Source organism: Carex rostrata, chromosome 35 (assembly GCF_964058835.1).
Source record: "Carex rostrata chromosome 35, lpCarRost1.2, whole genome shotgun sequence".
In the NCBI taxonomy this organism is placed as follows: Eukaryota; Viridiplantae; Streptophyta; class Magnoliopsida; order Poales; family Cyperaceae; genus Carex; species Carex rostrata.
Window position 1 is genome coordinate 2,258,582 of NC_135952.1, and position 71,500 is coordinate 2,330,081.

At 33.1% G+C, this 71,500-nt stretch overlaps 7 protein-coding genes and 1 long non-coding RNA gene across 11 annotated transcripts; 6 read left to right on the forward strand and 2 right to left on the reverse strand.

Moving 5' to 3' along the window:
• Positions 1-5,844: 5,844 nt before the first annotated feature.
• Positions 5,845-7,207, forward strand: LOC144549643 (uncharacterized). Its single transcript, XR_013509747.1, has 2 exons — positions 5,845-6,898; positions 7,173-7,207. It is a non-coding gene; the product is annotated as an uncharacterized LOC144549643 (long non-coding RNA).
• A 7,819-nt stretch (positions 7,208-15,026) lies between these two features.
• Positions 15,027-17,843, forward strand: LOC144549280 (protein gamma response 1). The gene is made up of 4 exons (XM_078298000.1): positions 15,027-15,567; positions 15,869-15,982; positions 16,297-16,604; positions 17,288-17,843. Exons 1-4 carry the CDS (start codon positions 15,042-15,044, stop codon positions 17,642-17,644), a joined length of 1,305 nt encoding a protein of 434 aa, XP_078154126.1. The 5' UTR covers positions 15,027-15,041; the 3' UTR covers positions 17,645-17,843.
• Positions 17,844-21,620: 3,777 nt separating this feature from the next.
• On the forward strand, positions 21,621-28,854 carry LOC144549468 (uncharacterized). Of its 3 annotated transcripts, none has more exons than XM_078298212.1 (14): positions 21,621-21,812; positions 23,488-23,789; positions 24,314-24,573; positions 24,882-25,084; positions 25,165-25,362; positions 25,582-25,653; positions 25,745-25,840; positions 25,932-26,011; positions 26,090-26,165; positions 26,416-26,626; positions 26,732-26,928; positions 27,541-27,646; positions 27,763-27,852; positions 27,965-28,854. In XM_078298212.1, the coding sequence occupies exons 1-14, from the start codon at positions 21,810-21,812 to the stop codon at positions 28,747-28,749; spliced, it is 2,679 nt and encodes an 892-aa protein (XP_078154338.1). In that variant the 5' UTR covers positions 21,621-21,809; the 3' UTR covers positions 28,750-28,854. The 3 variants fall into 3 exon arrangements, with proteins under 3 accessions (XP_078154338.1, XP_078154337.1, XP_078154336.1); XM_078298211.1 differs by lacking the exon at positions 21,621-21,812 and adding an exon at positions 23,071-23,232; XM_078298210.1 differs by lacking the exon at positions 21,621-21,812 and having other exon boundaries at positions 23,440-23,789.
• Positions 28,855-30,584: 1,730 nt separating this feature from the next.
• LOC144549470 (receptor like protein 27-like) lies at positions 30,585-33,488 on the reverse strand. The gene is made up of 2 exons (XM_078298213.1): positions 32,532-33,488; positions 30,585-32,048 (listed from the first exon to the last, which is right to left on the reverse strand). Exons 1-2 carry the CDS (start codon positions 33,463-33,465, stop codon positions 30,682-30,684), a joined length of 2,301 nt encoding a protein of 766 aa, XP_078154339.1. The 5' UTR covers positions 33,466-33,488; the 3' UTR covers positions 30,585-30,681.
• A 7,101-nt stretch (positions 33,489-40,589) lies between these two features.
• On the forward strand, positions 40,590-44,479 carry LOC144549598 (receptor-like protein 41). Its single transcript, XM_078298378.1, has 2 exons — positions 40,590-43,887; positions 43,977-44,479. Exon 1 carries the CDS (start codon positions 40,640-40,642, stop codon positions 43,442-43,444), a length of 2,805 nt encoding a protein of 934 aa, XP_078154504.1. The 5' UTR covers positions 40,590-40,639; the 3' UTR covers positions 43,445-43,887; positions 43,977-44,479.
• Positions 44,480-45,493: 1,014 nt separating this feature from the next.
• LOC144549601 (uncharacterized) lies at positions 45,494-50,339 on the forward strand. 2 transcript variants are annotated; one of them, XM_078298381.1, is made up of 5 exons: positions 45,494-46,694; positions 47,297-47,716; positions 48,153-48,212; positions 49,053-49,201; positions 49,821-50,339. In XM_078298381.1, exons 2-5 carry the CDS (start codon positions 47,506-47,508, stop codon positions 49,857-49,859), a joined length of 459 nt encoding a protein of 152 aa, XP_078154507.1. In that variant the 5' UTR covers positions 45,494-46,694; positions 47,297-47,505; the 3' UTR covers positions 49,860-50,339. The 2 variants fall into 2 exon arrangements, 1 of the variants encoding a protein (XP_078154507.1); XR_013509722.1 differs by lacking the exon at positions 48,153-48,212 and having other exon boundaries at positions 45,538-46,694; positions 49,067-49,201.
• Positions 50,340-53,856: 3,517 nt separating this feature from the next.
• On the forward strand, positions 53,857-57,925 carry LOC144549599 (wall-associated receptor kinase 17-like). Its single transcript, XM_078298380.1, has 3 exons — positions 53,857-54,991; positions 55,089-55,238; positions 56,618-57,925. The coding sequence occupies exons 1-3, from the start codon at positions 54,007-54,009 to the stop codon at positions 57,751-57,753; spliced, it is 2,271 nt and encodes a 756-aa protein (XP_078154506.1). The 5' UTR covers positions 53,857-54,006; the 3' UTR covers positions 57,754-57,925.
• Positions 57,926-60,377: 2,452 nt separating this feature from the next.
• On the reverse strand, positions 60,378-64,157 carry LOC144549247 (wall-associated receptor kinase 17-like). Its single transcript, XM_078297969.1, has 3 exons — positions 63,195-64,157; positions 62,947-63,096; positions 60,378-61,723 (listed from the first exon to the last, which is right to left on the reverse strand). Exons 1-3 carry the CDS (start codon positions 64,099-64,101, stop codon positions 60,618-60,620), a joined length of 2,163 nt encoding a protein of 720 aa, XP_078154095.1. The 5' UTR covers positions 64,102-64,157; the 3' UTR covers positions 60,378-60,617.
• Positions 64,158-71,500: the final 7,343 nt, after the last annotated feature.

A 71,500-nucleotide genomic window follows, 5' to 3' on the forward strand; every position in this document is an offset into this window, starting at 1 on the left:
TTTTTTAATCAATTTGATGTTGTTTATTGTTTTATGAGACTTAGATAATGTTGATATTTAATACAAATATATGATATAATTTTCATAAAAATAAAAATAAAACGCTATGTAACATAGCTTTCGCTATAGCGACACTATTCGCTGTAGCTTTTATTGTAGGCTTTCCGCTATGACGCAATAAACGCTATTTAGAACCTTGGTTATGATACTGGTGATTCTTCGGAAGATACCTCGATGTCACATGTACACATATTTCACACAATTACTCAATCTCAGAACCGGCATGTTATATATCTTCACAAATAGAACACACATATGACTGATAGGTTTAGTATGAAGTTAAGAAAATGTTGCTTTATATTAGTGAAATAAATGATATTTACTTAAGTTGCTGGCACTCATGGACTTCATGTTGTAATTATTTGATCACTCTCTTTTCTTTTGCCACTCTGCACAAATGATGGCTGATTTTTTTTTTCTTTTTTAAGGTCAGCTGGTAAGTAGCCAGTTGACAATATATTGATAAAAAAAAAAAGTTATTTACAATTCCCAAAGGGGCTCCTCTAAAATATAGATGATTGATTTCAATTTGTGAATTAATTCATCTTTCTGTAGAGCCTTTTTGTCATCTGTTCCCTGATAACTAATCAAGGGGTTCTCGTGTTCATTTCTTTCAATTAAATATTATTGGGTAATTAGCACAAAATTTAATGCTGATATATATATATGACTAAAAATGTTTATACATAGAGCTTTTGGCTCTCGTTTGAAATCTAAATAGTAGCATCCGCAAAACGTTTGCACCAACCCTTCCGTGCAACCGAGTCAGTTTCCAATTTTTAAAGTTCAAATGATAAATCTAAACCATTAGATGTGTTCTTCATATTAAAATGTGCTTGGAGACCAAATTTTACATTTTTTGGAATTTTTTTACTATTTATTAAGCCACTTTGAAAATCGCTGATCCAACGGTAGCTGTTTGGACCAGTAAAATCAGAAGTCACCGTTGGATCAGCGATTTTCAAAGTGGCTTAATAAATAGTAAAAAAATTTCAAAAAATGTAAAATTTTGTCTCCAAGCACATTTTAATATGGAGAACACATCTAACGGTTTAGATTTATTATTTGGACTTTAAAAATCGGAAACTGACTCGGTTGCACGGGAGGATTGGTGCAAACGTTTTGATATTAGCCACTATATATATATATATATATATATATATGAGGAGGAATTCACTTACACCTTTTTTTTAGTAACACTGGATTACACTCTACATTTTTAAAGTCTAAACAGTTGATTCAAACCATTCAACATGATAGATATATGAGCTTGCATATCAAATTTTCTATTTTTTTGAATTTTTTTACTATTTATTAAGATGTATACAAAAATTCAATGGTCTGAAAACAGTGATTTTGTAAAATACTTAATAAATAGTAAAAAAATTCAAAAAAAATATAAAATTTGATCTGCAAGCACATTTTAATATATTCATCATGTTGAACGGTTTGGATCGATTGTTTGGACTTTGAAAATTTTGAAAATGTAAGGTGTAATCCAGTGTCACCAAAAAAGATGTAAGTGGTTCCCTCCTATCTCTCTCTCTATAACCTAATTTTTAATTGTTTATTTTCCTTATGGAGAGGGAGAAGATAAAATGAAGGTAATGTACTGGTACTAATACTGTATATACCGGTACCAAGCAATATGTAACTGGTCTTGATTAATGAATATCACTTACATGCTTTTAATTAAAAAAAAAAATAGTAAGTTTGCAATTGAACAGTAATAAAATCACATGTTCGATTAACACATGAGAATTCACTGCCTGAAAATGATTGACGAAGCAAAGGGCAGATCTGTATGGGAAATACATACACATGTACAATTAATGTGCATCGTTTACTTTTGTAAACAAAAAAGATAGAGAGAGAGAGAGAGAGCTACTTGGCAGCCTCCCCGAGATTTAAAAAAAGGAGAGAAATTACAACTCAATAAAGACAAGTTTAGATGAATATGACTCCATGGACGGATGTAACGGGATGAATTGACCTCTGTTTTTGGTGATTTTTTTTTACTAATGTATAATTTCTTATGATTTATAGTAAAATATTATGAATATTATAAATTAATTTTTATTCTTAACATAAAAATTTTATACAATTGATTTTCATTATCTAATTGATTTTTATAGTTTGAAAGTCTGTCTCTATTTTTATGTGATTCAAGAATCAAAGACAGACAACGTAGAGAAAAGAAAGAGGTCAGAGTTAAAATCATATAAGGTAACTCAAATTTTGAATTTGAATCTGAACCGTCTGATCCAAAAAGATCAAATGGTCGATCGGGAGATCTAAACTCAAATTTTGAGTTACTACATATCCTTTTCAAGAAAGAGAGAGGGAGACATTTGGACCTACTTATTTTGAAGAGGGTTTTTTTTTTTTTTTGAGATCATGTTGAGCGGTTCGGATCGGTCGTTTGAATTTTCAAAATAAAAATATAGTGTCATGGAGCACAAACTCATTTTACTCCATGGCTCATTTTAGCCAAACTCTCTATATATATATAAATTGTTATCGGCAGCATTTCAACCAAGTGCTGCCGGGGCTATATTTTATTATGTGATATTCAAACAACAAATCCAAACCGTTAGATGTTCAATCTATATTAAAATCTACTTGGAGATCAAAGTTTACATTTTTTGGAATTGTTTTACTATTTATTAAGCTGGTTTGAAAACCATTGTTTTCAATGCTGCAGAAATTTACTGAAAACATCAATTTTCAAACCAGCTTAATAAATATTAAAAAATTCCAAAAAATGTAAAATTTTGTTTCCAAATAGATTTTAATATAGATTGAACATCTAACGGTTTGGATTTGTTGTTTGAATATCACATAATAAAATATAGCCCTAACAGCACTTAGCTGAAATACTGTCGGCAGCAATTTAGCAATTTAGCCATGTGATGGCTAAAATGTTGTCGGCAGCCCTTGGCTCATATATATATATAATTATTTTGGTACGATGATGCCATCACATGTAGGCATCACATTAATTCAATCCGAAACTTGACTGTTGAGCTACTATTATCTTCTTCTTTTTTAAGTTGGTGGCTATGACCCTACTATTATCATGTGTGGATTGCCTTTTTTTGTAGCATTTAAAAACAAAATAAATTTAACTTGTGAACGTTCAGTGACAATATGCTTTCTGCTGAGGCGCCTATTACAGAAATGGTCATTGTACACTGTACATTGTACTTTTGGCAATTTTATATAAAAACCATATAGAAATTGTAATTTTTTGGAAACCTGAAATATCTGTGAAATCTCTACACGGATATTTATTAAAAAAATCATTGTAGAAAGCCTTGAGAGAGCTACACGAATGTTTATTAGGAATTGTACATGGCTGATTATGTAATAATCCGTGTAGCTCGGTAATACTGAAAGCGACACTAGCAAGTGTTTGTACACGGCTGTTTATGTAATAATCCATGTAGCTCTCTTATAATCGCATACGGGTAAATATCCGTGTGTATTTATTTAAGAATTTCTACACCCTCACAGCGTACACGATAGGAAATCCGTATAGCTCCTCCATTTATGTCCGTGTGCAATCTCTTATTCTGTAGTAGTGGGCAAAACTTTAAATGACAGCTTTTTTTTTTCTTTTAAGAGTTAAACCCAGTCAATGACCGCATTTTTTTCTCAGCAACATAAACAATGTTTACTATATCACTATTAATGACAATATTTTATCTCAACGTACACGAAAACGATGTTTTACTTCAACTTTTTCTAAGTAATATTTGCTTTAGAGTACGTGAAACGTTGTTATATATCATTAAAACTGTTTCTATAGGAGTAAAATAATGTCAATGACATTGTTTTAAGAGAACAATGTTTTAAGTTTTCTTTGTATATACATTTACTTCATTGACAACGTTTCCTAGGAGTAAAACACTACTAATGATATCGTTTTATCTCAGCACATAAACGATGTCGAAAATATAAATATTTATTAATTGTCCGAAATGGATTGTTGTTTGTAATATAAATATCTATATAGATGATAGCATAAAATTTTATGTTGATTGGTTCATGTCTAGTCATGTTTGATCACGTGCTGTACCATCACATGTTTCATACTATGAGTAGTCACGACACACAAATATACAATACGGGACATGCGAGTCACGTCATGTGATCAGCATGCATGCGTGCCCGTGCTATCACGTTTCTGGTTACGCCGTGACTTTTTGACATCCTACTTGAAATCATATTTCTACAGCCAATGTATTACAATGTTCCCCCATCAAGGGTTTATATGAACTTAAAGAGTTCATACTAGCGATCAAGCTTTTTTGAAAGTTTTAGAGGAAGACATTAATTTGAAGAAATTTTATAGCTAGCAAGGAACAAATTTATTTCCTTCACTGAAAAGACAGGTACGTACGTACTAACAGTGATATTACAACGAATGAGTGGTTACAGATTTTAGAAACGAGAAACATACAAGTAGAAGATAAGAAGGCAATCTCACACAAGATCAAAGAAACAATATCTATGTATGTAAATGAATGGCTACGAGCAATTCTAAAATCTCATGCACGTGTATATTGAGTACTGGCATTATTGACTCGTACAATCACGTGGTTTATGTAGAAACTATTGCATTATTTCTAGCTGCTCCTTTCCAAGAAGGCAATAATAGATCATTTATTAATTAATTAATTTATAATTTGTTATTTTCTGTAATTTCTCGATCTGTAGCGCATGCAATAGCCCATATCGTTCTTACGTTTGCTGAGAAAGCATGCATATATGTGCTTAATTAAATATACGGCCTCATGTATATACTTGCAATGCAAGCTATATAGCAAATAATGGTGGCAAAATTCTCGTGTGATCATCTATGCGAGGAGCATTTTTATCATAGCTAGCTCATAATGAGTCGCATTTGGCTTTAGAAAAGGAGTCGGGGTGCTCTGATGTTCAATCGTGCATGGCCATTCGATTTGTGTCAAGATTTGTGCGCAGTTGATTTTCAAATTAATGTTCTTTTAATGCTTTTTTAACAATATATAATCACGAAAGCATCTCCTACTTGCAAGTTAATAACAACTGCTTGCTTATTACTATAATACTGTCAACGCTCAAGGTATACAAGTATAATTCGGCAGAGCAAAGCCTTCTTCAGTTAAAACTGATAGCGGATACATTATTTTTTCTTGTTTTTTCTTGTCTCAAATAGAAATACTGTTAGGAATTTCCTTGCCAGTGACCCCGGGATCCGAGAAGGGCTTGAGCAATTCATACGGGATGATCCCTGCCCCACATCTATTCTTCAAATTTTTATCCAAGTTTCTTGCATCTATTATCCCCTCTATCTTGTGCATCCTACCGTTAAACCTCTCAAATGCCGCATAATTAACGGGCATCAGAATTCCAGGCAGGTTCTTGAAGAAACAGTAGGTCACGAATTATGTGAATCACTACTACAAAACACCAAACGATGTTTTGCAAGATTCTGAAATCCAGGAATGTGGGTCACCTCAGGCCACCATGCAGCCATCAATTTCGGTCAATACCACTATGATGGTTACATCCCAAACTGACCGACCATAGCTCGAACGAACATGCCAGTTGAGGATGACGATCTCAATTCGGAATCTTTCAAAATGTTCTGGAGTAAGCCTGAGGATGCTCTAATGGATTGCTTTCCAGCTCAAGAAGAGGCAACCGCCTCGTGATGGCAATTCTGGATGTATTGTCAACTCACTCACCAGATGAAGAGTATATCGGTGATAAACAAGAACCATAGTTCATAAATCGGAATCGGAATCGGACTCGGTCACTTGACCGTGAAATCGGAATCGGATGAATCGGTTAGAATCGGGTGAATCGGATCGATAACTCGGATTTTTTTGGTAGAAACATGTTTTGTACTAAAAGAATAGAAAAAATTAGTAAATACAATCCTTTTGATTAGAAAAAAGAACTAAATATATACAAGAAAAATGAAGGAAGAAAAAGAAACATAAAAAAAAGTAGAAAGCATGAAAAAATAATTCAAAAGCATATAAACAAATTGCTAAAAACTGTTGAAATGAACGGATCCAATGATAACCGAAATGGAGAGTAGCAGAAAAAGGTGGAGGCAGCTCTAAATTATTCATTAAATGCAAGTGGCCCTATCTCTCCATAATAGCTATTCGTAGCTCCGGGTGCACAATGGACCATATGTATATTCAATATTTATACTTAACATACTAGTAGACCAAGTCTATTTAAGGGAATCCATTTTCTAATCTCCTCCACATGCAGCTCCTTTCGTTCTTTCTTTCCAAATTAAACCCTTCTTTCCGACAAACTCATTTTCACGCAAAGGAAAGGCAAAATTGGCTCTTCAGGGAGAGAATTGATCTGGAATCGGTCAAGATTCGCCTGACTCGGACCAAAAATTGGATAACTCAGCCGAGTCAACCCCGATTCAACCGAGGTTTGATGAAAAAATCGCATGAGCGTGAAACTCGGACAAAACTCGGCTCGGACCCGACCGATACTGTTCTGACTAGGGCGAGTTTCCAAACCATGGTCTACACCTAATAATGGAAAAGGAGGAGTGTAACTAGCGATCTGAAATTAAGTTGTACATGCATATACACAAACTTCAATTATCTCTTCCTTACATAAATGGCTTTAAGCTTTGCACTTCCATCTTTCATCCCGGTTCGCCCGTCACATATGAGAGTGGTTTCTTGTAGGTTCCGTATTTACGCAAATTTACAGTCTCCTGGGGTTAACGTTTGAGCGACACTTGGGACCCTATACACCGACCATATGGCATGATAACTTCATACAGTCGCAAGATAATGGCGACCAACATGCATATGTAAGCAAATAAACATATTAGTAAGAATTAGATCGTTCATAAATATAGTTGTAGAGTAGTAACTTTCTCTTCTTTAGTTCCTTATTATATATTAACCATGCATGCTTCATATATATTTGTTTTTTAAATGATTTTTAGAAACAAAACATCAATTGCTTCTACATGCTGTTTCATCTTCCTATGCATGTACGTGTGTCATTAGTCATTACTGTTTTTGTATCTAATAAAACTAGATCATTTATATGTACTTCTTGCTTTGTTTTTGTAGATGGAACAGGGTAAAAACAAGGAAAGAGTATGCAAGCTTAAGAAAGTGGTGCGTCAAATGATATGCAAGGAAGAGTTGCTGAGGGATAAGTTAGAGCTTGTTGATACCTTGCAACAGCTCGATCGGAGTGGCTTATCATTTCAAGGACGAGATAAACTCTGTATTTACTAACATATCCATGAATCAATGCTTCATGACCTTAATTATGAAGTAGCCTTGCTTTTCAGACTGCTCAGCAATCAGGATGCATGGATTTAGCGTAAATGAAGGTTTCATTTACAACTATTATCATTTAAGTACCTTCATTCACGCTAAACCCATGCATCCTGATTCCTGAGCAGTTTGAAAAGGAAGGCTACTTCATAAAGGTCATGAAGCATTGATTCATGGATGTTAGTAAACACAAAGTTTATCTCGTCTTTGAAATGATAAGCCACTCCGAGCTGTTGCAAGGTATCAACAAGCTCTAACTTATCATCAGAGACAGAAACAGACTTTCTGACTATGGGAGTCAATCGTGAATGGAAATCAATCATATAAAATTTTGATGCTGCGAATGGGAGTCAATTTACTGTATCTGTAGCACTTTACTCTAGATTATATAGAAAACTGTGTATAAATACAATTTTTTTTTTAAAACAATAGAGGTCAATTATATTGATCCTCATTGACTCTTACTCTTTCGGCCTCTACATATCATGCAAAATTCATCTCTCTTTTGTACACATACAAAACTTATTGCTGTTAATTTATAATTAAGACTTGTATTATACATTTTGATATTTCAATCATAATTATACTGAATCGCACCTCAGAAACCAATTTAATAAATATATGTATCTAGCGTATCGAATTTAAAATATTCCATCAATTATCAAAATAGTGAGAATATTACAAATTAATGGTGCCTAACCAACAAAGTCTCTACTTCCCAGGAATCCATGTCACGCCAGGTAAGGTGCAAGCAGAAAATTTGGACCGTTCTTTTAACTTGGCACAAATCTCAAAGCAGACTCCTACCGTTCCAATAGGCATTGGATTGAGTTTGATCCGGCTGAGATTAATTTGAGACGTCCGTTTATTCAAATTGTACCTCAGGTACCTTGGATCTGGATCCCCTAAAGTAACTCAATCTTTGAGTTTTGGATTAACACCGTCCAATTCGAATTCGTCACTCGAGATTGTTTTACGGTTCGAATTCATCTCTCGAAATATGTACAATTCACTTCGGATAAATTATCACGGATTCGAATCAGACAGTTGCAATCCAAAACTCAAAGATTTTGTTACTTCACTGAATATGAACTCTGGTACCTGGGATGGACACGGACTCCACCCAGGCTTCACCTAAAATCCAGACATTACAAACAGAGAAATAGAACAAAGACCTCAGTGCAGGCCTCTATTTGGTAAATTGGGCCTGGGCCTTTCTATTTAATTTGAAGATAGTCACACATTTTTTGAATTGTGATTGCTAATTTTCATACAACTAGAATTATTGTGTCACTGATTATCGACTAGGAATTTACCTAGTTATTAAGAAAAAAATCAATTACAATTTACAATAAAGGGGCGGTACTCGCCCTTTACTCGAAGCCTACGAGCTTCACTGTTGAACTCAGAGCCGTTGAGCTCGCCTGTTAATATTTTTTGTGTCAAGTGTCTCTAAATTCATATATTTACATTTCACATTTTATATTCATAGTTTAGACTTTGACTTGACTAATTAACTATTATACCTTTGACTCAACCTTAACTTGCATATTTATATCAAAGGTGTTTTAGAATTTTAAAAAGGTGTCGTTAGGGACAACAAAGTGGTATTAGAGGTTTTCTAATTGTGGTATCAGAGGTCAAACGCAGAGGTCACGACCATTGAGGTCTTAAACTCTATACTGGAATTATTATCAGAGGTCGAACACAGAGGTCTTAAACTCCGTTTGAGCATTTGACAACAAATCAGAGTTTTCTATAATCTGTGTTTTTGTTTTTAGTTATTTAAATAATGGATATTGTAATGTTGCATTTTAATGTTAGATTATGAGAAAGGGCGGTGTTAGAATTTCGAATTATGGGGGTCAAACACATATGGGATCAATCATATAAAAATACATAATTATAAAAAAAAAAAAAAAGGTCAATTGACTCTCATTCCCGCTTCTTTCCTCTGCCTTTGATCATGAAGTTAAGATATATTTAAATAATGGATGTTGTACCATGTGAAAATATTTTAATTAATTATTTTCCCTTTTATTTTTCATTTTGCAATTTAAAAAATAAAAAATTACAATATGTTTTATAGCGTCGAGTATTTCCCAAATTTTGCAAATGACACATCACCTGAGGTACGGTAACTGTTTGTTCCAAAATGATAAAAGCATGGAGATGGCAAGATTAGAGTACAATGCTTTAGATTATGAACTTTTGTATATTGGCATGCAATTTTTGCAGATAATTGGATGGTTTTGTAAATTTGAGAAATATTGGATTGTTTATTAATTGGAATTAAAGTACTGTAAATGTTTGTTTGTTGCAAACCAACTTTCCGGTTCGCTAATTAATGACAAGTTTTCAAGTGTGTTTTTGGCTCAGAATTTTTTAGTTATAGGTTTTCTTTATTTAATTAATGAAGATTTTAAGTTTTTATTTTAAATCAATTGAGTGTTTAATTTTTTTAAAATTCAATTAAGTTTCTAAAACTTTCGGAACTAAATTGTGTGGGCGACTCCTCACCTAAATTTTTAATTAAATAAATTGTTTTAAATGGTACTGATTAGATATATATCACGTTACTAGAAAAATCAAGATACATTTAGTAAAAGAAAATTAGGGCGAGATTGAGTTCTCCGTTTCAGTACATATAAAAATAATTTCCATATAAAAATTTAGAATAAAGATTTTTATCCCCAGTTGTTTTCCCCCGATCGTCCCCCGAACTCAATTTTCTAACTAATATTTCTAACGGTCAAAGCTGCTCTCTTTTAAACCGAAATACTTAAAGAAATGACGCTCTCACAGCCACCTTTGAATTCAACTTTTTTCTCAGTTGTCAATTTTATTTCCAATAGTTAATGGGAAGTGTAGTCTATTAATCTCGTTTTATCTCTATCGAGTACCTATTTGTCGATTCATTTCATCCATCAAAAGTTCACTCAAAAAATAGTCTGCAGACTAATGTGAGAAAAATGGCACAGCGGAGTCGGCTCCATCACGGAATGGCACGACACATGTTACTGCTCCGTGCCGTACGTGACTCGCGTGTCGCATGTCATAATCACGTGAGTCACATATAATTAGGACCATTAGGTCTTAATCAAATGGTGAATTATGAATAAACTAACTTAAATTATAAAAAATAGTTAAACGTGAAAAATGTGACCGGTTACGTTTGGACACGGCACGCGAGTCACGCCGTGACCACCTCTTGACATTTTGGTCAAAGCACGGATCACCGTTCACTTGGTCACGGTACAACACGGCACGAGACCAAAGTCACGGTGTGTTAATCACGGCACGACACGGCACGTTTTTTCCACAGACCAACAAATAATTCTTTACGAAGTGGGTTGTTGTTATTTCTCTGTCTTTTATTCATCATAAACTCATATGGGTAAAACTGAAACATGATGCAAAAAACAATATTTTTTATTAATTAATTACACTATAATTTTTTAAAGAAAGTTTAGTTCTAAATTATAGGTTGTACGATCTGAGTATGAAGACTCAGTTAATATTTTTGTTCCTTTCATTATGTTATTATTATGTTTTATGTTATTTTGGTTGTTTGATATTTTAGATATGAATACATGATTTTCTATATATTAATATTTGCATGCATAGGCATCCATACTTGCATCCAGTTATGTTAGAAATATGATTTTTTCATTACAAATGTATAAATATTTGTTCGATGTGGTATGATTACTTGTATTCTAGATTTTTGAAAATTGTCGTATCGTCGTATCTGTATCATATATGATATGGTATCCGTACATGTATCCATGCAACATGGTCCACAACATAAATATTAATATATAAATGCACATGTGTAAATACTTTTCATATTACGTATTAATACAATCAAGCACCAAACTGAATAATTTGTAAAAAATATTAAATTAAGATAATTTTCAACGTAACTATTTATACTTCAGTTATAAGTATTAATACTTACATTACAAGATATGAATACTTACAATACTTGATATTAATACTTTCAAACGTCATCTAGTACCATAAGAAAAGAAAAAATATAGAGAATATGTTAGATACAAACACTTGATACATGAACTATTCACACTTGCATGACGAGGTACGAATACTTGCAATATTTGATATTAATACTTTTAGACATCATCCAGTGCCATGTGAAAAAAATTTGATAGAATTTGTTAGATACAAACACTTGATACATGAACTATTCACACTTGCATGAGAAGATATGAATACTTACAATACTTTATATTAATACATTTAGATATCATTTAGTGCCATATGGGGAAAAATTAACAGAATTTGTTAGATACATATACTTGATACATGAACTATTTACACTTACATAAAGAGGATGAATACTTGCATACTTTATATTACTTTTAAACGTCATCTGATGCTATAAGAAAAAAAAAACTATTGATAAAATCTTTTAGATAAAACACCTGATACAAAAACTACATTTGCATGATGAGGTATGAATACTTGCAATATTTGAAATTAATACTTTCATACATCATCCCGTGCCATATAGATTTTGTTAGTTACTAACACTTGCATGACAATGTATAAATACTTGCACTACTTAATATTAATATTTTTAGATGGCATCCAGTGTCATATGGAAAAAAAATTTAATAAAATATGTTAAGTACAAACACTTCATACATGAATTATGTACACATGCATTACGAGATATGAATACTTGAACGAGGAGATATGAATACTTACATGACAAGGTATTCACGACGATGTATGAATACTTGCATGACGAGGTATGAATACTTGCACGACGGACAACCCAAAAATATGTTATCATGTATCTCATTTGAAAGAGAAAATTACGTAGAAGACGTTCATGGTTTTAGATTTGTAAAAATCTTCATAGATCGCCAGAAATATTGACGAGATTGAACGGAGAAAAAAACCCAACTCTAAAAACGTGTAAAAGATGTGTGTATGATGTGTCCAGTTTATTTTCGAAATACTTGGTATTTTATGTATGAATACTTGATATATTATATATTAACACTTGCGCGCATAGGTATCCATATTTGCACGCGTCAGTTATAAAATCTATCAAATATTAGGTGGTCCCTCAAGTAATTAATGAAGTTCAGTTAGTTAACGATCCCCATAAGTAGTTATTGACTGGGGGATAGATATTCGATCCCAAAAATTTAACCAAATTTCACATTTAATTTATTTTTCATTTTTAGAAAAATAAAATATCAGTTAATTTTAGGGACCGCCATTTGTCATTGCGGCCCCCGCCAAAACAAAGAAAACATCAAATTCGGTTGATTTTTATAATAATTGTTTAATAATTTTCAAAAATATAAAATTACATTAGTCGCCGTGCATAACAATCAGTCACCTAAGTCGAAACCGTGAACTTTCGTTTATAAATAATAGTATCCCCAATCGAATGGATATCTAACGTACTCCTTATTCTAATTCGATCTAATTCGAAGTTCAGTTGAAATTTCTTGAACTTGAATTGAATTTCTTGTTCTTATTGTTCCTTGATTTTCGCACTTGAAGGAAGATATTTGAATTCGTTGATTTTATCTGATCTCTAATTGTAATTTGTATAAAGATGTATAATATTAAATACATAATTAACAGAGACATGTTTTCTTTTTCTTTTTGCTAAAGAAACAATTATTTTTATTTGCTATTGATTATTTTTGTTGAGACAATAGGTTTGTACAATTTAAAGAGATATTAAATGAAAAATCTAGTGAGAATTAAATACATGACATGTCATGCAAAATTCATCTTTTGTACACATACAAAACATTTCGTGATGTTAAATTGTAATGAAGACTTTAATAATATTGTTTGATATTTAAATATAATTGTATCTTTAAAAATGCTTGAGACAATAAAAAGGTATAAGAATATCATCTCTGAAACAAATTTAATAAAAATATAAATTTAGAGTCATAGTACAAACCAAGGTCCTGATATAGTCAGTAAATTCAAATAAACACAGCATTTATTTATTTTCCGGATCAAACATCGAATTTAAAATAATATCCTACCAATTATCAAAATAATGAGAATAATACTAATCATTAATAAGTAAATATTAAATGCTAAGACCGTTTTTCTATTTATAATGTTCATAGAGCCGGACATTACTATATGAGTGATGTGTTTATATGCAAAATTTATATTTTTTCGAGTTATTGTAGTATCAATTCACGCAATAAAAAATATTAAAAAAATGAATGCATTAAAATTAACTTAAAAACTTTAATATTTGACTGCCTGACTTGATATTAAATAAATTAAATTTTTTAATAAATGTGGATAAAAACATACAACTAATTACATTAGTTTGGATTTATCGTTTGAAGTAGATTAGATTTTGAAATTGATGTTATATAAGCTGAAAGAAATACTAGATGAACTCTTTTTTAATAGAATAACTGGACATTTTTCAAATGGATATGAACTACTCATTTTAGATCAAACAATCCAAATCAAATATTATTTATTTTACTATTGAATATAATACATAACAGATATGTCAGTAACAATGATATATTATCATTTGATCGTTAATTCAACTTAAAATTTTCAAGTTTTATATTTTTATAATTGTTAACTACAAATCATTTCTAACTTGAGTGATACTTTTAAACATATTGCTAATTAATAATTGTTCCATATGCAGTAATTAAAATTGCAATTGTTGCATCATATTTAATTTGAACATGATTTGAATGAACGTGTCCGTCTACCCGTCTTTATACTTTTGTATAACATTAGATCTACATCGTCCAATCTGGAATGAACGGTGAAGATCTACCTAGTGCAATCAAGTTGGAGAGGAACCGAACCCTTCTTTAGGTCTGAAAATGATAAATTCAAATCATCTAAAGTAACTCAAAGTTTGAGTTTGTTTCCAAACCATCCCATAAGAGCCTGGACGAATATCTCCTAAAGAATTTAACTGGAGGTGTCCTTTGCTTACGAGATCCAAATCTGAAAATGATTGCAATGCTTAAGAAAAGGATACCTCCATTTATATTAAAATGGACATGTTGAAACTCATTGAGACTCTGGCGGTGAGGCTTGAGAGGGAATCCTTGCAAGATAGAAAAAATTCACCAATCGGGTGCTTCCTCTGAGGTAATAGAATATTTAAGTTTAGATCGCAACCATCCGATAAGAATCTGACCAATTCGATCCGAGGTCAAACGTAAGGAAAACTTTAATATTCGTGCGGATTCTGATGGGACGGTCTAGAACTTACGTTAAATATTCTGTTACCTTAGAGGATACTGAGTCTCACAGTTACCAAGGCGGGACCTTATGTTTTCAAAATATAAAATTTTTACGAATCGAGTCCTATCCTCTGAGGTAACAGAATATTTAAATTTATATCCAACCATCCGATCAGAATCTGACCTATTCGATCCGAGGTAAAACGTACGGAAAACTTTAACATTCGTGCTATTTATGATCGGACGGTGTGGAACTAAAATCAAATATTCTGTTACCTCAGAGGATTCGCACTCTAACCAAGGCGGGAGCTTATGTTTTTTTTGTTTTTTCAGATGTGAAACTTCTCTTTCACACTCGTAAATTAGAAGAGAGAGAGTCGCTGATCGCTTTCTGTAAATCTTGCGAGAAGCTGTCAAAATGGAAGGGAAATCGATTCATTCTCCAAATCTTGATTCAATTTTCGCCCCTAAATCCGACGATTTCAAATACATATGCAGTCTCAGTACAATTTTGGTTGCTACAATTCAAGAAGTGAAAGATCGCGTATCCCAAATTGAGCTCATCTTTTGTAGCCAGCTCTTCCCCAAATTCCAATCGAATTCAAAATCATTCCAGAGAAAGCAAGAGGAGTGGAAGGAGAGAGAAACCAACCTGTCGAGTCAAATTGGAGAACTGAAACTCAGTTTGTTGAAGGAGAGAGAGGAAAGGGATAAGCTGTTGAAAGAGATTGAATGTAAAGATCAAAGTTTGGTTACTGAACAAAGCAAGAGAAGAGATATGGTAAGAGATTTTGGTACACTTAAGGAGAGGTACAATAGTTTGAAATCTCAGTATACCTACCTAATTGGGAAATTGGAGGGTAATTCAGGAAATTTGAAATTCTCTGGAAGAGCAGTAGAGGAGAAAAAGGTGAAACCCCATTCTTCTAAGAGAAGCTATGAAGGCAAGTTACTATTTTGCATATATACACCTTTTCATTTGCATATTTCTAAGATACTTTGCTGTTAGATAGAAATTATTGTAATGCAGTAGTGTAAATTTGGTGTATTTTTTAGTACTAGAACACAAATTAAACCATGAATTTGTAAAAAAAAAAAGCTAATAGGGGTGGTCCATCCAGTTCTTTGGTTAGTGTACTAGTACCAGTATAGAAAAAATATACTCTAATAATTTACTTGTATGTATATCTCTAATTTTAGATTTTACTAACCTAAGTCTCAATTCCTTTTTAATGTATTTTTCAGATTTTGATGAAATTGATACGAAGGAAATCAGTCCTTACACTGAGCTGAGAAAACCGAAGCTTAGTCTCAATTCAATGTCTACTTCTGCTCGATCTCCCCCAAACTGCATTTCTGGTAAAACCAAATTAAATTTTTTGAGTCCCTTTAGTATGATTCAATTCTAGTTCTTACAAGTATGGTGTCTTGTGCTTTGTTTTAAATTGAACTATTAAGCCTCTAATTACATCTGTAACCTCAGTATCATCACTGTTGGATCAGGTAACGGTAAATACTTTGCCTTCTTTGTATATGCATCTTAGCTTGAATTGTATATATGCGGGGTTTATTAAATGCAGAGTTGGCCATTAAACCCTAGAATATTATTTTGCTGTTTGGTTCCTGATATTGCTTCTTATTGCATTAGGTATAATATTATGTTTTTCTTTCAGACAACAAAGAAAAGATAACATGGTGTCAAACCAACAAAGAATCTACTTCACCCAGTCCTCACCCAAAATCCACTTTGGTTAAACTAACAGAAACCTTATCGGGTCAAAAGCGACCCACCACATGGAGGGACACTAGGGCGAATCAGAAACCATGTGGGGCTGACCCGGACCCACATGATGACTTCCTTGATACACCCATTGAGATGGCACGGAAATCAAAGCCTGACATTAGTAGCACTAGTTCAGCTCGTGGTTCTCTAGTGCCTCGAGAAACGTGCAGAGATAAACTTGCTGTCGAAGAACCAACAGTACGTACTTTATTTCAAAACTCAAACTTAGTAGTGTCTGATACTCTGGTACTGCTGTTCAGGTGTAGAGAGCAAAATACATAAATGTAATTGGAGGCCAAATTTTACAATTTTTTAGAACCTTTCTACTATTATTTAAATAGTTGCAAAATCACTTGATCTAAAGATTGTTGACCATCTGAAGGTAGTGATTTTCTACCTATCTAAAAAAAATCATGTCGAGTTGTTCGGATTGATGGTTTGGACTTTAAAAATGAAGATATGGATCCATAGCCTCACTCTTAACATTATTTATTGAAAAGAACATGAATCATAAAGTAGACTTACCCAAAACCTGAACCTTATCCATTCGAGCAGGGTAACCTCAAAACCAATCTGATCAGATCCCAGAAATCACCTGACCTGAAATTGATCTGACAAAAAGTTAAATTTTTCTCAAAACTGTAGTGACCTAGACCTGAAAATGATCCAACATGAATGACCTAAGGCAAAACTTGATCTGTTTTCATTTCTGAAAGTAACCTATGTGCCATCTCTAGGTACTGGTATTTGCTAGCATTGCTTGTTACTGGTATTTGGCCTTTTAATATTTGATACCAAAATCGCTAAAACCTGACTGGTACATGTAACAATCTGTTCAACCCGAGTCTGACATAATTTTAACCTGATAATATCGCTTTCAGGCTTTTCAGGTTCCACCGCCACAAGATATGGACTTTAACAACTCGGATGAAGAGACTCAAGATTTGACTTCAAACAAAATTTCAATTCAAAATAAAGAAAAGGGTTTCAAATTCATCGAGCCGGTAAGAAAGAAGGCTGAGCGAGAGAATTTGAAGGGGATTGAGTGCAAGCAGTGCAAGAAATTCTATGATGCAGTTTTACCTAAAGACGGGGAAGGGAAAGAACAATGTACTGATGGTATCGGTACCAGTTTGAAATGCGAGCATCATGAGGGGGTGTCAAGGCATCGGTACCGGTACGCTCCTCCTATGACACCCGAAGGTTTTTGGAATATTGGGTTTGAAACAGAAATGTGAAAAGAGCAAGTCCATACCATTTATTGTTAAACTCAATTCTTTCTGATAAAAGTCGTATTAATACTCTTATGTAACTTGGTTAGTACATTGAATGCTGTTTTTTTTTTGTGCTGGTGTCATTTGTAGATTTCTATCAGTCATTTTTATTACATAATTGGCATTTAAAGCTTCTAAGATTTACATAAGTTAATTGTTATTATAATAATTGAGATGTGAACACCATGGGGAGGGGGGGGGGGGGGGGGGGGGGGGTCGAGAGTCCGGATCATCTGAAGTAACTCAAAATTTTCGGGTTTAGATGATGTAGACTGTCTGATCAGAATCCCCATCTATACTCAAAATTTGAGTTAACTTGGGTGATATGAAATCAGATGTTGATGCATTTTGGTTTATCATTGTCCTGGAAACATTGTAGAGTTATTCAGTGTGCAGCCTGAGTTTGAAAACAACTCAAACTTTTTATGAAGCAATCAAAAGTTTATTCACAAAACAAACTATGAGACAAAAATGCCCTGTGACTGCAAACAAGTAGTTCAAAACCAGTTCATTAAGGAGTCTTGTATCCTATGAGATAACTGAACATTTTAGTTTATTTAAAGCAGGGCCATATTTAATTCAGTGTCAATTCGAATTTCGAAATGCACGGGCAATATTATTGTTTCTTTGAGATTGGTGCATAAAATATTTGATCGGTCACAGATCAACCAAAATTTGAGATATCATTAGCTTCATGAAACTTGGGGTGGATTTGGTTCTTATACATTTTTTTTTTTTCCAAATTAGATTGTTGGAGTTTGGAGAATTAAATATAATTAAGGTGGTAGATAAAATCTTCACGTGATGAATAAGCAAGTCAAACAATCCAACTCGATATAAATTTGATTTTTCCTTTATTTTAAGAGTGTGGTTGTAAACTTGTAATCCTTGCATTGCTAGGAGGATACTTGCTGTCTTAGATAAATTTTGGATTGGATTCTCTCCAATGTGAGTAAAATATCTCGGGTAGTCCTTGGATAGTTTAACCCGTTCATTTCAGTCACAACGGTCCAGATTCGTCTGATGCATTCCTCCTTAATTAGTTCTTACATGCACAAAAGCATTAATGGAGAAGATCGAGCAGAATCGGTAAAAACAGGGACAGTACAAACTACAAACTACAAACTCTGGTTGAAAACCGATCCCGTGAGTGTCAGACTGATGGAGTGAGCGAGAATATATGGACACTGCACCGCTAGACCGTTTATTGCTTTCCTCAATCTCATGTCACGGGACGTCTAATTTATGTTACCCATTTTTTGTCTGGTGTGCTGTGTCGTTGAATCAAATATTGAAGGTGGATTGGTGGATAGGATAGGATCTGTGTTTTTAGGGTCAACCGGGCCCAATCCGGTCTGGTCTAATTTCAAACGAATCTCAAAACCTGGACTGGACCAGTCCGATTCGATACTCAATACTCCTAGTGCTAGATCTACTTCCTACCTTGTTGGCACCAAGGGGCTTGCTCATTTATGTCTTCCTCTGCAATTAATTACACTCATTGCAAAGAGTAACGTTTTTTTTTTTTTTTTCATTTTTTTTAGAAAAGTAGTCTTAAAATATTTGCAGTGCTATATAGAATAGAAGTCAAATTTCAAAACCATATAAACACTAATCTAAGCTCAAATTGGATACATAATAAATACATACAAATATGTACATTTGACACTAATAATAAAATACAAATAAGTTTTCTAAATAATAACAAAACACTCACAATTATAAATTAATAACAAACTTGTATAAGCCATTTGGTATTCATAATAAACAAAAAGTATAAAATATATATGATTTTTTTATAATAAATATGAAAAGAAAATAATATGATTTAAGATAACTCCATAAAATCGGATATAAAATAGTATATGCATCGACTTTTAAAAACCTATATAATTTACTTTCTGTGAGACAGATTTCATAGATAAATATCAATTATATTTCCAACCCTATAATGTGCTTCTAAAAACAAATCATCTGCACCAATTTCAATTTTCAACGGTATAATTTCATATTTTTAGAATCAGGGATATAACAGAGGAAGAAAAACTTCATAAGCAGTTACCTACTATACTAACAAAGTCGGTCCTTTAATTCTTTGTCATTTTTTACTTCTCCAACCCGTGAATCGCCGCCTCATCCATGAAAAAAAAATACAATCTTTTATTTCAAGATTTTCATCATTTTTACTTCTTTTTTTCTTTCATGGGGACTCCTTTGCAGCAATTTTTTTCAGAAAATAAAAGTTTTAATTATCTGAAAATGGGTTGATTGTTTTTTTTTTTTTCAAAAAAAAAAAAATAGATGGAACCAAATTATTGGTTCGGTTTCAAGGAGGTGGAACCGTATTAATGATTTGATCCTATAGTTTTAGTAATTTCAGTGTTTAATTTAATAAAATTAATAATGAAATAGAAAAATATGGAAACTATTGAGACCTAACATGCTGTATTCGAACTATTGACTCGGTCTCATAAAATACCCTCAATTGGCACAATTTTGTCTATTTTTTGAAGAAGAAAAACCGAAAAACCATCAATCCCTTGATAATTTCATTTTTCATTTTTTTTTTTGAAAAAAAAAAATTGCTCATTTAAAAAAAAAATGTTAAAATGAAGGGACCCAGATGCTAACTAATTCGGTGTGATAAAAACCTACATCTCTCCAAACTCTGTGGGCTCTTAAAGTCTTATAATTTATCAATTACTTTTGTCATTTAAGATATTAATTACATCTATTTATTTTTGAGGTCCCATGTCCCATCTGGTTTGTTTGGATTTCTTTTTTTTATAATTGATGGGTCTCTTTCTTATATTTATATGATGTTACCATAAAAATTATAATTATTTAATGTTTGGATCATTTCATGTTTAATTTATTTTAGGATAGTTGGAGGTGGGGCCTTTTAAATTTGTTTACTTATTTTTAAGATAAAGGTGCGACAAGTTTTCAATTTAAAATATTCATAAATAGTAAATTCAAATTTTAAATATATGATCTTTCAGACATAAGATATTATCTTTAATCATTAAATTAAATACTGATTCACAAATTTGGATTAACTTTTGTATCATGAATTATTCGGATTGAGATTTTCGGATTTTGAATCTAGTGTGAAATTCTAGTTATTCGGTTTCGGATTAACTTGGATTCGGAGCTAATATAGTTTGTCTAGTGGGTAGATCATGAAATCGAGTCAGATTTCAACCATTAAATTTTCAAACAAAATTATATCAAATTAAATTCAGATTCAATTAAATAGTTCTACAAATTTTAATTATCATAAAACTTGTTCAATAAAATTATAAGTTAGTGAGATAATTAAAAAAATATAAATATTATGGTAAAACTTAAAAAGAGTTATTAACTTAATTTCTTATAAAGGTACTGTGATGTGTCAATCAATGCTCCCTATTTTGGGGAATTTTTTTATCTATTAGAAATTATTAAATTAAGACGTACAGAAATAGAAAAGTAGAAAAGTGCTTCATTTATAACAAATATAGAAAGATCGAGTTCATTGAGTCCGATCCAAATATTATGAATTAGACTCAATGATTCAGATCCAATTTTTTTTGTTTTTTTTGAGTTTGGATCTGGACTGTCCGATTAGAAGAGAATCAAGCCCTGGTTCACAGATGATCCTAGAAAAGTATAACATTTGAATCTGAATCATTGAGTTTGATCCATAATATTTGAATCGGACTCAATGAACCCAATCTTTTTCAAGAAACTATTTCTATTTCCGTACATCTGAATTTAATAATTTCTAATTTTCTATAGATTAAAAAATTCCTTATTTTGGTGTTCTGTCTCACATTTAAAACACCTTTTGTACCTTCCTATGATCACACATGTAAATATTTTGTCTCTATCCCTTGCTCTCTCATCAGACACTGTATCTAGTGTTGGTACATTAATTGTTGCTTGGTGGGGACTATACAATATAAATACAAGATACAAGTAAGATATAATAAGGGATAAAGTCTCTATCCATAATTGGTCCTTCTCAGATTCATAGTCAGTATACAGTTCTTATCAATTGTTGCTTGAAAGATTCCTCTTATGCTACAATTATAGAAGAAAAAGAAATTTATCTCACAGTTGAAAGATACCTCTTAGCATTGTACTAATGGTATGATATCTTTCTCCTCTCTTTCTTTCTATCAACATCTTCTTTGTTTTCCTCCATTTAGAAATGCATTTCCAAAGTTTGTGCTTATATTTTCTAAGTTTGTTTATAATATCTGTATTTTTTTCAAGTTCTATATATAATTGCTTGTTTGCATCTATACAATATGAATTGAGATTTGTTTTTGATGGAATTCATCACACAATGAACTGAATGTAATGTAGAGATTCAAAGAAGAAATTGAAGAATATATCTTAATATTTTTTTCTGTACATTTTACCAAAAGAACCCTAACATCATAAGATATTACAAGACAGATACATGTATCAAATATTAGTTGTGCCAAAAAATAAACTAGAAGTAAATAAACTCTGTAATAGTTTGCTGTTCTTGCCTATGCTCCTTTAATCATTTTCCTTTCTTCTAACCTTTTCATGTCCTTGTCTTGTTTCTTGTTTCTTTTGGGTTAACTTCTAAGGTAACAAGCTTCTTTTATTAGATATAATACAATATCTTTCCCCACTCAATTGTCATTCCAGAGAGAGAGAGATAGAGAGAGAGAGAGAAAGGGAGAGGACCTAGGCAGCCACTGCCAGGTATTTCAAAAGAGAGAGACATGGTTCTATTCAATAGAAGTTGGATTTGCTTGTAAGAATAGTCTTTGTGGTGGTTAAGATTAGAATGGTAGGGTAAGGTTTCTTGGGGATATTATGCATATTAGACCTTACACTTTGCTTTATAAAATATGTAAGCAGAAAACCAAACTGCATTTTTTTTTTATTAGAGTGTGAAATGGTCACTTTCTTACCTTCATTTTAACACCACTTTGGTGTACTATTGCATTTTGCAAAAGTGAGGGACTATAATGCAAATAGTGTTATGTGCACAACAATAACAGGGCTTCTGGCTTATTTTCTTCAGAAAAAAATCATTTCCTTTTTTTTTTCTGATATGAGCATGACTTCTCTTTTATTTGCCACCAATTTTCTTTTATATATTGAAAATTTACCCCCACCATTTTCTTTTATCATAAATACAGAAAATATGATATCCTTAATTAACCTAACATCTTCAGAAATATCCCTGTCACATCATTGATACATCTCCATTAATTTGTTTAGTATCTTGTGGGACCCTCACAGTTCTAATAAGGTACGATGCCATGTCCTTTTCAGTTGTTGCTTTCAAGCATTGTTTTACAACAAAAATTATTTGGTTAGTTTTTTATAGTTGATATTTAATTCCTGAATTATAGAAAATTTTCGAATAGTTCTCAAACTCTGGCCTTTTGTTATTTTGGAGATATTTAGTTTTGTTTTAATTATTTTATTTTGTGTAAAATATCTAAGATAATGCCCCTTAATTATTTGAAGAAACACAGTACCAGTACTGCAACAATTCTCTACTTGATAGTACTTCACTTGTAGGCCCCTGAAAGTTATTGAATTTCATTTTCATTTGGGATAAGGTGTTGCTATTTTGGACTTATGCATCAATTGCTTCTTGAAAACACTCTTATCTCCTATATATTCTAGTTTACATGCAGTATTGGTACATGAAATAGAGATCTGGTAATAATAACTATCTGATAAAATCATCTCCTATAAGTTAGTTGCCATTTTTGTTGGGCTATAACTAATGAATTCTTTCTTTTTTCTTTCTTTTACTAATATGACAGATAACAAGGAGAAAAATGTCATCAAAATTTCTACATATAATACTACTTCTCTCGGTATCATCACTGGTAAATGTTGTGTTATGCTTAAAGGAATGTACCAATATACCAACTCAGCTGGGATCTCATTCTATGCGGGCCCGGTTGTCAGCTGAAGAAGTGAATGCCTTATATGAAGAATCTCACTCTCATATGCACCTCACGCCAACTGACGAGGATACATGGATGGATATACGGCCGAGAAAATTGTTAAACAATAACAATGGGCACCAGGTGGAGGAGTTTGATTGGTTAATGCTTTATAGGTATGTCTGAAAAGATGAAACTCTGTTAGTCAGGTTTGCCTTATTTTATGGGCCTATTATTGTGCTCATTTATGTCCATAGTATTTGAGTGAGGTTATGGTACTATGCATAGCGCATATTGGTATGTACTATGGATCAATATAATAATTTTCAAAGTTCAAAAAATAAATCTGAACCTTTCAACATGATCTCCATATAAAATTATACCCATAGATCAAATTTTATATTTTTTAGAATTTTTTTACTAGTTTTTTTCAATAGGTAGAAAATCACTTGATCTAAAGATTGCAGGCCATTTAAAAGTACTGATTTTCTACCTATAAAAAAAATAGTAAAAAAACTAAAAAATATAAAATTTGATCTGTGAGTATAATTTTATATGGAGATCATGTTGAACAGTTCATGTCAACTATTTAAACTTTGAAAACGAAAACATTGATCCATAGTACGGACCAATCCATGCTATGCATAGAACCATAGCCTCACTTCCTAGTATTTTGTTATAATCCAAAAACATTATGTAGGAGTATCAAGGAGTCAAGCATGGAGCTCACTGCAGTACAAGAAGGTGACAACTTCTTGTCAGAGGTATCTCTACACGATGTACAACTCGCTACAGACTCTGTGTATGGCCGGGCCCAGCAGACGAATCTAGAGTACCTCCTCTTATTAGATGTCGACCGGCTGGTATGGAATTTCAGGAAACAGGCTGGCTTGGCCTCGCCGGGTACACCATATGGGGGTTGGGAAGGAGCTGATGTTGAGCTCCGGGGACATTTTGTTGGTACACTATATAAGTTTTTGGAAAGTTTGCAATGTAGCATCTAGATTTTCATTATTTGCAACAAAAAAAATGGGAAACCAGACACTTGACATAGTATTATGGATTATGACACCTAATTAGACGAACTCGCATCCTTTTGGCACGAATCACAAAGCATAATGATACTGGCCCCTGCATTCCGAATAGGCACACCTGGCTTTAGATAAAATGCAAAATTTGAGATATCTGGGAGGATATGGAAACTCTAATTAGACACACTAGCATTAAAATTTACCATTATGCCATTGTAATATTTTCATCTTTTTCAGGGCATTACATGAGTGCAACAGCAAAGGCATGGGCCAGTACGCATAATGAAACACTATTTACGAAAATGACCTCGGTGGTTGATGTGCTTTATGCATGTCAGAAGGCAATCGGTACAGGGTATCTCTCAGCTTTTCCTGATGAGCTTTTCGACCGGTTTGAGGCAGTGAAGGCAGTCTGGGCACCTTATTACACCATTCACAAGGTATGTACCAGTCAATACCAGTATCAACATATGCTCAAATATGGCAAAAATGTAATTTCATACTATATATTTTTTGACAGATAATGGCAGGGCTTCTAGATCAGTACACATATGCAGGAAATTCAAAAACATTGGGAATGGTGTCATGGATGGCTGATTACTTCGCAAACCGCGTGAAAAATGTGATACAAAAGTATAGCATAGAGAGACACTATAGATCTCTCAATGAAGAAACCGGGGGCATGAATGATGTTCTCTATCGCCTCTACACTATAACAGTATGTGTCTTAATTCAGTAGTAAAGTGGTATGGTACCAGTATGTAGTCCAAACAACTATGCCGGTGCTAATTATCTATACCACACTGAACCCCGGAATGGTATTTGGGGTTCGGGGGCATTTTCGGAATAAGTTCACTATTTATGTAACATCTTTTTTTTGTCCCTTAGATTTGATCAAAGATTATTTTGGACTCAAAATACTTATATATCAATGCAGAAAGATGAGAAGCATTTGATATTAGCTCATCTCTTTGACAAACCATGCTTTCTCGGTTTGCTTGCTGTTCAGGTTAGCAAATATAGCTCTCTCTCTCTCTCTCTCTCTCTCTAATTTTATAAAATACTAAATAAGCCCTTTTGATTTTAATAATTTTTTTTAGGCTGATAGTCTATCAGGTTTTCATGCCAATACACATATACCTGTAGTTATAGGGGCTCAAATGCGCTATGAGGTCACTGGAGATCCTCTTTATAAGGTTAGCTTTATATTTCTAAATATGATAATAATTTTATCATGAAAGAAGATAAACAACAACATAATAATAAACAAATACATATATCAACCAGGAAATTGGGACATTTTTCATGGACATCGTTAATTCTTCTCACGCCTACGCCACTGGTGGAACCTCTGTCAGTGAATTCTGGTAAATTCCATTTTTGAAAATTTCAAAAATTTCAAAAAATCTAAGATTTTGAAAATGTATATGCTAATCTTGGTTCAGGTATGATCCGAAGCGTCTAGCCGATTTACTAACAACAGAAAATGAAGAGTCATGTACTACCTATAACATGCTTAAGGTACTTCTCTTATTTAATTGCTAAAACAATACCAGTATTTACTGTAGAATCCCTCAATCTTTTCAAAATTAAATCAGACAACTGTTTTCTGCAATGTCAACACTTTTTTATTAGAAGATCAAGAACTATGAAACTTTCCGTGATTTTTTTTTAATATTTTTTTAAATTGATGTCACTGCTTAGGATTTTTCCTTTTTTATCTAAATTTTGTTTCAACTTTTCTGACATGCATGTAACACTGTAATTTAAGGTGTCGCGAAATTTGTTTAGATGGACAAAGGATGTGACATACGCGGATTATTATGAAAGAGCAGTTATAAATGGGGTGTTGAGTATACAGAGAGGGGTTCAACCCGGAGTCATGATTTATATGCTTCCAATGAAACCCGGTTCGTCTAAGGCTGTGTCATACCATGGCTGGGGCACACAGTTCAATTCGTTTTGGTGCTGTTACGGTACAGGTAAAATAATTTTTTAATTACAACTGATATAGTTCAATTAGGAGATACTGAGATAGTACCAGTATGAGTCCTTGTTGTAACAAAAAATATTTATTTTCAATATAGGTATCGAGTCGTTCTCTAAATTAGGAGATTCAATTTATTTTGAGCAAAAGGGGAGTTCACCTTCACTTCACATCATACAATTTATACCTAGTACTTTTAACTGGAAATCTGCTGGACTTGTTATCTCTCAACATACGCAACCTCTGACATCTTCAGACTCGGTTCTTCGTGTTTCATTCACCATTTCCTCTAATCAGGTACTACAATTTTGGTGTTGTGGGGTCATGTTTTTGTTGCAAGTCTTTTTAGGTTTTGGATATTCAGGAGGAGTGTTCAAATGGTTGGTTCAGATAAAACTTCAAAATTTAAGTTTCGGTTTGTTTGTTTGAACTGAAATAAGAGAGATTAAATTTCAAAATGTTCAAACTCAATACGTACACAATTACATTTAATAATCATACAAATAAATATTAAGATATATATGAGTTGAAATGGAATAAGAGAGATTTAATCGAAGTAATTCAAGTAGATAACAAGTAAATTTCATTTTTTTTTTGTTAAACCAAAATAAGAAATATTAAACCGAACCAAATACAAAAAATTAAAAACCAACCGAATTAATTAAAAAATTCAATCGAACCATTTAATCCAAAATTTATCAGTTTGGCTGAAAAAAAATTTACGGATCCAATAACATCCCTGATTCTGAATTCGGTCAGATTGAACTTTAGTCTTCTTCAGATTGGGTCATAAGTTTACCAGTTCATCTTTGTACCTTTTTGGTCTAAACATCAATTTATTTAATTCAGGAAACCAAAAAATACATTGCATTTATATATATGTATATCCTTTGTATCATCTTATTGCAGTCCAACAATAAGGCTTCCACTGTAAATATACGGATTCCTTCATGGACCTCTTTACACACCTTCAAAGCCTCTTTGAATTCTCAAAAATTAGTGCCAACATTACAAGGTATCTTCTCCTTATCTTTTTCTTGATTATACCTGCTGAGATATTAGCATGCTACACAAAAATGGAGGGATTGGTTCTTTAATATTTGTATTTACTTTGTTATTGTCATTTTACAGGGAATTTTCTCTCAATAACAAAAAACTGGGGATCAAATGACAACTTAGTCCTTGAATTCCCGATAAGCATACGTACGGAACAAATTAAAGGTATGACATCTTTTACAATATTTGCACTTCTACTAAACATAAAATCTTTATTATATTTTATTCAACATTATTTTACAAAAATATATTTTATTTTGTTTTTCAATTTATGCAGATGATAGACCAGAGTATAGTTCTCTTCATGCAATATTCTTTGGCCCATACCTGCTTGCTGGTATAACAACCGGCGACTGGGATGCAAAATCTGGCTCCTCCAGTTCAGTCTCAGACTGGATATCTCCAGTTCCCTCTTCCTACAACTCACAACTGTTCTCACTCATTCAACAATCCTCAAACAACAAAACCCTATTTGTCTCCAATTCCAACCTCTCTCTCACTATGCAAGATATGCCACTAGCCGGGTCCTACTCATCAGTTCAAGCTACATTCCGTATTTACCCCCAGGATTCAAAAACCAAGCAGTTCTACATCTCGTCCCGCAAGTCATCAAGCAATGGTAAAAAGAGTAAAGGTACCACTGGTACAGATGCTTATGTTATGATCGAACCGTTTGACATGCCTGGCATGGTTATAACAAATACACTTACTATAACTGGTACCAAGGGATCGTCTGACTCAACATTTAAGCTTATATCGGGGTTGGAACGTACGGCCGACAGTGTGTCACTTGAGTTAGGTACAAAACCAGGGTGTTATATTTCGACCGGTACAGTAGATTACTCTACTGGTACCAAACTACAAGTTCTTTGTACAGGAAGTGATAAAGTAACTGATGATGTGGTATTTAAGAAAGCTGCAACTTTTGTACCAGTAAATGGTGCGAGGCAGTATGACCCGGTTAGCTTCATGGCCAAGGGGCAAAAGAGGAATTTTGTGCTAGAGCCTTTGATGGGTTTGAGGGATGAGTTTTACACTATATATTTCAATGTAGGGGCTTGAGAAAAGGCCAATTTTTTTTTTTTTTTTATACTATTGACTAGATTTTCCTTAAATAATTCCTAACAAACATGGTGCTGTTTAGTTGGAACATCAATTCTTTTACCAGATATATCGTCAAAGCTAATTTTATTTCTCCTTCTTTTTTCTTTTTATTTTTCTTTCATTGGAACAGATTGGGTACAGAACTACCCAAAAATATTGCTACAAAATTTCATGGAAAGCAAAAGAAAAACACTGAACAAAGCATCTGATTATAAAGTGACTATCAATTAATCATGAAAAGAAAATTTAATGAAAGGGCAATTATGTTTACCTGATTAAACCTGTTCGCCATGTTTGCTTTGTGTGTTTTCAAATCATGATCGTTCCCTTTATAGCAAAGAAAGAACTGAGCTCCGTTGGGACTATCAAAGGAACCAATTCATATCACCCAAGGCAAAATAATATTTCTGTTTAGATCCGGACCGTTCAATAAGAATCTGCACGAATATTTAAGGAGACCTTTGAAATCCAGCTCGGACCGAATTGGTTCTGCACCTCTGAAATTAAGCATGAATTAATTAAGCACTATTCTAAACCCGAGATCCACCAGTACCGCACCTCTCAAATTAAGCATTATTCTAAACCCGACAAGCCAGCAAAAAAGAAATAGAAAAAGAAATTAAAGCCCCCACATGTAGTTTAATCGATGTCTATGTTTGATCACTAAGGGGCTTTAATTTGTTATGCTTATTTAATTTTATCCAAATAATTTCTTTATACATACTTCTTAAAAAGAATACAGAGACACCAAACTGTATATAGTTGTTGTAAGACAGCTTAAAACAACTATTTCAGTATCTGGATTCAAGATAACTTCACTTCCAGGTTTTAAAATAACTGAACCACCGTAAAAAGCACTTAAAACATATTACTAACTACTAACTAGTGCTGACAAGTGTTGTGAAAACAAGTCGGGTCGGGTCGGGTCGGGTCGGGTCCCCACGGTCCGAATCCGCCCGGGCCACAGGTCACGCGATCTGCGGGTCCGGTGGGTCGGGTCGGGTTTGGCGGGTCCCATTTGAGACAGTTGGACCAAATCCGTGGTAGACCCTTTGTCCAAATTTAGCACGGGTCGGTCCGGGTTGGGTGGAGGTCGGGTCCGGGTCTTTTTTTTTTTTTTTTGTAAGACAGCAGCAATTTTTTTAAAGACCACCATTTTTTTTAAAGAGCTAATAAATTAAAATCATTATTGAAAAATCATTATAACATATCTAACCAATAACAAATAAAATTAAACATAATATATTAAACATAAATATAACATTCTTAAAATAAATCTAACATTTTTAAAATAAATCAAACACATTAAAAATAAATCTAACATATTTTAAAGTTACCCTCCTCCTTTATTTCAGACTTGGGACCAGCTATGTAAATAATAACATAGGCGGAGTTCTAACTTTTTTTTGTTAATAATTTTCTTAAAAATGAATAATTTAAAAAAGTAATTGAAATGTTTAAAAAATAGCCGACACTACCTATCTAGTAGTTGTTGTTCATATACCATAGGTAGCTCTCTTGAGGATTGCATGCACCATCTGAATCCTCATCCGCCTCTGTACCGGTACCGCTTTCTTGAGTTTCGACACCGGATGATGTTGCTTCAGTGGTTTCATGCTGCATGCGATTTTCAGTATCAAAATAATTTTTCAAGCACACAAGTCTCTCGAAAACCTTTACACCCAACTTACTGCGTTTATCAGTGAGGATCATGTTCGCCCGAGTCTTTTCAATACACTAGTGCTGTCAACTTTGTTCACTTTAACAATAACAACCCTCAAATATTTCAAATATCAGAATACAGGCTCGTTCAAAGAAATGAAAGCAGAAAGTACATAATCATGTGTTGGTATGAGAACCTTACATTAAAATAAAAATGAAACATAATTATTATTCCCTGCCGATAGCCAAGCGGAGATGGAGAACTATCCATGGAATATGCTGAAAATAAAACCTATCCACAATAAAATTAAACTGCTCTCTCCCATTCTCCCAGGATAACAGAGCGCAAATTACAGAGGCAAACCCCACACCTAACCCTAGTCCAATAGAAATAGAAAGCTCAATTATATTGGTATAAGACTTTGAAGGCAAATCTTTATTAAACCCATCATTTGAAGGGGTTGTTGCACACTGCATTGATAAAGGACTACCACACAATCCGGGGTTACCCAAGTAAGAATTATTCAGAAAGGTTGAAAATTGATGACCCTGTGGTATTTCCCCAACCATATTGTTGTATGAGAGATTTAGTGCAGAAAGAAAAGTGAGAGAGGTGAGCTCCTGTGGAATGTGCCCGGAAAGTTGGTTGCAAGAGAGATCCAGTGATTCAAGTTGTTGTAAATTACCAAATTCCGATGGAATTGGACCAATCAGAGTATTATGTGATAGGTTAAGCACATCAAGTGACCTGAGTTGCCCGATATCTTCGGGAATTTCCCCCGAAAATTTATTTTCTGATAGATCAAGAGAACTGAATATGCTGAGAGATCTAATTATCTCCATTTCTTGTCCTTTCCATATGACTTTAATTGAACTTTCATAATAATGACCAGAATATCCCATCTCAAATCCAGTAGAATTTGAATTACTCACCATCGCCTTCAAGTTTTCAAAAAAAGTTTTGCTGATAATGCCACTGAAATGATTAGAAGAAACATCAAAAACCTGTAGTGTGGGGAAAATTGAATTATTTGTTTTTGTTTTGACTTCCATATTCGAAATTGGGCCATAAAATTGATTTGATCTTAAGACAAGTACTCTTAAGTTTCTCAGAGTACCGAGCCTAAAGGGAAATCTATCAACGATTTGATTATTTCCGAGATCTAGGATCTGAAGAGTGTCACAGTTCAATAGTGACTGGGGCAAGCTTCCATTTATTCTATTTCCGCTCAAATTTATTATTACCAACTTACATTCTTGATTAATATTCCGTGGCAATGGCCCACTTAAATTGTTACTCTGAAGGTTAAGCACTTCATAGGATTCAGCATGTTCTAGAAGGCAAGGTGGCATTGTACCAGTTATATTGTTAAATGAAAGATCAAGCCCTCTTGGCAAAGTTTTAGATGAATGATCAAAACCAATAAATTTTGGTGATGTCACATTACAAAGGGAAAGAGGGATCTCTCCAGTTAGCTTATTTTCAGAGAGAGAGAGATAAATGGGGATGGAAAGGAAATATGCAGGCCACGATAAGTAGTTGAATGAGAAATCCGCGAACTGAATTGTTGGTGGGAACAGGAGAGGTACAGGTCCTGAAATAAAGAATTTTCAAACTCTTGAAATAAGTTAAATGGGCATCATCCTCTATTTTAGTAAAGAAATTATGAGATAAATTGAGGTAAGTAATACTTGTTTTACTACATAACCAATTCGGTATAACACCACCTATTTTATTATTTGAGAGGTCTAGGTACTCAATATTTGTTTGGTATCGCAGTAAAGAAGGCAACTTTGTTAAATGGAGCGATGCCAGATATATGTAGTACATTTGGGGAAAAAAAGCATAGAATTACTCGTTATGATTTTTGCCTTCTAATTCAATGTACCAACGAAGTTTTATGATGCAAGACCTAAATATATATTTGAATAAGTAAATTGGCACCAGTCCTTGAAGATTGTTATAGTCAAAGTATATATTTGTCAAAGTTGATGGAACCATTTGAGAACTTAGGTAGATATCCTGACAATTGGTTATTGCAAAGAAAGGTGAGAAAACAAAGACATGGGTATCGTACCTGTTAATTTGTTAGCTCCCAAGTTCAAATCTTTGAGTCTTGTAATGTTTGTTATTGAAGGCGGAATTACTCCGTATAAGCCACAGTGTTCAAGATCCAATATCGCTAAATTTTGCAAATTTCCGATTGAATCTGGCAATTGGCTCGACAACATTGGGTTGTATGATAAATCGAGTTTGGTTAGATTTGTAAGGTGGAAAATTCCATCTGGGAAATTTCCACTTAATCCACAACGTCCCATGGCTAGCTGCTGAAGAGTTGGGCCTACTTGAAAAACAGCTTTACCCCACTCAGATCCATTGATTGAAATGTCAACCAAATCCAAGCAAAGAAGTTGCAGCTTGGTGAGGTTGCTGAGTAAGGTTTTTAGGCCTGTGCCCCGAAGATTTAAGTAATTATATGATAAGTCAAGTGAGATAAGGTTTGTGAGGGCACAAATGCCTATCGGAACTTGACCGATAAAGCCAGAATCGGATAAATTGAGATGGGTTAAATTAGCAAGCCGCTCAAAACCGATTTGTGGAATGATAAGATTGTAGAAATTGTTTCCAGAAAGGTTGAGATACCGAAGAGAGCTGAGACTGAACAAAGCCAGGTTGATTTCACCTGAGATAGAACAGGATGCGAGGTTGACTGCAGTCACCATACCGATTTGCTTATCGCATTTGATGCCATCCCATATGCAACAGTCGGTACTTGCATTCCATGAATGGAGTTCAGTAGTGATGAAACCTTGCTTGAGTTGAATCAAAGCATCACGTTGGTCAGGAAGGCATTGAGCTTGTGTTAGAGTCCTATTTTTGGTGGAGAAGGAGAAAAGAAGTGATAGGGAAAGAAGTGCAAAAAGTACCATTGCAGGAGAGAAAGTGTATGCAAGACAATTTGAAGCGGTACTTGATTTAAAAATGTTGAGTATACATATATATAAGACCATGCATATAGATTTAAAAACAAACAAAAAAACAAAGAAATGCTAAATTAATTGAACAGAGGTAAGATAAGACTTGACTTAAAAAAAAAAAAAAAAAAGGAAATGGTGATAGGATGAAATAAGGTCTTTTACTCTTTTGTCTTTGAATATTTAACCCTTAACTGGGGGCAAAGGCAACACGGAGGACTATGACTGATTGAGGAGGGAGTTGTCTTCAGTTACAAAGAACAAAATTAATGAAACAACGTTAATCAATTAGGCTGATTGTGTAATTAAAAATTAAATTAAAATAACTTTTGTTGGGGTACTAATACTAATTGGCTGCACAAAACAAATTAATTAAACATCGTTAATCAAGTAGCTAGGCCACGAATTTACGATTCCCATTGTATATTGCCAAATAATTTGCCAGTATGTTTCATTTCATTATTTCTTACACTATAATATTATATCATGGATGTGCAATGTGACTTTTCTATTTAGTATTACTGTGGTGTCAGGAATTGGGGCTAGCGCTGTTCTACAAAATAAAAAAATAGAAAGGTTTTGCAAAGTAATACTATTTTTCCCTTCTGATTTTTGACTTACAACCATGGTTCTCAAACTCAGAATCAGAATTGGAATTGGGTTTTTGACCGTAGAATTGGAATCGGCTGGAATCGGAAGAATTGGATCTGTAATTCGGATTTTTTTTTATAAAAGCTAATTTTGTAGCCAAAAAATAGAAAAAAAATTGGTAAAAACATAATTTGTAAAAAAAAACTATGTTAAGACAAAATATTACACTCCAAATATTCACTAATTACATAATGTAATACAAGCATTATAAATAAAACACACTTTTCAAATAAAATTATGTGTATTTAAACATATTAACTTTGCTATCAATTATGTAATATTTTATTGTTTATGCATATTTTTTGTCTATCAATGCAGTAAGTTCATGATTATAAATAGATACAATGAATTATCTATGGGCAAAAAGCTCCATAAGTTTTATTCCTTTCAGTCACTTTTTTTTTACAATGCACTTATCCACCACCAGAATTTGAAACATATAGTAATTCGCTGGTGATTTTCGATTTCACTCATTATCTATGGGATATTATTCTCATTTTATTGAGTAGGCATCTAAAAATAATTGAACAAATTGTTGACTCGGTCAGACTCAGACAAACTCGGCCAGACTCGGGTTGACTCGTGTTGACTCGGCCTAAAAATTAGATGACTCGGGTGAGTCAAACACTGTTCAACCGCATTTTGCTGAAAAAATCACATGGGCACGAGACTCGGGTGAAACTCGGAATCTGCCATTTTCCAAACCATGCTTAATTACAACTTGGTATTCTTTACTGATGATGAGAAAAAAAATGGATATTTTTTTATTAAAAAAATACATATTTTAAATATGAAGAGGAGCATGCGAGCCTTCTCCATCAGGAAAATGAATTGAAGAAAATTACCTCCTCTCCTAATTCATACCATTTTGTAATTTTAGGATATAAACAAAAAACATAATTGGATGCATTATTTACATAATATTGAAGTTTATGCTGTCTTAAATACCTTTTATTGTGACCAATTTGTGATATGAACTTAGGAGTCTTAGATTGTTTTGTTTGCTTTGGTTATTTTGCATTTAATGTAATTATATTGATTTTGGTGGAAATAATTCATTATATCTGTTTGTTTGGTGTGGTTTGTGAAAACACGTTGGTAACTATATCAATATTAGTTGAAAAGAAAAGTGTAATAAACCAAAATATCTATCTATATTATACTTGCAATTTTACACAAAAATTATGTATATGCGATTTCTGAAAAATAGTGGATTACATGCAAGAGAATTCCATTTTTATTACCCATAGGAATATTTTTTTTTTTACCTCTTGCTATGCAACTCTGATATTTAGATTGACTATGAAAAGGAAGAATAATATCAAATACTTCTTAATGACCACACAAATTTATTCTTTCTTGACCTTTCTATTTTCTTTCTTTCTTTCGTGCTAAATAAGTAGCAAGAAAGATGGCCTACGATGTTTTGAATGAACAACTAATAACTTATTGCTACTTGGTGAGTCGGGTATTTAATTGAAGACGTATTAGATTGGTTTCATGAAAGGGAGACACCGGATCGGATCGGTCACGGAGGGGAGCAATCCAAGAGAGGAAGAAACATGAATTGGGCCTAGTGGGCCGAAAAAACAGAGGAGGGTTCAAATGCACCCAAATTTTTGTGCACCCAAATGCACCCTATCTTTTAAATCATTTTTCTCCATTTTCAAAGTCCGAATAGTCAATCCGAACGATTAGATGCGATCTATACATTAAGATGTGCTTGCAGACCAAATTTTACATTTTTTGGAATTTTTTTACTATTTATTAAGCCACTTTGAAAATCGCTGATTTTACATTTTCTAGACCATTGGATCAGCGATTTTCAAAGTGGCTTAATAAATAGTAAACAAATTCTAAAAAATGTAAAATTTGGTCTGAAAGCACATATTAATGTATAGATCACATCTAACGGTTCGGATTGACTATTCGGACTTTGAAAACGGAAAAAAAGCATAGGGTGCATTTAGGTGCACAAAAATTTGAGTGCATTTGAACCCTCCTCATTTAATATATATATATATATATAATAATAATATGGCTCCTACAAAATGGAAATAAAAATTGAGTGGTCGATCACTTCTCTTTCCTAATAATATATCATTCTAATTGCCTGTTCACGGAACTAACATGTCACATTTAAAAAGACAATTAATACGGCTCATTAATTAAGTCTTTGCTCAAGTCTCTTCACATTAATTTGCAATCACTTCACATCAGTTTCCATATCTTTTATTCTCTAACAGGATCATTACTACATTCTTTTTCATTTCTCTTTCACAATAAATTGTATACCCTTCAATTATTCTTCAATGCACACTTATTTTTGGTATATTATTTTTTCATATGAGTATGTTTATTTTCCTTTTTCCTATGCTTCTTTTAAGAGAAAATATGCAAATAATTTTAAATTTAAAAGTGAATCTTCATGCTTTTTTTTTCTTTTTCTTTTTTCTGGAAAACATGGCAGTACGTATAGCTGCCATGTCCTTTATTGAAGCTTAGAGATTACATTTACAGTATTGCAATAAAACAAGTCTCAACTACAATTCAGAAGTAACTTAACTAAATTGTCAGTAGTATCGATGTTAGCCATAATCTTCATGCTTTTGTTGATTGCAATTCAGGTTGCACGTGGATTTATACTTAACTTTTTCAAAACAAGTAAAAGAGATAAAAACAAAGAATAAGAAAAACAAAATAAGAACTGACATGAACATAATATATAGCTCTCTGTTTTATCCATGGTAACAGTTTCAATTTTCACTGTTAAGCTGGAACTAACGTCCCATAATCCTTTGTGAACCCTGAACAAAGTTGCTTTAATTAATTGAAAACATTCCTTCACAGTTTAATATTGTTTTACTCAAATTTAGTCCAAGAGATTAATCACTATATATATATATATACGTACAACCAATAGTTAATAGTCATGTGCTGATTCGATCTAAAAAGTTTTAACACACGTCTTTAATCAATAATCGATTATTCAACAATTTTCAGCAAATTATGTTTCTAAAAAGTTGTGATTATATACATAAAAAAAAATGCCTTCTCAATATTGGTTGTGATACATCATGTTTATCCCTACCTGATTTGGCCTTCTAATCCATACCAGATATCATCCAATTAAGTCGTCTCCTGTTTACATGCAAATCTCTATAATTTTTTGCATTATGCACGACAACTCTTTGGTTCTGTCCACATGTAATTTTTATACGCATTTAGAAAAAGTAACTAGTCATGACCGGTGGGATTTGAAGTGGATAGAAAGAGATAAAATTTTGAAAGTTGCAAGTTATGTGTGGTATCTACGCTGATGACAAAATATTTGCTCCTCACAGCAACTCTAAATATTAAATTCAGAATGGGAAAAAAAAAAATTGGAATTGAAATTTCTAACATCCATTTCTGGCATTAATGTTTTCCTTATTGAGATCATTTCTAGCTGGTCAAGCACGTTTCCTCTGTTCAAACCAAGGCCCTTTTTGTACTGTACATAGACAATGATTAAAAAAAAAAATGGGAATTGAAATTTCTAACATCTATTTCTGGCATTAATTTTCTCCTTATTGATATAATTTATAGCTGGTCAAGCACGTTCCCTCTGTTCAAACCAAGCCCCTTTTTCCACAGTACATTGACATTGATTAATAAAAAAAAAATTGGAATTGCAATTTCTAACAACCATTTCTGACATTAATTTTTTTTCTTATTGAGATAATTTATAGCTGGCCAAGCACGTTCCCTCTGTTCAAACCGAGCCCTTTTTCCATGGTACATTGACATTGATTAATTGCCTTATTCTTTCATGGTCTTATCTCTTTCGTTTTTTCTGGTATTTGTTCTTTTATTTTTCTGTTTTTGTTTATTTCTATGCATGGTCATGGTCTATATATTGATACTTCTTCCCCTATTTTTCAATCAAGTATATACTCCGTGTCCCTAAAAGTTTCTATTATTACTAAAAAGTTATAAATAATAAATCAATCATGAATCATGTTTTTGGTAACAATACACAATACTATTTACAAAAGGCAACTTCATTTAAGTCATTTGAAATTACAAAAGGCCACTTACACACAAATATTATGTATATGCGCTTTCATAATAATCATATTATTTATTTTAATAAAGCTCATAATACCTATTCAGTTAGAGTTTTACAAAATTAATAAACCAAATCTATAAATTGAGATTTCTTTACCAGTAGGAGAATTCCATTTTTATTACCCATAGAAACATTTTTTCTTTACCTCTTGCTATCAAGAATATATACACTCTATGAAACAACATCTATTTTTTTATTAATACAACTAGCGAAGGGTCTAAAATTTCTATTATTACTAAAAAGTTAAAAATAATAAATAAATTATGAAATTATATGTAGCCAGGGTTCTAAATAGCTAGCTATAGCGGCGCTATAGCTTTTCCGGACCATAAACGCTAAGCTATGAGATAAAATTGTGCTAACTCAGCTACGACCGCTATAGCTATAATAGTTGACCGCTATTACTGCTATATGAGACCCGCTATAGCTACCGCTATGCTACATGGTTTTTTTTTTTGCAATTTATATGGACTTCTGTACTTTTATTCTTATTTCTAATGCTACATGGTCTTCTACGATAAGTATACTAAACCAAACTATATGTTTCTATTTTTATTTGTGATTTATTCTATCATTCTATATCGAGAAATATTCAAATACTAATTCTTCATTTAGTTACTCTTTTTATAGTATTCATTTGTAAAATTATTATCGTTCATTTCAATTGAAAGTTGATTTTGATTATTATTATAATTATAAAATGTTTAAATATGTATATTGACTTCATTTACCTTATAAAATTAATTGCTCTTTGTCTATTATAATATGTAATACCATGAAGTATAAACTATTAAATAATGTTACTTTTTAGATTGTTTTCCTTCTTATTTGCGTAATTGATAAAAAGTATAAACTTAGATTAGTTGTCATTTAGTTATTACATCAATTCTCTAATATTGATTATATTGATAATTAGTAGAAATATAGAATATAAAGTTTGAAAAGGGAAAATCGCTATGTGTGATAGCTTCCGCTATAGCTACGCTATTCGCAATAGCTTTTTTTTTTTTTGTCTCCCCGCTATGCCGCTATAATCGCTATTTAGAACCTTGTATGTAGCATATATATTATAGAAGGTAAAATCGGCCGAGACCGAGCCGATTTTTGACCGAGTTACGCGGTGGATGAATTTTGTGGCAAAAATCGGCCAAATTGGTGGAATTGGACCGGAATTTACCGAGTTTGTGTCCAAAATAGGGCCGATATTGACGATGAGAGGTGTGATGCGTGGATGACAAGAGGAAAATGGAGTAGACGGAAAGAGAGCGGATTTGATGGGTGAAATAATTGATCTTGACTTGGTCAAATCTATGATTGGAGAAATAAAAAGGCAAGCACTGTGCTTAATTGGGCCCCTTTCGCTATTAATGCACTGTGGAAAGCCACCAATTAAAATTATTTGACTGGCGGGCCCGCAAATTAATCAGTAGTGGTTATTATAATTTTATAATAATTTGATTTTTAAGAAATTTTATTAATATAAATTTTACTGGTTTTAATATATGTAATTTATTGTTTTTACTCTGTTTGAGAATTAATTAGGCTATATGTTAAGTTTTAAATATTTCTATTAATGAATTATTTGAGTATAATCCTTTGACTTTAACATAATATTTGGATAAACTATGTTTTTAAAACTTCTTTCCTATATTAGAGTACAAAACAAACTTCTGTAAAAAAAAAAAAAAAACGAGTTTCCAATCCGATTCACCCGATTTCGATTCTACGATCAAGTAACCGATTCTGATTCTGATTTTTCTTTATATGATATATATCATATACTTGGAAAATGCTAATATATATGCTACGCGTAGTATAGAGGGTCTCCGTTCAACGGCTCAATATTTGAGTTTTCAAAATCCTAACGATCGATCCGAACCGTTCAAGTACATGATCTCCATATGAATATGTACTTGCAAACCAAAATTTACATTTTTTTATATTTTTTTTACTTTTTTTTTAGAAAGGCAGACAAACAATCTAAGACTCTTTTAAGTTCATATCACAAATTAGTCACAATAAAGCTAACGTATGTCATTAGTGATTATGACAGAGCATTGTTTATTAATCTGAGAAAGTTATGTTAGCTTAGAGAGCCTAATCTATCGTGGCCTAATTGTTTTGTGCAGCCAAGTACCCAACAAAAGTTATTTTAATTTAATTTTTAATTACACAATCAGCCTAATTGATTAACGTTGTTTCATTAATTTTGCTCTTTGTAAAAGAAGACATAGTGGTCCGTGTTGCCTTTGCCCCCACTTAAGGGTTAATATTCCTCTGTTTTTTCTAAGTCCAGTCTTACCTCTGTTCAATTAATTTAACATTTCTTAGTTTTTTTTTTCTTTTTAAATCTATATGCATGGTCAGATGGTCTTATAAATATGTATACTCAACATTTTTAAATCAAGTACCGGTCAAAATTGTCTTGCTTACACTTTCTCTCCTGCAATGGTACCTTTTGCACTTCTTTCCCTATTTCTTCTTTTCTCCTTCTCCACCAAAAATAGCACTCTAACACAAGCCCAATGCCTTCCTGACCAACGTGATGCCTTGATTCAACTCAAGCAAGGTTTCAACACCACTAAACTCCATTCATGGAATGCAAGTACCGACTGTTGCATATGGGATGGCATCGAATGTGATAAGCAAATCGGTATGGTGACTGCAATCAACCTTGAATCCCGTTATATCTCAGGTGAAATCAACCCGGCTTTGTTCAATCTCAGCTCTCTTCAGTACCTCAACCTTGCTGGGAACAATTTCTACAATCTTACCATTCCACAAATTGGTTTTGAGAGGCTTGCTAATTTAACCCATCTCGATTTATCCTATTCTGGCTTTATCGGTCAAGTTCCGATAGGCATTTCTTCCCTCACAAACCTTATCTCACTTGACTTATCAAGTAATTACTTAAATCTTCATGGCACAGGCCTAAAAACCTTACTCAGCAACCTCACCAAGCTGCAACTTCTTTCCTTGGATTGGGTAGACATTTCAATCAATGGATCTGAGTGGGGTAAAGCTGTTTTTCAAGTAGGCCCAACTCTTCAGGAGCTATCCATGATATATTGTGGATTAAGTGGAAATTTCCCAGATGGAATTTTCCACCTTACAAATCTAACAGAACTTGATTTATCAGACAACATAATGTTGTCGGGTCAACTGCCAGATTCAATCGGAAATTTGCAAAATTTATCGATATTGGATCTTGAAAACTGTAGCTTATACGGAGTAATTCCGCCTTCAATAACAAACATTACAAGACTCATAGATTTGATCTTGGGATTTAACAGATTGACAGGTACGATACCCATGTCTTTCTTTACTCACCCATCTTTGCAATTCCTTGATTTAGCCAATAACCAATTGTCAGGATATCTACCTGAGTTCTCAAATGGTTCATTAACTTTGGCAAATATATACTTTGACGGTAACAATCTTCAAGGACTGGTGCCAATTTCCTTATTCAAATTACCCCAGCTCAATGGTTTAGGTCTTTCATCAAATAACTTTGTTGGTACATTGAATTTAGACGTCATTCTAAATTCAATCAAGGACAATAAGAACCTTGAATCTCTGATATTGTCGAACAACAAGTTCTCAATTATAGAAGGCAAAAACCATAACGAGTCATTTTATGCTTCTTTTCCCCAAATGCAATGCATACAACTGGCATCGCTCCATTTAACAAAGTTCCCTTCTTTTCTGCGATACCAAACAAATATTGAGAACCTAGACCTCTCAAATAATAAAATAGGTGGTGTTATACCGAATTGGTTATGTAGTAAAACAAGTATTTTTGTCCTCAATTTATCTCATAATTTCTTTACTAAAATAGAGGATGATGCACATTTAACCTTTTCCGATAGTTTAGAAAATTTTGATTTTAGTTCCAACAGGATTTCAGGACCTGTACCTCTCCTTCCACCAGGAATTACGTTCGCGGATTTCTCATCCAACTACTTTTCATGGCCTGCATATTTCCGTTCCATCCCCATTTATCTCTCTCTCTCTAAAAATAGCCTAACTGGAGAGATCCCTCTTTCCATTTGTAATGTGACATTACCAAAAGTTCTTGATCCTGGTTTACCAAGAGGACTTGATCTTTCATTTAACAATTTAACTGGTACAATACCACCTTGCCTTCTAGAAGATGCTGAATTCCGTCAGGTGCTTAACCTTCAGAGTAACAATTTAAGTGGGCCATTGCCACGGAATATTAATCAAGGATGCAAGTTGAGAACAATAAATTTGAGCGGAAATAGAATACATGGAAGCTTGCCCCAGTCACTATTGAACTGTGACACTCTTGTGGTCTTAGATCTCGGAAATAATCAAATTGTTGATAGATTTCCCTTTTGGCTCGGAACTCTAAGAAACTTGAGAGCACTTGTCTTAAGATCAAATCAATTTTATGGCCCAATTTCGAATATGGAAGTCAAAACAAAAACAAATAATTCATTTTTCCCCACACTAAAGGTTTTAGATGTTTCTTCTAATCATTTCAGTGGCATTATCAGCAAAACTTTTTTTGAAAACTTGATGGCTATGGTGAGTAATTCAGATTCTGATATATTTACTGGGTATTTAGGTTATTATTATCATAATTCAATTACTGTCCTATGGAAAGGACAAGAAATGGAGATAAATAAATCTCTTACCATATTCAGTTCCCTTGATCTATCAGAAAATGGATTTTCGGGCGAAATTCCCGGAGAGATCGGGCAACTCAAGTCACTTGATGTACTTAACCTATCACATAATGCTCTGATTGGCCCAATTCCATCGGAACTTGGTAATTTAAACCAACTTCAATCACTGGATCTCTCTTGCAACCAACTTTCCGGACACATTCCACAGGAGCTCACCTCTCTCACTTTTCTTTCTGCACTAAATCTCTCGTATAACAATATGGTTGGGGAAATACCACAGGGCCATCAATTTTCAACCTTTCCGAATGATTCTTACTTGGGTAATCCCGGATTGTGTGGTAGTCCTTTATCAATACAGTGTGCAACAACCCCTTATATTGATGGGTTTAATAAAGATTTGCCTTCAAAGTCTTCCACCGATATAATTGAGCTTTCTATTTCTATTGGACTAGGGTTAGGTGTGGGGTTTGCCTCCGTAATTTGCGCTTTGGTATCATGGGACAATGGGAGAGAGCAGTTTAATTTTATTGTGGATAGGTTTTATTTTCAGCATATTCCATGGATAGTTCTCCATCTCCGCTTTGCTATAGGCAGGGAATAACAATTATGGTCTGGTCCATTTTTTATTTTATTTTATTTTTAATGTAAGGTTCTCATACCAACACATGATTATGTACTTTCAGTTTCCATTTCTTTGAACTATCTTGTATTTTGTGATTTGAAATATTTGAGGGTCGTTATTGTTAAAGTGAACAAAGTTGTCAGCACTAGTTTGTAGTTAGTTACTAATATGTTTTAAGTGCTTTTACTGAAATTCTTAAAATATTGGGAAGAGGTATCCATTGTGACCATTATCGCAAATTGCCTCCATCTGCCATTCAAGACAAAATTCACAGCAAGAATGCTTCGAAGGTACAAGAATAATATACATGTAGACTCAAGTCAAGAGGAGGGACGTGTGACAAGAGCATTTGAGGAGATGTTCAACTTATACTACTCGATACTAACTATCAATTAACCTTCTTCGACCCGTAACCGCGCTAGGTATGAATATAAATATACATATGTTTTTAATATGTTAGGTTTGTAATATTTACATTATTTGTCCACTTAAATTATTTTATTTTTAACAGCAACATTAGCAACAGCGGTACTAGATTGTTAAAAGATTTGTAGGAGGATGATTTGCAATTGTCCGTGAGTAATGGAAACAAATTAGTATGCTATCAAAATGCGATAATGGAACCGGAAAACATTGATGTATTGGATTAATACTGGAAGAATAAAGCAAGTGTCTTTCCAGTACTGATGATGATGGCCCGTGACATATTTGTTGTGCCCGTGTCAACCGTCTCCTCCGAATCATGTTTTAGTTTGGCGAACAGGATCCTCACCGATAAACACAATAAGTTTGATGCAAAGGTTTTCAAGAGACTTGTGTGCTTGAAAGATTGGTTTGATACTGAAAATCGCATGCAACATGAAACCAATGAAGCAACATCATCTGGTGTTGAAACTCAAGAAAGCGGTACCGATACAGAGGTGGATGAGGATTCAGACGGTGCATGCGATCCTCAAGAGAGCGACCTATGCTATATGAACAACAACTACTAGATAGGTAGTGTCTGCTATTTTTTAAACATTTCAATTACTTTTTTAAATTATTCATTTTTAAGAAAATTACTAACAAAAAAAAGTTAGAACTCCGCTTATGTTATTATTTACATAACCGGTCTCAAGTCCGAAATAAAGGAGGAGGGTAACTTTAAAATATGTTAAATTTATTTTTAATGTATTAGATTTATTTTTCAATATGTTATATTTATGTTTAATATATTATGTTTAATTTTATTTGTTATTAGTTAGATATGTTATAATGTTTTTTCAATAATGATTTTAATTTATTAGCTCTTTAAAAAAAATGGTGCTGTCTTTAAAAAATAATTGCTGCTGTCTTAAAAAAAAGAAAGATCCGGACCCGATTCCCACCCGACCCCAACCAATCCGTGCTAAATTTGGACCAAGAATCTACCACGGGTTTGGTCCAACTCTCCCAAATGAAACCCACCAGATCCGACCCGGCCGAAGACGTAGATCCGCTGGACCCGTGGCCTGGGCAGGTTCGGACCGAGGGAACCTGACCCAACCCAACCTGTTTTCACAACACTAGTCAGCACTAGTTAGTAGTTAGTAATATGTTTTAAGTGCTTTTTACGGTGGTTCAGTTATTTTAAAATCTGGAAGTGAAGTTATCTTGAATCCAGATACTAAAAAATACAGTTGTTTTAAGCTGTCTGACAACAACTATATATATACAGTTTGGTGTCTCTGTGTTCTTTTTAAGAAGTATGTACAAAGAAATTATTTGGATAAAATAAAATAAGCATAACAAATTAAAGCCCCTTAGTGATCAAACATAGACATCAATTAAACTACATGTGGGGCTTTAATTTCTTTTTCGTTTTCTTTTTCTTTTTTGTTGGCTTGTCGGGTTTAGAATAATGCTTAATTTCAGAGGGGAACCGAATCGTCTGCCCCCAGAATCACTGCAGAGTGGGTCCCCATTTAACCTTAAACCCAAAACCATTTTAACCCTAAACCCTTTAACAGTAACCGGGCCCACTCCGAAGTGACTCTGGGGGCAGGAATTTCCTGCACCCCAGGGGGCAGGAGATCTGATTCCTTTCAGAGGTGCGGTACTGGTGGATCTCGTTGGTTGGGCGAGAGAGATTAATTAACACCTCTGCTGGTTCCTACCTCTTCGTTCTTCCTTTATTGTGGTAACTGTAGAAATTTGCTGAAGTACATAGGCAGCTTCTGATACAAGCATTAAATAGAGAAAAAAAAATCAGAAATACGCTAGAAAAAAAAAAATATGGTACTGCAAAATTATAGATACTGGTAGTTTCATGGGTTTTTCTTATGTTGAATACAGATTACAAAAGGCGGTGTTAGTGGCTGCTGCTGAATCATTTTATTGAGAAGATCAAAAATAAATATTTCCAATGAGTTAGCATATTAATTTTATATATAAAGATGAAAACAGTTTTATAAAAAAAATAATATAGTTTCAAATTAATTCACAATAAAGCATGGATACATTTCAAAAATATAAGAACAACTACTGACTCATGTTATGGATATATTTTTGAAATTTGAAATAACACAAAGTACCATGCGGATGTGATCATTGGATGCTCATGAAAACTAAATTATCAATATACTAATTTTGGATGGGTGTTACTGTTCATTCTACAGTAACACCCTGCTTTTGCATCGTCGGATGGGAGATGGGCGGTCCCCTATGCGTTACACTTACGTTTCCTGACGTCATCCCACACGATACCGCTTCAACTCACAAATTCGTTCGTCGTTATGCCACCCGTCATTTCCCTCCGCCTCCACAGTTGCCACGTGCTCAGCCTGTGCTACGTGCTGCTCACCGCTGTCTCCTCGAGTTTCCCTGTTGTTCTTGTCATGGGCTTCCTTCCTTGGAGACACCGACTCCCATTTCCTCTTCTCCTCCTGCTCCGGACCTCTTCCCCATTTACCTTCTTCGGAGTTTGAAGACGAGGAAGCTCTACCGTAGAAAATTTAATGTTGTTCTCCCATTTATTCAAATTGGTCCTCTTCTCCGCTACCTGTTCTTCCACGTTCCTCGTCGCGGCTGCCTTCCGCTTAAGAGAATCCTTTCTTGCCTTTCTGTCCACATTTTTTTTTTCTCAAAATGGGCTCAACTGTCACACACTCCTAATTATTAAGAGCAGATCTCTCTCCTGCTGCCAGTGAAGGTCGACCATTGCATCTCTTCACAGTACTACTACTGTATTGCCGACAAACTCCTCCTACAGGTGGGTCCTGCTCTCTATTTATTCCTCTTTTCTTTTAGGCGATAAAAGCAAAATTACCACCCAATTAATGTGGTAATTTCCTGGTCTGTACTATTATAGAAAAGAGATTATGGATTTCTTCAGTATTCGTTTAATCTACTCGCATTCAGTTAAAATGTTCAGTTGTCCAAATCTTTGTTCTTTGTGTGTATCCAGCTTTAACATTTATAAAAAAAATTGTTTATTAGGGCCAGGTTTTTGCAATTACCTTATTGAAGCTCAATAATTAAATATTTTGATAGGATTAGTTGCTTGGATTAGATAATTTTAATAGTCATGAGTCACTCAATTTTTTTTGTAATAAAAATTACTTATTGCAGTTTATGCTATAAATCACTCATTGTTCTTTCAAACATAGGCTTAATGATACAAAATTGGTCCACAAATTTGAGGTCATAATACTATATTCAATGAAACTTTGAGCAAACAATAAACCTGACATTTCTTAGATACGGAAATGTATGGGAAACATATTCGTAGTAATTGGTATAATCCTCAAATTAATAACAAATTATGCAGAGAAAGTGTACTAAAAAAATATATTAAATTTATAACTTATTTAGGTGATGCTAAGGCATGAGTTTGTGGAGCAATGGAGGAATTCCCTAAAGAAGTACCTGCGCCGACTTGCAGCTCATCCTATCGTTCGCTGCATTGCGTTGCACACCTTCTTGCGGGACCCTGCAGCAGCTTCATCTCATTCCCAAACAGACAATGAGACAGATTCAGATGAGGGGTTGTCGGTGCAAAGTCATCTTCAAGGTAGTGAGAGATGGTTTGGTGGGTAGTGTGCCAGCAAAAGGCGGTACAGACTTTCTTGGCATGTAAAGTAATATTAAACAGACAGTGGCTAACGGGTGGGGAGGAGGTGGATCAGTGGCAGGGTGCAGGATGCTGGAGGAGGAGAAGGACTCAAGGAGTGCTTGGTGAAAGAGGCCAAGGTTTTCGACTTGGCGCAACAGCTGACCATTATTTATCAGCAGGTTTGGATCAATGATCATCTATGAAATTATTGAACTTATTTTTTGGCTAGTAGTATTGTATGTACGTAATGAAGTACTGTCCAGCTGGATCTAGATGTTCTGATGTTTGCTCTGACATGTACTGATATACTGATTGGGCATGTATTGTCTCTAATAAAAACCAGTTAAATTGATTGAACATTGTTGCCAGTATGAAAAATTACAACCTGCAACTTGAAAAGCACAATATTGTGGATCATATAAGACAATAAACTCATCATATTATGGAATATCATGCACACTCAAGATACAATCTAAATTTTTCCGTTAATATAGTATCCGTGAATTTAAATATATCAACCTTTATTTACATTTATATTATTGCATATACAATATTTTTAATTCATTGCAAATCTAATCTAAATGCCCAATTTTTTTTTCTCAACATCATTTTTAGCATGGCCAATAAAAAGTAGGAGCTCCTTCGTTGTTGTCAGCCTCTACTCTCACTGTCTTGGTCAGATTTCTAAAATCTATCGTTGCATATATTTTTTCTGTTTTCATATAAATTGACCTCTACTTCTTTGCTTCATTTTTTCCATGGCTCCGAAAATTGGCCGATTCAATTCGGAATTGACCGAATCGGACCGGAATCAGTCCTTGTCGATCTGAATTTTTTCCAAATGGGCTAAATTAAGCAATTAAACTACAAAACGACATTCAAAGGAAAACAAATATTGGTAAGTGTAAAAGGGAAAAAAATGGGAACAACCAGTCTACTGTTAACAATGTATCAGTGCTAATATCTGTATATATATTAGAATTTATTATTCAAAAGCCAATGGAAATCAAAATGAAGGTGGATTATTTGTCCTGATTTAGCCACAAGATTCTCAGATAATAGCAAGAGTGCAAATCGAAGCTGACAACACATTTGCAGCATATTTAGTCCCATTTTGCTTCTTCTTTTGTTTAGTAAATGAAGTATTTGAGGATTTATATCTCCAATTTGGCCCCTGATGTTTCTATTGATGAGTTACAAGAACTTTTCTGCGGTATTGGTCTGCTAAAGAATCACACTTGATTTTTTTTTTCTAAACCATCTTCTATCTTTATCTTCCAATTGAGTGTCTCAACACTGTTTCTTTATGCCTAAGATTGCAGTCTCTACTATTTTATTTTTATCAAGGATCAGAAGGAAGGAAAACAAAGCAAAAACATTTCAGTTTTATGCCTCGCTTAAATGAAAATGCCCAATAAATGCATGAAATAGACGCAAGCAGTTGTGATTATGTGTAATTGACTTACACGTTAGCATCCAAATCATGAAATAATTAATTCTTTCCTTTTTACTTAGGTTGGAATGTTCAGGTGGGGAGCATCAAGCAGAAGCGAGGAGGGTATAAGGATCAGTGGCTATATAATAAAAAAATTTACACTTACGAAAATGGAAAAAATAAAGGTGATGCTCGTCTTGCTTATGAAGATTCATCTGCTTCTCATTATGTCAATGGTTTTTACAACAGTATGCTCTCTCAGTCTCTCTCTCTCTATCAGATTTACGCTATGTTATACTATTTTTTTAATAAGATGAGACCTTCCATAGTTTATGCATTTTTAATGTTCTTTTATTGGCTGAGAAATAAGCTCCAAAACCTCAATCCTCTTATTTCCATGGGTATAATCCATTTTTACTTTTCTAACTAATGGAATTATAAGTAATGGTCGGTTCATATTATACTAAAATTTTGGATCATCATTCATCCAACAAAGCATCATATGGTTTCCACAAACTATTGTTTATAATATTGCCAGTGTTGTATCTTCACTAAATTTTAGGTAAATAAAATAACCAAGGGGTTCAATCCAACATCTGTTAACCAAATCTATTTCACTGGCTCATATGCTTTAAAGGATTGCGAATTCGTGTTGTTGCTCGCATGATAGTCTTGACATATTTTTATTGAAATTCTTAATTGTTGACTTTTGAGAAATTCATAGTGTCTGTGCCCTATCAAAATGTCTTTTATGTAGCCACCTCTCAACCAGGAAAGATATTGCAAAAATATTAATGAGTTTCCTCAACTTTCTTGGGTAAATTCAACTAACTTATGTACCTTTGTAGGAAGCTATAGCAATTGGAAGAACTGCTATTATGAGCTAGATGGAAACAATGATGTAATATAAGATCCTAATATAACTTTTACAGAAGCAAATATGCCTTTCCCTCTGTTATTTTCTTATCATCTTTTGGTCAAGTAAATTCGATTATTTCAAAAGAAAAAAGTACAAAGCAAGGCTACATTGAAGCTTGACTACCACAGCATTTGAATTAAATTCCCTTTTGTCTTCTATATTTTTTAGAAAGAGATGAATACAGCTGTGAAGCAGAGAGAATCAAGTGTACCAATTGAAGATAAGCTGTTTGGAGAAACTGTATATCTGAACTCTTCATTCTGCTTATATCAAATTAATTATTGTTATGTGCCAGTGGGCTCCCTACATGCATTTGCCATGTTACAAATCTGACAGTATGTCCAATTAATTCAAATTATTTTTTCATCTTCTGTTTACTTATTGCAGTACATATTTCATTCAGAATCAGAATTTAAAAGAAATACAACTGGTACAAGTTAATTGAGATGTAACTTATAATTGCGATGTTACTATTGAAAATTTAAAAGAAAGCTTCCAATCAAATAGGACTACCTCTGCATAGATAGAAACAACAATCCACAGAGAGAGAATTTCAGAATTGCTGCTTGATATTGAGAAAAAGTTGGAACTGCTAAGCAAATGTAAACTGTTTTATGGATATTAATTGATTATTGAATTAGTGCGCATAAAGGTTTAAGATACTTCTTCAACTTCAATGTTGCGCTATTTATGCATTGTATTTGTAAATTACCACCAAAATTTGTTGGACAAATTTAGTTTACTATTTCTTTACCGACTTATTTCTCAAGTTGTATATATCTAAGGTTTTTCTTGATCCTGTTAGTTACTATTCCAATTCCCATCCAAGGTAAATATTTGCTACTATAAACACAACAAAATTATACAACAAATTGTACCCACCTTTACACTAAGATGCATCAAAAAACAGTTGCGGCAACGCCGCAACAAAGCATCTAGTTAATTTTCAATTCATGGCTGGGCATGGGTTATTAACAACTGCTCTATTAAGAACACTATGTTTTGGGTTTTGTACATGGTTCTGAAACTCGGAATCGGAATCGGAATCGGCCGGAATCGGAAGAATCGAATCGGTAAATCAGGTTTTTTTGGCAGAAGCTTGTTTTGTAGTCTAAAAGTAGAAAAAAAATTGATAAAAATCATTTGCATGCTTTTTAACACCGTGAAGAACAATGGCAACGGGTCAGAGCTGTCCAGTAGGTGAGAATCGGAGAAATTTAGAACCAAATTCACCAAGAATCAAGTAGGTGAGAATCGGTCCAAGTAGAAGAGAATCGGCTCAACTCGGACTAAAACTCGGTTGACTTGGCCTGACTCGGACCAAAAATCGGATAACTCGGCCGAGTCAAGCACTGTTCATCCGAGTTTTACTGAAAAACTCGCATAGGCGCGAGACTCGAGTAAAACTCGACCCGGTCCTGTCCGATTCCGAGTTGACTCGGAATCGGCCGATTTTCGGAACCATGGTTTTGTAAGAAACCCACTTCCCAATCCAAAAAATATCTCTCTTCTTCTATAAAATTTCAACCAAAACGTCCTTCTGAAAGATAAAACATTCTAATAAGCACAAATCAAATGTGTATATTAGAAAAAGGACGGATTGCAGAGTAGCGTAAATAAAAACACTTTATTCTCTTTCATGATGAATCATAATGGAATAAAGTGCTTCTCACATCTATCACATAACAAAAGTAATTGAAGCAATAAGTCAGTCTTCCACCAAAAAAAGTGTTTCTCGGAAAATTTAATACAGCATTTACTGACAGTGTGGCACTGATGCTTCCTTCCACACTTTGTTTTTACCAAAATACCAAATAGAAACTATTTGTTTTGTATTCCTATCCTGCATGGATTGTAACTCTGTGAATGCCACATAGCATCTGTCATTCTACAATAATGTAGAAGACTTGAGATTTTGAAGTCAAGCTCTAGACTAGTGCATTCTATTCAATCCCCAGCTACTCTGTTACTGCATTCAATCTCTATTTCTCTCCTCTCTTTTGCAATCTCTGTTTCCGACTCTCTCTGATCTCTTGCGTAGGGTAAGCGTTTGTCACTTGCAACTATAGTAATTAAACGGTTCCGTAAAGAATGCATTGATTAATTTTATTGTCAATATAATTAAATCTCACATAATAACAACAACAAGTACAAGTTTTAAATACAATTAAGTCATTTGACTCCTTATAAGTTTGTTATATTATCTAGGATTAATTTCTCATATAACTCTAGAGAGTTCTTCAATTTCTTATTTATCTCTATACTCTTCATTATATTTAATATATCCCTCAATCCTTTGTTTTCATTCTTGTTTGCCAATGAAATTAATATCCATCTTTACTGAGTCATTTAAATATATTGTTGCAAATAATATTCTCATTTTCATCTGTTTCCTTCAATAATATTATAATGCACAAGGGAAAGAACCAATATGTCTATACTCTATACCATATATGCACTATAAATAATTACTACAGTACCTTCTAGATGTCGTTAGGACTACAATTACATAATAAAATGGTGACACATCTTGATGCCATATGCTTATAAGTTATTTTTGCAATTTGAAATATAGTATTTCTAGATTATGTACATAAAAAATTAAGTATTATAACAAAAAATTAACATTTAACATGTGAATTCAAAATTAGAAACATTTTAAAATTTTCTTGAAATAAGAAAAAATTAACATTTAATATGTCAAGTCAAAATTAGAAACATTTTAAAAATTTCTGAAATAGAAAAATATCAAGTAAACATAAATTTTCTCCAATAACCTATATGTAATCATCTCGTTTTTTTAGGGAGCTGATAATAGTACCCGCACTGTACCTGCAAGGGGGTCACTGAAAATTAAATGTGAAAATATAATTTCTTGCGGAGATTGCAAAAATTGGACATTTCGATTTTTCTTCCTAAAATATTAATACCTATGTATGGAAGTATTTATACAAATGATGTGGACAATTATTTATTGCGTGGATTCATAAAATGCAAAGATAACAATACCTGTGCTACAGTACCCCGGGACCACTAAAAATTAAGTGCATAAGTATAACTTTCTACGGAGACCGCAAAAACTCCACAATTTGAATTTTTTTTCTAAAGTATTAATATCTATGCAATTTTTTCTTTCAAATGAGATCCATGATTATTTACTTTTAGGCTCATCACCACATAAGTGTATATAACTTGTCATACAAATATTTATACATACACTTGCAAGTATTTTTTACATAAATGTCCTTCTGAAAGATAAAACATTCTAATAAAGTTTCAGAGGGAAAGATTGCAGAGTAGCATAAATAAAAACACTTTATTCTCTTTCATGGTGAATCATGATGGAATAAAGTGCTTCTCACATCACATAACAAAAGTAATTGAATTAAGCAATAAGTGTTCCACCAAAAAAAAGTGTTTCTCGAAAAATATAAAACAGCATTTACTGACGTGTGGCGGGGTCACTGTCATAATTAAACACTAAATTTAGAAATCAGAAAAGGATAAGAAAGAAAAAAAAATACTAGTGGGACTGACGACTAGCAACTTCAGGGAGAGTAGATTTTGCTTCATACAGCTAGGACAATAGAACCAAAAAAAGCACTTCATATTATTCCTGCGGGTGCATGAAGCAAAAACTTCTCTGTCAATAAATCATCAGGTCTTAACTAGGCGTGATCAGAAAAACTTCTCGGAAATTGGAAATGCAATGTATTGAAAAATTTCATGGAATACCTTTTTTTTTTAAACATCAAATAAAATATTCTTTCTTAAAAAATTTTAACAGAATATTTTTGTAAGACGTAACTAAATTTATACTCTTATTTTTTGCTCTATTTTTTCTCCCCTCCTTGTTTTTGTAGCACTTGTAAACTGCTTTGCTCCTTCATCAGGTTTATTATCTGCAAAGCCTCATCTACAATATTTTGTTTGATGTTTTTTTTTAAAAAAAAATAACACTTCATAAATTTCCCTCAATTATCTCCTCCATGAAAAACAAAAAATAAATTAAAATAAATTACCCATAAGAATAATTAAGAACCACAAAGAATACTGAACATTGACTCCAGAGTCAATTAATCAAACAAAGGAAAAGTAATGTGCATAAAAGTTCCATGTACACAGTCTTTGAGGTATTGCATTGGATTTTTAAGGCAATAACATCTAATTATTTCCTCCTGAAATCAGCCATGTTCTTAAAGATTCACCTCTTCTTACTTCTATCTTTCATACTAACATCCATATCACTTTCTTCATCCTCATACCTCAATCCCTCTGCACTTGATTCTGACAAGTATACAAACTTAACATGTCGCACCGTTCCATACCCTTTTGGCATTGCTGGCAATGCCTTACCAGGTTTCGAAATAGACTGCCCCAAGGAGAAGCCCTCGATTAACCCTCCCATCTTGACCATATCCAACAACACCTACATCATTCAAGAAATATCATTACAAGGCTACATAAAGATCTTTGCCGGACCGATTCACACAAGGTGTTTCGATGCCAACGGAAAATTGACAGAGTCTGATGGCACAGGACGGTTCAACTTAACTGGCACTCCTTTTGAATTATCTTACCAGTACAATATGCTGACAGTTTTTGGTTGCAACAATTTAGTCTACATAAGTACACAAGGCAAAAATCTGACAGTGACAAGTGGCTGTGTCACGTTTTGTGACCCTCATGGTGCTTTCTCAGGTGGGTCTTGCTCTGGCCTAGGTTGTTGCCAAGCTACTCTTCCAGGCAATCTAAAAAGCTTCGATTTTCAATTTAAACAGTTGAACATATCAAGTTCAAGTGCGGCTTCTATCAACTGCAGTGCAGCATTTTTTGGTCAAAGAGATGATTTCCAGTCAAATCAGAGCGGGTTTCTCTTCCATGACCGTGATTTTAATGATACACACTTCTATAACCATAACCTTATCCTATTGGATTGGGCAATTGGAAACAAGTCATGTGAAGCTTCTAGGAACAACATTGGTTCCTTTGCATGTAAAAATAATAGTAACTGCTATGACTCGCTCTCGACGGTCGGGTATTTGTGTATTTGTAGTGAAGGATACAAAGGAAATCCCTATGCTGACGATGGTTGCACTGGTACTATAATACATAATTTTCCGGCTCCAGCAAATTATCATTGTTTGAAACTGCATATAATAATTCTTGGTGAAATGGTTTTTACTTTGCTTTGCAGATATCAATGAATGCCTTGAGCCAGATCTGTATCCATGTGTAGGCAATTGTATCAATTTACCAGGAAATTATACATGTTCTTGCCCGAAAGGCATGACGGGTGATGGTAAAAGTGGATGCAAGAGGGTGTTCCCCCTTGATGTTTCTTTAGGTAATTTTGTTTTTCTTTTTGAATCCTAATAATACTTTTAGAGCAATAATTAAGATTACAAATTGTTTCTAGTACTATTGCAATCTCGTGGATCAGGGGCAGGAAATATATTATTGTTCCTGCCAATGTTGCAGTTGATACTTGTCTATAAGTATACTGTTACAACTAGAGCAGCAAAACTTTTAAACTTTCTCAGTTACTTCTGGGGTAGTCTCTCTGTCTCACATAACACCCCTGCTCAAAATCATTAACTTATTCCTTCTTCTTTTAACCAACTTTTATTAGTCTTAACATCACAATTTACCAATGATACCAAGAAGGGGATTAATTATCTATCATTGTGTTCTTTGAAATACTTTCAATTTCAGATGTTTTGTTTATGATTAAACCACATCAGGTAATGATTCCTAAAATTAAGGATTCTATGTAGTACCAGTATGTTGTTACTAAAAATAAGTCTAGTTGTTTTGCTGGTAGGGATTCATATTATTATAATCAGGTCCGGTTTAAGATTCCCGCAACCCCCCCCCCCCCCCCCCTAGCAGATCAGTTTAGGAGCATGGTCAATGTTTCTATGAGTATTGTAACTGTTATTAGTTGATAAGAAGATATTAGGAAATAATCTGACTCATTATTTAAAATTTAGTAGCAAAATGTATTTTATCTAGCTTTCGGGGAGTTCAATATAAATATTTCACTATCACTTGGTATCATTCAGATTCTCACATATATGTAAAACAAAATAAATTCTTAAAGATAATTCCTTCTTAACTTCCATCATCTATTTACAACACTCCAATCAGGCTTTGATCATCTGTCCAATGCAGTCCTTTTAATTTGATTACACAACTCCATGAAAATATGAAAATACTTCTCAGTATAATATGATACTATTGCCACCAACAGAATTCTCTAACTCCTATACACCATTACACACAAAGAACTGAAGGTCTCAATTTCTGACCTGACCCGTATCCAACGGCTATTGGGTCTAGAATTTTTGACCTGTCTCGGGTCTAGTACAAGAATGACACAACCTGATCCATTTAAATGTGTTTTGTTAGATTATTCTGAAATTTATCCAACAGCTATTGGGTCGAGCAGTATTGTTGTTGCTTTCAGTTTGTGCAGAAAGTATTTGAATGGTCCGAATTTTCTAAGGGATGTGAATTTGGTTATGGTGGGCTACTAATAATTTGCAAAGAAGACCATTCTATGCCTGAACAAAAAATCCATACAAGGATTGCTCTGCTCATTATCAATTTCTATTAAAGTGTTACACGAGGGACAGTCTATGTACAGTGCCTCGCTTTAAAGGAGAAGCTGAAGTTAATGCAAGTCAACAAATGATAATTAACTATTTTTTTGTTGCAATGCAGGTACAGGTTTGGGGCTTTTGTTTATGCTGGTCATATCGAGTTTTTTCTTTTATTGGGGCTTGCAGAAAAGAAAGATAGTTAAGATGAGATCTCAGTTCTTCAAACATAATGGAGGGTATTTATTGCAACAAAGGTTAGCTTCACAAGGTATCAACTCAGAAACAAAAATCTTCACCGAGAAAGAACTTGAGAAGGCTACTGAAAACTACAAAGAAAACAATATTCTTGGTCAAGGAGGATATGGCACCGTATACAAGGGCACTTTATCGAACCTACATGTGGTTGCAATTAAGAAATCTAAAATAGAAGATGAGAATCAAATTGAGCAATTCATTAATGAAATCATAATTCTTTCACAGATTAACCATCGAAATGTTGTGAAGCTCCTTGGATGTTGCTTGGAGACTCAAGTTCCCTTATTGGTATACGAGTTCATACCTAATGGAACACTCTTACATCTTATTCATGGCCAAAATTCAGGATGCCATTTAGCATGGGATTGCCGCTTGAGAATATCGTCTGAAGCTGCTGGAGCTCTCGCTTATTTACATTCAGCAGCATCATTTCCAATAATCCATAGAGACATCAAGTCCTCCAACATACTCCTCGATAAAAATTTCACAGCAAAGGTATCAGACTTTGGAGCATCCAGGTCTGTTCCCTTTGATAAAACCCATCTCACTACTCTTGTTCAAGGAACTATTGGCTATTTGGATCCAGAATATTTCTACACAAGCCAACTAACAGAAAAAAGTGATGTGTATAGTTTTGGTGTTGTTCTTGCTGAGCTTCTAACAGGAGAGAAACCCATCTCTTTTGATCGGCCAGAGGAATTTCACAATTTAGCAATGTACTTCACAGTTGCATTTGATGAGGGCCGCTTGCTTGAAGTCATTGATCCACCAGTTGCAAGTGAGGCTGGAGCAGAAGAGCTCTACGCCATAGCACGCCTCACAAAGCAATGTTTGAACACAAATGGAGAAGAGCGGCCAGCAATGAAAGAAGTTTGTTTAGAATTAGAGGCACTAAGGAGGATGAGAAACCAACAAAGTGAGAGATCAGAGAATGAAGAAATTCAGCAGTTGTTTGTAGGCAACCTATCAAGTTCAGAAATTATAGAATGCACAAAACAATAGAGCCTTGAAGGCTACATATTGTCATCCATGGACCTGCCGAGATAATATTGTAATTTTACAAGTTTTCATCTGTAGATATAAATAAGAACTTAGGCATGAGAGATTTGGATGCTTTATTGAAATTGTACAATCCACATGCTTAAATTTGTTATATATCTTTTAAGTTTCAATTTGGCTGTGTTATTCTTTTCATTTTATTCATTGCTTGACAGCTTACTCCGGATTAAAGGTGGAGTAACATGAAATTTTATTTCATGTTTTAAAATAAAGAATATATCTAACCTTTAGATACCTTTTCTTTCAATAAATTTTAAGAAAGAATATTTTATTTGATGTTTTAAAAAAAAGGTATTACATGAAATTTCTCAAACCATTGCATTCCATATTTCCGAGAAGTTTTATTTCAATTTATGGAAATAGATAATTAAATATTTAACAGTATTAGAATTTAGAAAACAAAAATATAATAATATTAAAAACTCTTAAACTTTCTAAATATCAAAGATTGGTTAAATTTTGAACATAAAATTTTCATTTTTTTGTTACTTTTACTTATGTTTAAATTTATAAAATGAAATTATTAATTTCACAATTCAACAGGTTCATATGTGAATGGGAGAGATAAAATCGAATAAATTAATGTGCTTATTTAAGTCTTACAAAACTATTTTGTTATTATGTCTGAAACAACAAATATTTTATTTGATGTTTTTTTTTTTAATATTCCATGAAATTTCTGGGAATTCTTTTTTTAGAGGTTTATTGATTTATGTGAAGGGCTATCTAACCAAATCATATTTTTCCTTTAATGAAGTCTTTATTGATCACATTAATATTCTTAATCCCTTCTCCTTTAATGAAGTCCTTTCTGATTTCTAAGTTTAGTGTCCAACGATAATTGCAGAATATTGACAGAGTAGTTATGGCTTCGTACAGCGCACATTCAAGTAAAATAGAATGCTTCAAATGATTAGTGCGCTATAAGAAGTCAGAATATCTCTTCCCTAAACCCTTGATGGCCCCAACCGAGCTTCAGTTTAAAGAGTCCATATATTCTCTTCTCCGAGGTAACATAATATTTCTTTTCAGATACAGACCGTTCGATCAAAAACCGGACCAATTTGATTCAAGATGAATTTACGGAGCTCTTTTAATATTTGTGCAGATTCTAGTCAGACGGTTCAGATTTAAACAAACATATCATGTTACCTTAGGTGATTTGAATTCCAGTTCTTTGGTATAAAGCGAACGATCATGACTTGAACACACAAAGCCGAACATGCTAAACATAATTGCTGTTTCAGCTAACTGTACCAGCATGTTCTTCGTGAGAATATAATTAGTGTATGAGTTGTCATATAAATTTCATGTTTTAGTTATGTGAAAACAACAAGTCTTTATAAATTCAAAAATTGTGACATCACACAATTCTCATGATTCAAATTAATAAGTTCTCTACTCCATTTCTTGTACCAGCATCCGTTGAATTGAGATACTTAATTTTTTCTTTTTTAAAATGTATCCAAGTATATCAGACCATTATGTGTCATGTATACAATAAGATTTATCAAATCAACATATAAAATAATATTTGTCTAATGAACATTAATATATTATACAATTAAATAATTATTAATATACTGGAGAAAACTAAATAAATATGTACAATAATAACAACTTATCTAATAAAGTAAATTATGTGGAATAAGTTTTATCAAGTCACGTGAGTGGCCGTTACGCCACTCACATGAGTCTATCTGAGTCGAAACCGTCTCATCTGGGTCGTGAAACAAACTTTTTACATTTATAAATAGCAGGGTGTTTATAAACCAAATAAACTGAACTCTAGCTGTGTTGTCGTGGAGAAGGTAACTTTGCAGAGAAGGAGAAAAAACTGCAAGGTAACAGAGAAGATTTTTTTTAGCGAATTTGTAAATTCCATTCCTTATCACTTTTGTTTGTATATTTTCTTCGAATTAATTCGAATTCAATATCTTTTCCAATCTGATTTTTATTCATCCAATTCTTTTGTTCTAATTTGAATTTCAAGGTACAAGAGAAGGAGAAGCAATCAGGTACAACGACTACGATACTGCAATTTTTTTTACTAACAGAATAGGTGAGTATCTAAGTTCATCTGTAGAAATCCTTTTGACTAAAGAAGAATAGAGAAGAGTTTTAATTTTTAGAATTTGTATTTAAAAAATTTCAAAACTAAGGACAAGATTCAGTATTTTGAATCTGTTTAGTTTTGTAATTTATTCAATTAGGTTTCAATTTGTAACCTAAAACCTTTTTATCATCAATAAAGTAATTAAGGACTTTGATCCTTATTTTTTCTAAAAAAAAAGAGAGAAGAATAGGTGAGGGCTCAATAAAGGAGTTCTTGAAACTTAGTTTTTTTGTTGGGCTTTAAACCAAGTTTATCATATTTTATAAACTTGTTATCAAATATGAACATCAACTACTATATACATTTTCTTTTATTTTATCAATTTCGCTATATTGATTTTTTATTTTATTATTTTAGAATATTTTTTAATATGTGCAAATGTGTTAGTTGTATTTAATAATTATTCCGCTCCTTATTCAGTATGTTTAATATTTTATTCCACTCCTGCTATTATTGTCACGGCATGGTTGTGTAATTGTTAATTCAAAGATCTTTCATGAAGCTTACAGCCAAATTGAAACTTACAAGATATATAACAAATTTAAGCACGTGGATTGTACAATTTCAATAAAGCATGCAAAACCTAAGTTCTTATTTATATCAATAGCTGAAAATTTGTAAGATTACAATATTATCTCGGCAGGTCCATGGATGACAACATGTGGCCTTCAAGGCTATATTGTTCTGTGCATTATAGGTTTCCTACAACAAGCAACTGCTGAATTTCTTCATTACCTGTTGTCTGACTCTGTTGGTTTCTCATCCTACTTAGTGCCTCTAATTCTAAACAAACTTCTTTCATCGCCGGCCGTTCTTCTCCTTTTGTGTTCAAACATTGCTTTGTAAGGCGTGCTATGGCGTAGAGTTCTTCTGATCCAGCCTCACTCTCAATTGGTGGATCAATGACTTGAAGCAAGCGGCCCTCATCAAATGCAACTGTGAAGTACATTGCTAAATTGTGAAATTCCTCTGGCCGATCAAAAGAGATGGGTTTCTCTCCTGTTAGAAGCTCAGCAAGAACAACACCAAAACTATACACGTCACTTTTTTCTGTCAGTTGGCTTGTATAGAAATATTCTGGATCCAAATAGCCAATAGTTCCTTGAACAAGAGTAGTGAGATGGGTTTTATCAAAGGGAACAGACCTTGATGCTCCAAAGTCTGATACCTTTGCTGTGAAATTTTTATCGAGGAGTATGTTGGAGGACTTGATGTCTCTATGTATTATTGGAAACGATGCTGCTGAATGCAAATAAGCAAGAGCTCCAGCAGCTTCAGCCGATATTCTCAAGCGGCTATCCCATGCTAAATGATAACCTGAATTTTGGCCATGAATAAGATGTAAGAGTGTTCCATTAGGTACGAACTCGTATACCAGTAAAGGAACTTGAGTCTCCAAGCAACACCCTAGGAGCTTCACAACATTTCTATGGTTAATCTGTGAAAGAATTATGATCTCATTAATGAATTGCTCAATTTGATTCTCATCTTCTATTTTAGATTTCTTAATTGCAACCACTTTTAGGTTCGATAAAGTTCCCTTGTATATGGTACCATATCCTCCTTGACCAAGAATATTGTTTTCGCTGTAGTTTTCAGTAGCCTTCTCAAGTTCTTTCTCAGTGAAGATTTTTGTTTCTGAGTCGATACCTTGTGAAGCTAACCTTTGTTGCAACAAATACCCTCCATTCTGTTTGAAGAACTGAGATCTCATCTTAACTATCTTTCTTTTCTGCAAGCCCCAATAAGAGAAAAAACTCGATATGACCAGCATAAACAAAAGCCCCAGACCTGCACCTGCATTGCAACAAAAAAATAGTTAATTATCATTTGTTTCAGTGGCCTTCTCAACTTCAGCTTCTCCTTTCAGATGAGGCACTGTCCCTCGTGTAACACTTTTCTAGAAATTTATAATGAGCAGAGCAATCCTTGTATGGATTTTTTGTTCAGGTATAGAATGATCTTCTTTGCAATACCCACCATAACCGAATTCTCATCCCCTGAGACATCTCTAACTTTTAGTTGATCTATAGAAAATTCGGACCGCCATTCAAATACTTTCAGCCGCACGAACTCAAAGCAATAACAATGCTGCTCGACCCAATAGCTGTTAAATAAATTTCAGAATAATCTAACAAAACACATATAAATGGATCAGGTTGTGTCATTCTTGTACTGGACCCGAGACAGGTCAAAAATTCTAGACCCAGACCCGACCCAATAGCCGTTGGATAGGTTCAGATCAAGTTAAGAAGGATGTTACTTTTACATAGTAGAGGAATTATCTTAAGAATTTATTTTGTATTATATATATGTAAGAATCTGAAAGATACCAAGTGATAGTAACATATTTATATTGACCCATTGCGTCTTTTGAACTCCCTGAAAGCTAACTAAAATACATTTTGCTACTAAATTTAATCTAATTAGTCAGATTATTTCCTAATATTTTCTTATCATCTAATAACAGTTACAATACTCAAAGAGTGGGGGAATCTTAAACTGGACCTGATTATAATAAGATGAATCCCTACCAGCAAAAAAGCTAGACTTATTTTTAGTAACAACATACTGGAACTGTATATAATCTTTAATTTTAGGAATAATTACATGATGTGGTTTAATCATAAACAAAACATCTTAAATTGAAAGTATTTCAAAGAACACAATCATAGATAATTAATCCCCTTCTTGGTATCACTGGTAAATTGTGATGGTAAGACTAATAAAAGTTGGTTAAAACTTAAAAGAAGGAATAAGTTCTTGATTTTGAGCAGGGGTGTTCAGTGAGACAGAGGGACTACCCCGGAAGTAACTAAGAAAGTTCAAAAGTTTTGCTGCTCTAGTTGTAACAGTATACTTATACACAAGTATCAACTACAACATTGGCTGGGACAATAATATATTTACTCCCCCTGATCCATGAGATTGCTATGGTACTAGAAACAATTTGTAATTGGAGCCATCTTAATTATTGCTCAAAATGTAATATTAGGATTCAAAAAAATAAACAAAATTACCTAAAGCAACATCAAGGGGGAACACCCTTTTGCATCCACTTTTACCATCACCCGTCATTCCTTTCGGGCAAGAGCATGTGTAATTTCCTGGTGAATTGATACAATTGCCTACACATGGATACAGATCTAGTTGAAGGCATTCATTGATATCTGCAAAGCAAAGTAAAAACCATTTCGCCAAGAATTATTATATGAAGTTTCAAACAATGGTAATTTGCTGAGGCTAGAAAAATTATGTATTATAGTACCAGTGCAACCATCATCAGCATAGGGATTTCCTGTGTATCCTTCTCTACAGTTGCACAAATACCCGACTGTCGAGAGTGAGTCATAGCAGTAACTATTATTTTTGCATGCAAAGGAACCAATGTTGTTCCTAGAAGCTTCACATGACTTGTTTCCAATTGCCCAATCCAATAGGATAAGGTTATGGCTGTAGAAGTGTGTATCATTAAAATTGCGGTCCTGAAAGAGAAACCCGCTCTGATTTGACTGGAAATCATCTCTTTGACCAAAAAATGCAACACTGCAGTTGATAGAAGCCGCACTTGAACTTGATATGTTCAACTGTTTAAATTTAAAATCAAAGCTTTTTAGATTGCCTGGAAGAGTAGCTTGGCAACAACCTAGGCCAGAGCAAGATCCACCTGAGAAACCATGAGGGTCACAAAACATGACACAGCCACTTGTCACTGTCAGATTTTTGCCTTGTGTACTTATCGAGACTAAATTGTTGCAACCAACAACTGTCAGCGTATTGTTCTGGTAAGATAATTCAAAAGGAGTGCCATCTAAGTTGAGCCGTCCTGTGCCATCAGACTCTGTCAATTTTCCGTTGGCATCAAAACACCTTTTGTGAATCGGTCCGGCAAAGATCTTTATGTAGCCTTGTAATGATATTTCTTGAATGGTGTATGTGTTTTTGGATATGGTCAAGATGGGAGGGTTAATCCAGGGCTTCTCCTTGGGGCAGCCTATTTCAAAACCTGGTAAGGCATTGCCAGGAGTGCCAAAAGGGTACGGAATGGAGCTACATGTTAGGTTTCCATAGCTATCAGCATCAAGTGCAGAGGGACTGAGGTATGTGGATGAAGAAAGTGATATGGATGTTAGTATGAAAGATAGTAGTAAGAAGAGGTGAATCTTTAAGAACATGGCTGATTTCAGGAGGAAATAATTAGATGTTATTGCCTTAAAAATCCAATGCAATACCTCAAGGAATGTGTACATGGAACTTTTATGCATATTACTTTTCCTTTGTTTGATTAGTTGTCTTTGGAGTCAATGTTCAGTATCGTTTGTGGTTCTTAATTATTCTTATGGGTAATTTATTTTTTTTTATTTTTTTTTTTCATGGAGGAGATAATTAGGGAAATTTATGAAGTGTTTTTTTTTTTAAAACATCAAACAAAATATCCGAGATGAGGCTTTGCAGATAATCAACCTGATGAAGGAGCAAAGCAGTTTACAAGTACTACAAAAACAAGGAGGGAAGGAAAAATAGAGCAAAGAATAAGAGTATAAATTTAGGTCTTACAAATATATTACAAATATATTCAGTTAATAAATTTTAAGAAAGAGTATTTTATTTAATGTTTAAAAAAAGGGTATTCATGAATTTTCTCAAAGCATTTCATTCCCAATTTTCGAGAAGTTTTACTGATCACGCCTAGTTAAGATCTGATGATTTATTGACAGAGTAGTTTTTACTTCATGCACCCGCAGGAATAATATGAAGTGCTTTTTTTGGTTCTATTGTGCTAGCTGTAGGAAGCAAAATCTACTTTGTCAATATCTTTTTCTGATTTCTAAATTTAGTGATTACTAATTAACGAGTGCATTCCTGGATCCCTAGGTAAATATATTGACAGAGTAGTAATGGCTTTGCACATCGCACGGAAAGGAGAACCAAAACAGACTGGTTGCAAAACCATTACCTTTTATAATAATATTAATATTAATAATAGTTATAATAATAGTAGAAGTAATAGTAGTAGTAGTAATAATAATAATAATAATAATAATAATAATAATAATAATAATAATAATAATAATAATATTATGGATAAATATGTCATTGAAAAAAGTATTGTGTTTAAAGAAAACCCGGCGCTGCCCAAACAAAAGACTTTTTTTAATTTTAAGCAAAATATTAAATATTTTTTTAAAGAACTAGAAAAACCTAATATTTTTGATGTCATAGAACGGTTCCCTTATAAATTCTACAAGAAAGAAAAATCAAAATTGAGATATATTAGATAAGTCAAAATAGTACAATGGAAAATAGAAACTAGCTTGACTGAAAATTTGTCCAGCTCTCTATTATTATTAACACTACATCTCTGCCTTGGCACCTAGATCTCTCCTTTGTTTATTCGATGAAAATGAGAAAACAAAAATGTTATGGTAGTGTGCTTAATTGATTTGTCAATCAGAAATTACATCTTATTTCACTTATGACTTTAATTAATTATGCAATTTGAATTCTTGTGATCTTAGGATCATCTTTCCTTCAAAACTTCACCTATATAGTTTCTACACAGTCTGTTTTAAGTCAGAAAAAATGAGAGAGTTTGTGATAGGCTTAACAAACTAGCGATAAAAAAAAAACAAAAAAAATAAAAAAACAAATAGCCTCTTTATGAAAATTAAAACCCTCATAAATTGGACAATAGTACTAGAATGTGTGACCTCCTCAAAAATCCATGTATTAATTACTGATTCCGGTTGGATTTCATTTCTAGTTTATTCTAATTTATTTCTAGTTTATTATGATGGTACATACGTATATATACCAATAGGGCAACGAATTTTCAAGATTACATTTTTTTCTGGAACTATTTTTGTGGAATAGTCTGATAAAAATTTACATAAGAAAATATACCTAGTATGTTATTAAAAGTTAAATATTATGAATAATGAATAATTTTATATATTTATGTATTTTAATTCTATCTTTTAAAATTGTTGATATATTTGTAAATTAATTATAAAAAAAGTCTGTTAAATAAACCCGATTATGAATATGATGATACTTCATGTATATAAAATAGTCCATTAAAAAGATACTTTAATGCACTTTTAAAATATATAAAATAATTCATTTAATTTTTCTATTCTAGAAAAAGATGACGTATATGATCTTGAGATTATCATGATCTTTAAGTTGAGATAATGCAATGTTTATGTGAAAGCATTGTGAATGCATTTTGTAGTCATCAAAACATCATGTTTATATATATCAAGCTTCTAAATAGCTAGCTATAGCGAAGCTATAGCGCCGCTATAACGGTTTTGGACCCAGAAAGCTAAGCTACGGGCTAAAACTGCGCTAATCAAGCTACGACCGCTATAGCGGTAATAGCGGTCCGCTATAGCGCGTAGCGGTAATAGCGGCAATAGCGGTCCGCTATGCTACATGGGTTATGATTTTGCAATTTTTTTTTTTCTGAAAACATGATTTTGCAATTTTAATGGGCATTAATATCTAGATTGGTTTTTTTTTTTACTTTATTAAGCTATATCAATACAATGGAACATGTGCGGGCTATACCGCTATATCAATTAAATTTTGTATCATGCATTAATATACGGTAGTGGTATATTTTGAATATAAAATATATCGATAGTTTTTGAATTAGGGATATTTTGAATGACAATTTGAACTTTGTATTGGTTTAATATGAATAATATTAGAACTTCTTAATTAATTTGATATTTGTTTTCTTGATGAGACATTTTTACTAGGCAAAGCCTTCTATGGACATAAGGACCTATTTGTAAAATGAACATATTTTTATTTTTAAAGTTCAAACAGTCGATCCGAACCGTTCATCTTGTTCTCCATATTAATATGTGCTTGGAGACCAAATTTTACATTTTTCTAATTTTTTTTACTATTTATTAAGATGGGTACAAAATTCAATGGTCTGAATTTGATATTTTTTATACCCATCTTAATAAATAGTAAATAAATTCAGAAAAATGTAAAATTTGGTCTCCAAAGATATATTAATATGGAGAACAAGATGAACGGTTCGGATTGGCTGTTTGAACTTTGAAAATAAAAATATATTCATTTTACAAATAGGCCCTTATGTCCATAGAAGCATCACTCTTTTTACTATTAGTAGAAATATAAAATATAATTTTTGAAATAAAAAAACGCTATTTATAATAGCTTTCGCTATAGCTCCGCTATTCGCTAAAGTTTTTTTTTTTGTCTCCCCGCTACACCGCTATAAACGCTATTTAGAAGCTTGATATATATTGAAATGAACAATATAAATGTAATAATAATTGAATATATTGTGCTGGTCTATTTATATAAAACATCAAAACCTAATGATTCTTACATGAATATGGAACCATATTCTTTCAAACTCAAAGCTTTCTGACATTTAAGACATTAGAGACAATCAATTTAGAAAGATTTAACTATAACAGTATTACAAGTAATAAATTAATTTAGAAAGGAACAATCAATTTAGACAATAACATATTTAGTAGGAATCACCTTATAAATATTTCAGATCATCAGTAAGGGTGTCGCTAAGCTGTCTGGTTATTTGTTTTAGTCACATAACAATTGTAAAGAGTTAGATTTGATTGTTATGGAAGTTTTCTGGTTGTTTGTTTTACCAAGTTAGATGTATTTTTCTACTTTTTTAATATCTTTTCACTACTATTTTTGACAGGTCATAACGAGGTATATGAAGGGCACATCAAATTGACTTTAAACTTAGTTTGTTTGTTGTACTTCAAATCAGATTTATAGTGATATCGAATGAGAATTAACATGCACTAAATGACGAAGCCCTTCTGATGGTCCTTACTGAATTAACCTGCATAATAAAAACCGTTGTGAGAATTTTAGCAGTTCTCATCTCCGACTTGTCTCATTGTTGGGTTGTTAAAAAAGTGTGAAATTCTATTTGCGACTTTTTTTTTCAAATTTTTTTCCCTCTTTTGTATGTTCTAGCTTACTATATCACTTCTTTTTATAATTTCTCTAAGTTTTAAATTTGGGATGTAAAATTTTGTTTTGTTAAAATTTTAAAAATATTTAATTCAATTTTATGGAAATAGATAATTAAAAAAAATAATTAAGTATTACAACTTAGAAAATAAAATGTACGAATATTAAAAACTCCAATATTTATACATATCAAACATTGCTTAAATATTGAACATAATAATTTTTGAGTTTTTCGTACTTTTAGTTATATTATAATTTACAAAATATTATTATTTTCACAATTCAACAAATGTACATGTAAAGAGGGGAGGAGAAATATAGAGCAAAGAGGAGTATAAATTTGGGGAGTAAGGCTTGGGTGCTATGGATAGCATAAAGGCTACGGTGCTACGGCTCAATATTTGAGTTTTTAAAATCCTAATATTCGATCTGAACCATTCATCTTGTTCTCCATATTAATATGAGTTTGGAGACCAAATTTTACATTTGTTTTAAATATTTTACTATTTTTTTAGCTAGGTAAAAAATCACTTGATCTAAAAAATTATGCACCATTTAGATATTTAATTTTCTACCTATCTAAAAAAATAATAAAATTTTTCCAAAAAATGTAAAATTTGGTCTCCAAACACATATTAATATGGAGAACAAAATGAACGATTCGGATCGACCGTTAAAATTTTAAAAACTCGAATATTAAGCCATAGCACCATAGCCCTCTATGCTATCCATAGCACCCAAGCCTTAACTCTAAATTTGGGTCTTACAAAAATATTGTGTTAACAAATTTTAAGAAAGAATATTTTATTTAATTTTTAAAGAAAAAGGGTATTCATGAATTTTCGCCGAGCATTTCATTAAATTTCCGAGAAGTTTTACTGATTACGCCTGATAGTTACAACATGATGATTTATTGACAGAGCAGGTTTTGCTTCAAGCACCTGCACGATTACACGAGTACTATAAAGTGCCTTTTTTTTTTGTACTATCGTCCTTAGCGCTGTATGAAGCAAAATCTTCTCTATCAATATTTTTAAGCTGAAGTTGCTAGTTGTCGAACCCACTACCACTAGTGTTTTTGACTCTTATCCTTTTTCTGATTTCTAAATTTAGTGTGTAATTACTAATTAACGATAAGTGCTTTCCTGGATCCTAGGTAAACATATTGACAGAGTAGTTATGGTTCAGGCGCTGCAAGAAGCCAAAACTACTCTGCTTATTCAATATCTCTACCCTGAACCCTTCGAATCAACATGGATAAATTTAATGCCAAGAAGATTATTACATAGAAGTAGTGATGTGGAGGAATTTGATTGGCTCATGCTGTATAGGTACGTCAAGAGCGCAACAGTCAGTTTTGGTACCAGTGAATACTAAATAGCATGTCAGCCTTGTCTGATATTGTACCAGTGAAATCTTTTTCTCACCAAAATTGTGCATATAGGTGCCAGATCAGCAAAGTACTTTTTGTACCAGTACCAAAACACTTATGTTTTTGGTACCAGTGAATACTAAATAGCATGTCAGGCTTGTCTGGGATTGTACTAGTGAAATATTTTTCTCACCAAAACTGTGCGTATAGGAGCTACGTCAGCAAAATACTTTCATACCAGTACAAAAACACTTATATTTTGCAGGAGTATCAAGGGCCCACATGCCAGGTTCGCTCCTCGGAAACAGGGGGGCGACTTCTTGTCAGAGGTGTCTCTACATGACGTACGGCTAGCGTCAGACTCAATCTATTGGCGGGCCCAGCAAACAAATCTGGAGTACCTATTGCTATTAGATGTCGACCAGTTGGTATGGAGTTATAGAAAACAGGCTGGCCTGGAAACGCCTGGTACACCATACAGGGGATGGGAAGCAGCCAATGTGGAGCTCCGGGGACATTTTGTCGGTAAGTAATTATCCCTTTCTCAGAATATATTCTAAGATGAGTGCGACTATGGTACTTTGCAAAGCGCACATCAATCTACTATGGATTCATATTTTTATTTTCAAAATTCAAATAGTCGATCCGAACTGTTCAACATGATCTTCATATGAAAATATACTTGGATTCAAATTTTAGATTTTTTTTACTAATTTTTAAAAAAAGTACAAAATCATCTAGTTTAAAAATTCTGGACCATTCAAAAGTAGTGATTTTCAACCTATCTAAACAAATAGAAAAAATTCTTAAAAAAAAAAAAAGTAAAATATGGCCTTCAACTACATTTTCATATGGTGATCATATTGAGCAGCTCAGATCGACTGTTTGAACTTTGAAAATAGTGATATGTATCCATAGTATATGCTGATCCACGCTTTGCAAAGTACGATAGCCTCACTCAAAGATTGTAGAAGCAAAAGAGAGTATTATGTAATACTAAAGATTTGAACTGGTACCAGTAGGTATGTATAGGAGTAATGCCAAGATAACCACATATATAACCACGTATAGGAGTAATGCCATGACAACTTACATGCTTCATGCAAGTAATGCTTCAAGCAATCTAACGCATTATCGCCTCTATTTCTTGCATTATGTCCTTGTCGCATTTCTCTTTTATAATCCTAAAAAGTAGGGGTGTAAACGGATCGTATATTATTCGATTTCGTCTGAATTTAAAAAGTTACTTAAATTATCCGATTCGTATCCGTATCCGAAAAATTATAAGGTTAGAGGACAAGTATCCTATAAGGTATTGAACAGTGGGATATATCCACAACTTTACGGTTTAGATTAACTCAGTTCGTTGTTTATTTGAGGATAGCACAGGCGCATTATTATTTGTGCTTTGAGATTTGTGCAAAATTAAAAGAACAGTCTAGATCCGCTAATTCTAAAATATTCTCTTGTTCTGTACCGGGAAGGATATGAATTCTAATATCAGCTCGGTAGATTGGTCTCCTATTCAATTAATTATACGAATTTTATTTAATTTCAGATTTAACGTTTCATATCAATTTCAAATTTTCTGACAAAATTATAATCAAGAAAACTTAATATAGTTTTTATTCAGAAATATAATTTCAGATGTACCCAACATGTTCTTCGTGAGGATATAATTGATATATGAGTTCTCATAGAAATTTCATGATTAGTCATGTGAAAAAAAGCCTTCATAAATTCAAAAATTGTGATATCACACAATTCTCATGATTCAAATTAATAAGATCTCTACTCCATTTCTTGTACCAGCATCCGTTGAATTGAGATACATTTTCATTTTAAAATATATGCATGTATTAGACCATAATGTGCCATTTGTATAATAAGGTTTATCAAATCAACAGATAAAATAATATTTGTGAAATTAACGTTAATATATTATACACAATTAATATACTGGAGGAAACTAAAATATTATAAATATTCACAATTATAACAACTCATATCATAATAACAATAAATATATTCAAATCTTCAATTATCATAAGATTTGTTAATTAAATGGTAAAATGTATGCGAAAATCATGATGTTTTTTGAGGCACTGTTTGTCTTTGAACCATTATTTGGACTCTCCAAATATGTGTCACTCTTTGGGTTTCACAAAATTAGTAAGTTAGGAGCTGGGCTTCCCAAAATTTGC

Bases quoted from the DNA above. Each gene is read 5' to 3' on its own strand.
- LOC144549599 (XM_078298380.1), top strand. From the start codon at position 54,007: ATGTACACAGTCTTTGAGGTATTGCATTGGATTTTTAAGGCAATAACA. The intron at 54,992-55,088 runs GTACTATAATAC...TTTGCTTTGCAG, and splicing joins TGCTGACGATGGTTGCACTG to ATATCAATGAATGCCTTGAG. The intron at 55,239-56,617 runs GTAATTTTGTTT...GTTGCAATGCAG, and splicing joins CCCCCTTGATGTTTCTTTAG to GTACAGGTTTGGGGCTTTTG.
- LOC144549468 (XM_078298212.1), top strand. The intron at 26,627-26,731 runs GTAAAATAATTT...TTTTCAATATAG, and splicing joins TTGGTGCTGTTACGGTACAG to GTATCGAGTCGTTCTCTAAA. The intron at 27,853-27,964 runs GTATGACATCTT...CAATTTATGCAG, and splicing joins ACGTACGGAACAAATTAAAG to ATGATAGACCAGAGTATAGT.
- LOC144549601 (XM_078298381.1), top strand. From the start codon at position 47,506: ATGGTTTGGTGGGTAGTGTGCCAGCAAAAGGCGGTACAGACTTTCTTG. The intron at 48,213-49,052 runs GTCAGATTTCTA...CTTTTTACTTAG, and splicing joins CCTCTACTCTCACTGTCTTG to GTTGGAATGTTCAGGTGGGG. The intron at 49,202-49,820 runs GTCAATGGTTTT...GTACCTTTGTAG, and splicing joins ATTCATCTGCTTCTCATTAT to GAAGCTATAGCAATTGGAAG.
- LOC144549598 (XM_078298378.1), top strand. From the start codon at position 40,640: ATGGTACCTTTTGCACTTCTTTCCCTATTTCTTCTTTTCTCCTTCTCC.
- LOC144549280 (XM_078298000.1), top strand. From the start codon at position 15,042: ATGGAAGGGAAATCGATTCATTCTCCAAATCTTGATTCAATTTTCGCC. The intron at 15,568-15,868 runs GCAAGTTACTAT...TGTATTTTTCAG, and splicing joins TTCTAAGAGAAGCTATGAAG to ATTTTGATGAAATTGATACG. The intron at 16,605-17,287 runs GTACGTACTTTA...TATCGCTTTCAG, and splicing joins TTGCTGTCGAAGAACCAACA to GCTTTTCAGGTTCCACCGCC.
- LOC144549247 (XM_078297969.1), bottom strand. From the start codon at position 64,101: ATGTTCTTAAAGATTCACCTCTTCTTACTACTATCTTTCATACTAACA. The intron at 63,097-63,194 runs GTACTATAATAC...TTTGCTTTGCAG, and splicing joins TGCTGATGATGGTTGCACTG to ATATCAATGAATGCCTTCAA. The intron at 61,724-62,946 runs GTAATTTTGTTT...GTTGCAATGCAG, and splicing joins CCCCCTTGATGTTGCTTTAG to GTGCAGGTCTGGGGCTTTTG.
- LOC144549470 (XM_078298213.1), bottom strand. From the start codon at position 33,465: ATGGTCTTATATATATGTATACTCAACATTTTTAAATCAAGTACCGCT. The intron at 32,049-32,531 runs GTACGATACCCA...TCTTTATTTCAG, and splicing joins GGGAGCTAACAAATTAACAG to GACCTGTACCTCTCCTGTTC.